The following is a 71,355-nucleotide window of genomic DNA, read 5'->3' as shown; positions in this document are numbered from 1 at the left end:
CTTCCTTTATAACGATCGAGGCTCGTAAGTCCATCGGTCCACACAGTTGTCCATGTACCAGTGGAAGATTCTGCAGCTACCGCTGCACCTGCTTCTTCAGGCGGAACTCCAGGTTGAGGAGTTACTCGGAATGCTGCCAAGATATCAGTATCTTTGGTTTGATAGTCAGGAGTATAATAAGTCAATTTATAATCTTTAACACCAGCTTTGAACCCAACCTTTGCTTTCGTTTCTGTTTGTGGTGACATAAATCTCCCCCTACAACGCATGAATTAAGAATTATAGCAACAACAACAAGGTCTACTCGACATAACTTAGGAGTTAATAAAACCTTTTTACAAATGATTCATCAACTAATATTATCAATGAATCCGAATGGGTCATTGTTAAATTTTACCATGATATTTGATTTGGGAAATACATCATTATTCTATACTCTTTCATATGTATGGCGCAACCCAACCGTTTTTTTTTGAGTCTCTTATTTTTATTTTATTTTTATTTTGGAATATCATTTTCTAATCTAAATAATAAAAAAGATATTCTTGACCTTGACAGTGATCTATGTTGTATATGTAAATCCTAGATGTAAAAATCGGCAGAATTTTCCCAATAAAAAGAAAAATTGGTAAAAATGATATGCTAAGTATAAATCCTATGCTGAGGAAATAAAAAAGAAGGACCAATGAGATAGAAAAACGGAATCATAAACAAAGTTCAGGTTCTAATTCCATAGATAATATAGTATTGTCTATAATCTAGATGACTGGGTTGACCTTGAAAATTCAATCATTGAAATTTTAAAACAATTGAATTGATTGGATGGTACCAAGAAAATCGATTATTAACTTACATTTATTATTCAATATCATTAACCACTTGCTTTGTTATCGAACATTTTTTTTTTCAAAAAAAAAAAAACCGATATTTTGCAATATGACAATAACTCCTCCCCCTTCTGATACTGAGGTTTCTGTACTTGAAAACAAAAATCTGGGGCGTATCACGCAAATAATCGGTCCGGTACTCAATGTAGTTTTTCCACCAGGGAAGATGCCTTATATTTACAACGCTCTGATAGTTCAAGGTCGAGATACGGTTGGCAAACAAATTAACGTAACTTGTGAAGTACAGCAATTATTAGGAAATAATCGAATTAGAGTTGTAGCTATGAGTGCTACAGATGGTCTAAAGAGAGGAATGGAAGTGATTGACACGGGAGCTGCTCTAAGTGTTCCAGTCGGCGGAGCAACCCTAGGTCGAATTTTCAACGTGCTTGGAGAGCCTATTGATAATTTGGGTCCTGTAGATACTCGCACAACATCTCCTATTCATAGATCTGCGCCTGCTTTTATACAGTTAGATACACAATTATCCATTTTTGAAACAGGAATTAAAGTAGTCGATCTTTTAGCTCCTTATCGCCGTGGCGGAAAAATAGGACTTTTCGGTGGAGCTGGGGTAGGTAAAACAGTACTCATTATGGAATTGATCAATAACATTGCCAAAGCTCATGGAGGTGTATCCGTATTTGGCGGAGTAGGTGAGCGTACTCGTGAGGGAAATGATCTTTATATGGAAATGAAAGAATCCAGAGTAATTAATGAAAAAAATATTGTGGAATCAAAAGTAGCTCTAGTCTACGGTCAAATGAATGAACCCCCCGGAGCTCGTATGAGAGTTGGTTTAACTGCCCTAACTATGGCAGAATATTTCCGAGATGTCAATGAGCAGGACGTCCTTCTATTTATCGACAATATCTTCCGTTTTGTCCAAGCCGGATCCGAAGTATCCGCCTTATTGGGCCGAATGCCTTCCGCTGTGGGTTATCAACCTACCCTAGGTACTGAAATGGGTACTTTACAAGAAAGAATTACTTCTACCAAAGAAGGGTCTATAACTTCTATTCAAGCAGTTTATGTACCTGCAGACGATTTGACCGATCCTGCTCCTGCCACGACATTTGCACATTTGGATGCAACTACTGTACTATCAAGAGGATTAGCTGCCAAAGGTATCTATCCAGCAGTAGATCCTTTAGATTCAACGTCAACCATGCTCCAACCTCGTATCGTCGGTGAAGAACATTATGAAACTGCGCAAAGAGTTAAACAAACGTTACAGCGTTACAAAGAACTTCAGGACATGATAGCTATTCTTGGGTTGGACGAAGTATCCGAAGAGGATCGCTTAACCGTAGCAAGAGCACGAAAAATTGAACGTTTCTTCTCACAACCTTTTTTCGTAGCAGAAGTATTTACCGGTTCTCCAGGGAAATATGTTGGTCTAGCAGAAACAATTAGAGGATTTCAATTGATTCTTTCTGGAGAATTAGATAGTCTTCCTGAACAAGCCTTTTATTTGGTGGGTAATATCGATGAAGCTACTGCGAAGGCTACGAACTTAACTTAGAAATGGAGAACAAATTCAAGAAATGACTTTTAATCTTTGTGTACTGACCCCCAATCGAATTGTTTGGGATTCCGAAGTGAAAGAAATTATTTTATCTACTAATAGTGGACAAATTGGGGTATTACAAAATCATGCGCCTATTGCCACAGCTTTAGATATAGGTATTTTGAGAATACGCCTTAAGGACCGATGGTTAACGATGGCTCTGATGGGCGGTTTTGCTAGAATAGGCAATAATGAGATCACTATTTTAGTAACTGATGCAGAAAGCGCTAGTGACATTAATCCACAAGAAGCACAACAAACTCTTCAAATAGCAGAAGCGAACTTAAATAAGGCTGAAGGCAAGAGAGAAACAATTGAAGCAAATCTATCTCTCCGGCGAGCTAAGACACGAGTAGAGGCTATCGTAGAGACTATCAAGAGGATCTCCTAACAAGTTGGTGCAAGAAAAAAGATGGAAAATTACAATAAAAAAATGGTGAGTAGAAAAACTTCTTAGATACCGGAATCAATGGTATCTAATAAGTTCTCCCAATACCTTACCTACTATTGGATTTGAACCAATGACTCCTGCCGTATGAAAGCAATACTCTAACCACTGAGTTAAGTAGGTCATTTATCATCCTAAATAAAAAAAGTCGCTGTCTATCAGATCAATGGATTCTAAATGTTATATTACTTATAAACAATACAAACGCAATATAAATCAAAGAGATTGGATGATGTAATGTAATATTTATCTTGACAAGAATTTATTTATCGAATATCATCCAATATGTATGTATCAAAAGCACAAGGGCTATAGCTCAGTTAGGTTCAAAATATGATTCAAAATGGGTTTTCTTCTATCGTTGATCATAGATTTCTCTATGAAATCTATGAATCGGGGTTCGAAGAAGGGGAAGGAGTCCTCGACACGCAACCGCTAGAGGAGGATTTATTCAATTCCATACTTTGGGCTCCTAGACTGTGGCGCCCTTGGGGCTTTCTCTTTGACGAAGGGTCCAATGAATTGAGATTTGCCTATTGGGAAGGGTCATTTCAGGACAAAGATGATAATGATTCGGAGGTCTTGCAGGATGGAACCATGTAGGACCAGACACGAGTGAGATCTTCCAACGAACAAGGGTTTTTTCAAATAAGCCAATTCATTTGGAACCCCCCAGATCCACTCTTTTTGCTATTCCAACAGGATCCTGTGTTTTCACATCAAGAATTTTCTCCAGATGAAGAGATGTCAAGGATACTTTTGACTTCCCAAACCAAGAAAAAGGATTGGAAATATCTAAATGAAAGATGGTTTACGAAGAATATGCGAGAACAGAATTTGAAATTCTTGAGTAATCAGGAGAGATGGTTTAGAACCAATAGTTCAGTATCAAATGAATTTTTTCGTTCTAATACTCTATACGAAAGTTATCAATATTTATCAAATTTGTTCCTATCTAACGGAACCCTATTGGCTCAACTTACAAAGACATTGTTGAGCAAAAAATGGCTTTTCCCAGACGAGATGATTGTTACTATCTGTTCCAATAACGAACGATTGGTTTCATTGAATAATGAAATAAAATAGATACTTTCTTTCTCGTCGTCTCAAGTTGATATTAGGGGATCTTCTCAATTGAAAGATCCCCTAATATCGATAATCCATATTGCGGTTGACCGAGCCTACTTGTTTTGAAGCAAATAAAGAGATCCACGGGGTTATTTTTCCTATTCCGATATTCATGACCAATAAGTACAGAATTTTATTTCTTTTCGGATAGGTCCTGAAAGGAGAAAGAAGGTTGGCATGCCAACAGGCGTCTATTATGGAATTCACCCGACCCGAGAGTACAGTACCGATTTTTTTGAATGTCGAGTGCCAAAGTCATTGAATGCGTAAGTCACCAATCTCCTAAATCGAATATAGAATCTACTTTATCCGTTGGTTTACGGGGGTTGCAGGCTATAGGTATTCCATAATCTATTCTATCTATATTATATAGATTTCTACTTTTATTGATCACTCCTACTAGATATCAAACACAGCTCTGTACTGTACAAATCGAATTGATATGATATATAAAGTATAAAGTACAATAAAAAGAAAAATGCGGATATAGTTGAATGGTATAATTTCTCTTTGCCAAGGAGAAGACGCGGGTTCAATTCCCGCTATCCGCCGTTACTTCTGTATTGAATAGTATATTTCAATATATTTTTTTTAATATAAAAAAGTGAATTCCAATTTTTATCAAAAATGGTGCGGAGACGGGATTTGAACCCGTAACCTCAAGGTTATGAGCCTTGCGAGCTACCAAGTTGCTCTACTCCGCGATAAATTGAATGTGCCCCTCCACCATATGGGTACAAATAGAATAAACCATTTATACGGAATGGTCAAGGGACCGTACTATGATTGCAGATTATCCATCAAAAAGAATAAAAAAATGAAGAGAATTTTTTATTCTTACCAACTCGATCTTGTTGCACCGGGCAACAAACATTGGTGAACCATTTCTCGAACTGCGTGTCGAGATAATCCAAAGTGTCGATAATTACCCCGTGGTCTTCCGGTCGCAAAACAACGTCGATGAAGACGTGTAGGTGCACTATTACGCGGTAGTGCTTCTAACTTTCCCTGAATTTCCCAGCTCTCACTTAACGACCGAGCTTTGCTCATTTCTTTTGTTGGATATCGTCGAATCAAATAAAAATTTTCTTCCAATTTTTTCCTCTTCTTCTCCCTGGCAATCAAACTTTTCTTTGCCATGATGATTCATTTCTTATTACTATCCATAATTTTTTCCTATTCTTATTCCTCGAAATCAAACTTTTCTTTGCCATGATGATTGATTTCCTATTACTATCAATGCTAGAAGTCGGATCCTAGATGTAGAAATAGAAGAATTCTTCATACAAAGAGATTAAATTTTTGCAGATACAATAACGAATCAAATTAACCAAATTTACCTGATGTAGAGGCAATCAAGAAAGCTGCATAAGTAAATATATAACCTACCGAAAAGTGGACTAATCCAACCAATCTTGCTTGGACAATCGAAAGAGCCACAGGTTTATCTCTCCATCGAATCAAATTCGCCAAAGGTGTGCGTTCATGAGCCCATGCTAAAGTTTCAATCAATTCCTGCCAATATCCGCGCCATGAGATTAAGAACATAAATCCAGTAGCCCAAACAAGATGTCCAAATAAGAACATCCACGCCCAGACTGATAAACTATTCATACCAAAGGGGTTATACCCATTGATAAGTTGTGAAGAATTTAACCATAGATAATCTCTTAACCATCCCATCAAATAGGTTGAAGATTCATTAAATTGTGAAACATTACCCTGCCATAATGTAATGTGCTTCCAATGCCAATAAAAAGTAACCCATCCAATGGTATTTAACATCCAGAAAACTGCCAAATAAAATGCGTCCCAAGCAGAAATATCACAAGTACCACCTCGTCCCGGACCATCGCAAGGAAAACTATAACCAAAATCCTTTTTATCCGGCATTAACTTGGAACCACGTGCATCTAAAGCACCTTTTACTAAGATCAATGTAGTTGTATGTAAACCAAGAGCAATAGCATGATGAACCAAGAAGTCTCCAGGCCCTATTGTTAAGAATAGAGAATTACTATTCTCATTAATAGCATTTAACCAACCCGACAACCATATGCTTCGCCCCGCATTCAGCGCCGGACTATTCGTTGAAGATAAAAGTACATCGAAACCATATGAAGTTTTACCATGAGCAGATTGTATCAATTGGGAAAATATAGGTTCGATCAAGATTTGTTTCTCTGGAGTGCCAAAAGCAAGCATGACATCATTATGGACATAAAGTCCCAAAGTATGGAACCCCAGAAATAGGCTGGCCCAACTTAAATGGGATATGATAGCTTCTTTGTGCTCTAACATTCTTGCCAATACATTATCCGCGTTCTGTTCGGGATTGTAATCTCGAATAAAAAAGATAGCTCCATGAGCAAAAGCCCCTGTCATAATAAATCCTGCAATGTATTGATGATGAGTATATAACGCAGCTTGAGTAGTAAAGTCTTGTGCTATAAACGCATAAGCAGGTAACGAATACATGTGTTGAGCTACCAAAGAAGTAATGACCCCTAACGAGGCTAGAGCAAGGCCTAATTGAAAATGAATTGAATTATTGATTGTGTCATAAAGACCCTTATGTCCACGCCCCAATCTACCCCCCGGAGGAATATGTGCTTCTAAAATATATTTTATACTGTGCCCAATACCGAAATTAGTTCTATACATATGACCACCAATGAGAAAAAGAATTGCAATAGCTAAATGATGATGGGCCATATCGGTAAGCCATAAACTTTGCGTTTGAGGATGGAATCCCCCGAGAAGTGTTAGAATGGCAGTTCCCGCGCCTTGCGAAGTACTAAATAAATGATTACTAGAATCGGGGTTTTGAGCATAAAGATTCCACTGACCTGTAAAAAGTGGCCCTAATCCTTGAGGGTGAGGCAATACACTTAAGAAATTATTCCATCGAACATATTCTCCTCTGGATCCTGGAATAGCCACATGGACTAAATGAAGGTGAGAAAAACAAGAAAGGGGGGGTTTGAATTGTTTGAAAAATAAGCGCTTTTGCAAAATGAAATCACACAATGATTTTATACTGGTTCGCTTATAACACAAAGCTACTCCAGTCCACCCGGCCAAGGTGATTTCGCCTTCAACAAGGACTTAATCCACTAATTTTGAAAGATTACAAACAACCCCTAAGAGAGAAGAAAATCTCTTAGTCCTCTCAAGTCTACAGACTACAAAGAGTCACTTGAGGAAATCAAATAAAAATAAGATACAAGATGTGTAATCTAGAGTGCTTCTAAGAAAGCAAATATTACAAACTTAAGAACAATTTTTCACTTGATAAGCAAAAGCTTAGTGAAAATCTTTGAAGAACAAAGATGTTTTTCTTGAGCGTGATATGATTTCAGTATAGTTTTGGCTAGTGATTTCTTCGTATTTACTGAATGAGATTTCTTCTCTATTTATAGGAGTTGAAGTAGAGTTGAAGTAGCGTTGAATCTGTTGGATATTTAGATGTAGTTACTCCATTCCATTAATAGCTTCTGCAGTAGACTTTTTCACTTAGAAGTGACTACTTACCACAATTAGTATCTTCTCTCTTGGAAGTGGAGATTAACGTCTCTTTCTAATTGAGGAAATCCATTTGCAGAACTTTAACTTGGCTTAAACGTTACTTCATCATGATTAACAATTCTGATTAGAGTCTTCGTGTATCTGAAGAAACTTGCTTCTGATGTTATTTCTTGAATGTTCAGATGGCGCTGATAACTTCAGAATTTACAGAAGGCAATTGTTCAGAGTCAGAGCTTCTAGACTTTACTTCATGTTCAGATGCTTCTGATACTTGCAGTTTTGTCCAGAGTTAGAGCTTCTTGAATGAGATTCCTCTTTAGATGCTTCTGATACTTGAGATTTTGCATCTGATCTTGTTTTGCATCTGATGACATCATCAGATTTATTTCTTCTTTCTTTAGAACCCTGCACACTTAGAAACTTTTCGTTAGGGTGCCATTTTTGGTTTCATCCTTTGTTATCATCAAAATCATGGAATCTGTTGTAGAGCAATTTTTGTTCTTACAATCTCCCCCTTTTTGATGATGACAAAACAAATAAAATTATCAGATGAAGCATGAAAAATATTAGATTAGATAGACAAAAGCTCCCCCTGAGTTAGCGCTAGGGAGTTCAGAAGTTCTTACCAGAGCTTTTCAAGTAATTAGGTTTCTGAAAACTTTCTGCAAATGCTTAACTTTAAAGTTAGAGTTATTTAATCAGAGCTATTATCTAATCAGAGCTAATTTTATCAGAACTATTTCTACAATTGTTGCAGAATGCTTAAGGTTTTAGACATAGTTTTCATCAGAGCTATTTAATAATTTCTCCCCCTTTTTGGCATAATCAAAAAGGCATAAAACATAAAAAGAATAATAGAGAGAAAAACACTTCATTAAACAAAAGCACAAAGGCAAGCAGCAGTCAAAACATCAGATTCAACAGAAATATCAGAGCTAAAAAAAAAGAAAAAACAGAAGCAAAAAACACTAGGCAAACAAAAGAAATCCTAAGTGCCTAAGGGTTTGGAGGAGGAGGAAGTCTCTGTAGTAGCATAGCAAACATATTCTGGAGGTTTTCATTCAGAGCGTCTTGCTTGTCCATCCTTGCCCGGAGCTCACTCTGATCATGCTTGATCTCTTGCTGATCTTGCTTGATCTCCTTCAGAGTGTTAAGAATCAGAGGGATCGCAGAGGAAGACTCCCCCTGAATCAGAGCCTGCTGAGCTTCAGCTTCAGCAGCAGCTTGGGCTTCTGCATCTGCCTTAGCCTTGGCTTCAGCTTCCTGAATTCTCAGAAGTTCTGCTTCCTTTGCCAGGCGTTCTTCTTCCAATCTCTTAGCTTCTTCTTCAGCTTCCTTAGCCAATCTTTCTTCTTCTAATCTCTTGGCCTCAGCTTCTCTAGCCAGTCTCTCTTCCTCTAATCTCTTGGCCTCAGCTTCTCTAGCCAATCTCTCTTGGAGTCTTTCCTCAGAGTCTCTGATGTAGCCATTTCTGACTTGTTCAGAGATACTCTTCAGCCTATAAGACTCAGAGGTCATCCAACTAATAACTCTGTTCCAGTGTGTCCTAACAGATTTAGGATCATCACTGACTTCAGAATTTTTAGCCAGAGACTTGATCTTCTGGACTGAGGATTCTGCAACCTGTATAATGGCCTCCTCAAGGGTAGGTGTGATAATTTTAGGTTCAGGTTCAGGTTCAGGAGTATTAGTTGGAGAGTTTGGGGAGCTGAGATTCAGAGAGGGAGTTTCAGTTTCTGGTTCTGGCTGGGGTTCAGATTCTGCTTCTGGTTGAAGTTCAGAATCTGGGGAAGAAGCATAGAGTGGGTTTACATCTAAGGGGTCAGAGTCTGGTTCAGGTACAGCGGGAATAAGTGGTGGAGTGATATAAGGTTCAGATGGTTGAATCACAGGTGGTTGGGTTTCAGAGGGTGTGGTGGTTGTTTGTGGTGGAAGTGAGGTTTGATTTTCAGAGGAGATGGTGGTTGTTTGTTGTGGAATAGAAGTTCGGAGGGGTGAGGTTACTTCAGTTTGTGTTTGAGTTTGTGGGGCGAAATTTTTAGCATAAATTTCAGCTATTGTTGGGGAGTTTGGGTCAGAGTGTTCTTGATCAGAAGACTCATGATCAGAGAACTCTTGGTCAGAAGAAGGGGAAAGGTAAGGTGGTGATTCATATTCAGAGGATGAGGAAGAGCTGTGGTGATATAGTTGATTAGGGTCAGAGGTTGTTGTAAAAGTACGGGCAATTTTTAGAACAGGTGGAGGTTGAGAGGTTCTAATGGTTGAAGGAGGGATTTCTGAGGTTGTAAAAAAGGGAGGTGTTGGGAGAGGAGTAGAAGAAGCCATTACAGGTACAGAAGTAACAGGAGGAATGGACTTACCAGACGAGACATTCAGAGGTGCTGAAGCTTTGGTGCCAGAGGTTTCTCCAATTCTGGCTTTCTTTGCCTTCCTTGCTTCCTCAGCTATCTTCTTCTCAGAAAGGCCTCTTTTGTATCTGACCAGATCTTCTACAGAGTCCAGACAGTCTTCAAGGCGGAAATCAGAAATGTCAATGCCTTCATCCAGACGATCCTGAAGGTAGATGGCAATGGCATCTCTGGGTTCATTCTTGAAGAACCTTTCAAGGCCATGAGGCATCTTCCTCTGATCCTTCAGAGCTTCCCAGGTCACATTCATAGTGGGCTTGACTCTGATGTCTTTGATGATTCCCATACTCCTCAGATTTTTGGCATTCAGAGGCTTTCCAACGTCAATTGCCAGATCATCCATACATCTGGTCTTCTCCAGAGCATCTACCAGCCCATGCTCAATGAAGATGTCAGAGAGCAATCTTCCCAGAGGAATGTAGGATCTGGGCTTCATATTATTCCTTGTTTCTCTGACTGAATCCCTCAGATATCTGAAGAGGAGAACAGGGAGGTTGATAGGGATACCCTTCTGAATACAATAGAGGATGCATTTCTGATCAGCATTAATATAATCTGAAGAGTTGGAGGCTGGACGGTGATGGATTGTTCCCAGGATAATCTTCAGCCAAACTCGGAGGTTCTGATGAAGCTCCTTGTTCTTAGATGGGTTTCCTTCAACATTTGCCTTGAAGATTGTAGGGTTAATGACTTCTGTAATGCGCTTGGACCTTGGAGGAATGTTGTAAATCCTTTTACCTCCAGCTTTTTCCATATTCAGCAAAGAAGCAATAGACGCTTCTGTGATAATGATCTTCACTCCCAGAACAAAAGAAACGATGAACTCATCATCAGCATCTGCACATCTCCAGAATTCTTTCACCAGAAGAGGATAGATTGGACCATACAATCTGTTGAAGTAGGTTTCCCAACCTTGCTTGCGAAGATCTTCAGTTAAATCAACGCCATTTCTTTTCAAATTCTCAAAATCCACCAGCGATTCACACAGTACATCCAAACCTTCAAAGGGAGTAGAAAGATGAATGTGTTGTTCGCGTTCCAAAATGTGAGGTTCTTTGTAAACTGGGGTCGTGGTAACATCTACAACCATGGGTGTTTGAGTGTTTGAGGTTTGGGGGTTAGAAGCAGCTTCCATTTGTTGGGAGAAGTTAAAAACTGCTTGCTCTTGAGGATTCATGACGAAGATTGATGAAGAAGATGAAGAACTGAGAAGGTTGCAGAGAAAACTTCGAGAGAGGGTTTAGGGTTTAAGAGTGAGTGAGAGTGATAAGTGTGTGAAATGTGAGAAAAGTGTTTATATACTAAGGGTAAAAACACATGCAAAACGACACACATACCAGCGTTAGCACAAAAACCAAAATAGCACGTTTGGGGGAAAAATGATTACAGCTCATTAATGAATGTCTAATCCCAACAGTAAGCACACTGCTCAAGGAGATTTCAAGCGTTCTGACCTTTGATTTCTTTTGACAGCTGTCTAGAAGTTCTAGGGTTAGACGCATGTTCCCCACGTGTTGATGTTTCTGATCTTCAGGAATACCAAAGGATTTCTGAAGATTTCTAACTCAGATATCTTCTTAACTTGGTAGAAGTATCAGAGTCAGAGGCAGAAGTATATTTGTTTTTATCAGAGTCTCATTTTACATGTTCAGAGCCAAATTTTACTCAGGACAATTTTTAATGTTCAGATTTTCTAAGATGAAACGAAATCTATCTTCAGCTAGAGGCTTAGTAAAGATATCTGCCCATTGATGTTCTGTATCAATGAACTTCAGCGTTACTATCCCTTTCTGAACATAGTCTCTAATAAAATGATGTTTAATTTCTATGTGTTTGGCTCTGGAATGTAGAATGGGATTCTTACTTAAACAAATAGCAGCAGTATTATCACAAAGGATAGGAATGTTACTCTCAAATATCTGGAGATCTTCTAGCTGATGCTTCATCCAGAGCATCTGAGTTGTGCACAGTGATGCTGAGATGTATTCTGCTTCTGCAGTTGATAGAGCAATTGTTGACTGTCTTTTGCTAGCCCAGGAGATTAAGTTGTTTCCCAGAAGCTGGCAATTTCCAGATGTACTTTTTCGTTCTATTCTATCTCCTGCATAATCTGCATCACAATAACCAGAAAGCCTATACTCTGATGTTTTCTCATACATCAGGCCCAGGTTAGGAGTTCCTTTCAGATACTTAAGAATTCTCTTAACAGCTGTTAAATGAGATTCTCTAGGATCTGATTGGAATCTGGCACAAAGACAAACGCTAAAGAGAATATCAGGACGAGTAGCAGTCAGATAGAGAAGAGAGCCTATCATACCTCGATAGAGCTTCTGACAAACCTTGTTGCTTACCTCTTCCTTCTCCAGAATGCAAGTTGGGTGCATAGGAGTCTTTGCAGAGTTGCATTCAGACATATCAAACTTCTTCAGAACGTCTTTAATGTATTTGCTTTGATGAATGTACGTGACTTCTGGAGTTTGATTAATTTGAATTCCCAGAAAGAACTTTAGTTCTTGCATTAGACTCATTTCAAATTCTGCCTGCATTAACTTAGAAAATTCTTGGCAAACAGAGATATTAGCAGAACCAAAAATAATGTCATCAACATAAATCTGGCATATCACGAGATCATTTTTATGGTTTTTACAGAAGAGTGTAGAATCAACTTTCCCTCTGATAAAATTTTGTTCCAGAAGAAAATTACTTAAGCGTTCATACCAAGCTCTGGGAGCTTGTTTAAGTCCATATAAGGATTTCTTAAGTTTGAAAACATGTTCTGGAAAATTTGAGTTTTCAAAACCAGGAGGTTGATTAACATACACTTCTTCTGAAATATAACCATTTAGAAATGCACTCTTGACATCCATTTGGTATAATTTGATAGAGTGATTAATAGCAAATGATACAAGAAGACGAATAGACTCTAACCTTGCGACTGGAGCAAAAGTTTCATTATAATCAATACCTTCTTGTTGACTATAACCTTGAGCTACCAGTCGTGCTTTGTTTCTGACAACTTCTCCTTTCTCGTTCAGTTTGTTTCTGAAAACCCATCTGGTTCCAATGACATGAGTGCCTCTGGGTTTAGGAACGAGATCCCAGACATCATTCTTGGAGAATTGATCTAACTCTTCTTGCATAGCTGCCACCCAATCGTTATCTTGAAGAGCTTCATCACAGGACGTAGGCTCAATCAGAGACACTAGTCCCAGAGGAATATCTTCAGAAGTTCTGAAGGTAGATCTGGTTCTAACAGGTTCATCTTTGTTTCCCAAAATCAAATCTTCAGATACGTTGCTACGACTCTTGACTTTCCTTGGAATTTCTGGAGATTTAATTTCTTCAGAGTCTGGAGTGACAGTTGCTTCTGGAGTTTTCTCAGATTCTACCAGAGTGATCTCTAAATCTGCAAACTTTTCAACTAGCTTTGACTTTTCAGGGTCAAGCTTATCATCAAATCTAACATGAATTGATTCCTCCACAATTTTGGTTTCTGTGTTGTATACTCTGTAGCCTTTAGAGCGTTCTGAGTATCCTAACATAATACCTTTCTGTGCTTTGGAATCAAACTTGTTCAGATGTTCTTTAGTATTTAATATAAAACAAATGCATCCAAAAGGATGAAAATATGAAATGTTGGGTTTTCTTCCCTTACACAGTTCATAGGGAGTCTTTTCCAGAATAGGTCTAATAGAGATTCTATTCTGAATGTAACACGCTGTATTTACAGCTTCTGCCCAAAAGTGCTTTGCTACATTTGTTTCATTGATCATGGTTCTGGCCATTTCTTGGAGTGTCCTATTCTTCCTCTCTACAACTCCATTTTGTTGTGGAGTTCTAGGGCAGGAGAAATCATGGGATATTCCATTAGAATCAAATAATTCTTCAAAATCTTTATTTTCAAATTCTCCACCATGATCACTTCTGACTCTAATAATTTTAGAGTCAAATTCTTTTTGCACTTTAGAACAGAAACTGGTGAATACAGAGTGAGACTCACTCTTGTGCTTTAGGAATTTTACCCATGTCCAGCGGCTGTAATCATCAACGATTACAAGTCCATACTTCTTTCCATTGACTGATGCTGTTTTCACAGGACCAAATAAGTCAATGTGAAGAAGCTCCAGAGGCTTGGAGGTAGAAACAACATTTTTCTTTTTAAAAGATGTTTTTGAAAACTTTCCTTTCTGACAAGCTTCACACAGAGCATCTGAAGAAAACTTCAGTTTAGGTAAGCCTCTGACTAACTCAAGTTTAGTTAGCTGAGAAAGTTTTCTCATGCTAATGTGGCCTAAGCGTCTATGCCATACCCATTGCTCTTCGTGAACTGACATTAAACATTTAACATTTTGATCTTTTAAATCAGAAAGATTTATTTTGTAAATGTTGTTTTTCCTCTTGCCTGTGAAAAGGACAGAGCCATCGTTCTGATTAATGGCTTTACACGTTTTTTGATTAAAGATTACATCATAACCGTTATCACTTAATTGACTTATGGATAACAGGTTATGCATTAATCCTTCTACATAAAGAACATCAGATATAGAGGGAAGAGTACCATTACCAATAGTTCCGGAGCCTCTGATCCTTCCTTTCTGATCTCCTCCGAAGCCTACGAAGCCAGCGTCTTTAAGTTCCAGGCTTTGGAACATAGACTTTCTTCCCGTCATATGTCGCGAGCATCCAGAGTCCAGGTACCATGACTGGTGTCTGAACTTTGTTGCATAGGATATCTGCAACATAGATAATCTTATCTTTCGGTACCCAGAATCTCTTGGGTCCTTTTAGATTAGTTTTCCCAGAGTTTCTTACAACTTTGGGTCTTCTAGCATTCTTAATTTTTGTTCTTGTGTGTGTGTGTAATGATATGAAAAAGGAGATTTAAGCTGGTTACTGGTAGAAGTTTTATCAGAATCAGAATCATACCCAATTCCCCTTTTATTATTCTGACTTACTCCATAAATCATGGATGCCATAATACTCCTATCTATTCCACTCTTCAGAAACTTCTGAAAGGCTTCTTCATATTTATAAATAATTTCATTTGAAGTTTGTGGTGCTTGAGACAACGCTTCTTCTAATTTTAAGCTTTTTGTTTTAGCTCCATCTCTTTCTAACGTTAAAGATTTGATTGTATCTTCATGTGCTAGAATTGTTGTCTCAAGTTCACTACATTCTTCAGATTTTGCTTTAAGAAGACCTTTAATGTTTTTAACTTTTTGTTTTAATTTCTGAAGAGAGGTAAGAGTTTCTGATAAACATGATTCTAAGTCAGATCTAGAAAGTTCAGAAAATACCTCTTCAGATTCTTCATCTGAGCTGCTGGATGTGGTAGCCATAAATGCTACGTTGGCTTGTTCATCAGAGTCAGATTCTGATGATCCTGATTCACTATCGTCCCAGGTGGCCATTAATCCCTTCTTTGTTCTGAAGGCATTTTTCTTGAAGCTTTCTTTCTTAGAGTTATCTTTCTTCAGCTTGGGGCATTCATTTCTATAATGACCTGTTTCTTTACATTCAAAACAGGTAATATCTTTATTAGGTTTACCTTTTGAAGTTGACTCTGATCTATCCCCTCTGGGTCTTGATCTTCTGAAGTTGTTGTTCCTTCTTTTCCAGAGTTGCTTAACTCTTCTGGTTAGTAAGGACAGTTCTTCTTCATCATCAGAGTCTTCAGGTTCAGAGTCGTCAGTATCTGCAGTTTCTGCCTGGAGAGCTTTGGTTCTGTCTGACTTCCGTCTTTCAGGTCTGGACTTCAGCGCCACTGACTTGTTCCTTTTCTGAGGCTCATCCTCCTCTAGTTCTATCTCATGGCTTCTGAGAGAACTAACAAGTTCTTCAAGGCTGATATTGTTCAGATCCTTTGATAACTTCAGAGCAGTAACCATTGGTCTCCATTTCTTTGGCAGACTTCTGACTATCTTCTTAACATGATCTGCAGTCGTGTATCCTTTGTCTAGCACTTTAAGACCTGCAATAAGAGTTTGGAATCTGGAAAACATAGCTTCTATAGCTTCGTCATCTTCCATCTTGAAGGCTTCATATTTCTGGATCAACGCCAGAGCCTTCGTCTCCTTGACTTGGGAGTTTCCTTCATGGGTCATCTTCAGAGAGTCAAGTATATCTTTAGCCGTCTCTCTGTTGGTGATCTTTTCGTATTCGTTGTATGATATAGCATTTAGAAGTATTGTTCTGGCCTTGTGATGATTTTTGAACTCACGTTTCTGATCTTCTGACATTTTGCTTCTGGGAACTTCAGCTCCATTTAAGGTTGGAGGTTTGTATCCATCTGTGACAATGTCCCAGAGGTCAGCATCATAACCAAGAAAGAAACTTTCGATTCTATCTTTCCAGTAATCAAACTTTTCTCCATCAAAAACAGGAGGCTTGGCATTGTAAGAATCTTTCTCATTTGAGTGGGCCATTTGTTTTTCTCGCACTGGATCTCTCTACACGGTTAAGTGTTTGATTTGAAAATCAATAACAGAGCCGGAGCTCTGATACCAATTGAAGGTGAGAAAAACAAGAAAGGGGGGGTTTGAATTGTTTGAAAAATAAGCGCTTTTGCAAAATGAAATCACACAATGATTTTATACTGGTTCGCTTATAACACAAAGCTACTCCAGTCCACCCGGCCAAGGTGATTTCGCCTTCAACAAGGACTTAATCCACTAATTTTGAAAGATTACAAACAACCCCTAAGAGAGAAGAAAATCTCTTAGTCCTCTCAAGTCTACAGACTACAAAGAGTCACTTGAGGAAATCAAATAAAAATAAGATACAAGATGTGTAATCTAGAGTGCTTCTAAGAAAGCAAATATTACAAACTTAAGAACAATTTTTCACTTGATAAGCAAAAGCTTAGTGAAAATCTTTGAAGAACAAAGATGTTTTTCTTGAGCGTGATATGATTTCAGTATAGTTTTGGCTAGTGATTTCTTCGTATTTACTGAATGAGATTTCTTCTCTATTTATAGGAGTTGAAGTAGAGTTGAAGTAGCGTTGAATCTGTTGGATATTTAGATGTAGTTACTCCATTCCATTAATAGCTTCTGCAGTAGACTTTTTCACTTAGAAGTGACTACTTACCACAATTAGTATCTTCTCTCTTGGAAGTGGAGATTAACGTCTCTTTCTAATTGAGGAAATCCATTTGCAGAACTTTAACTTGGCTTAAACGTTACTTCATCATGATTAACAATTCTGATTAGAGTCTTCGTGTATCTGAAGAAACTTGCTTCTGATGTTATTTCTTGAATGTTCAGATGGCGCTGATAACTTCAGAATTTACAGAAGGCAATTGTTCAGAGTCAGAGCTTCTAGACTTTACTTCATGTTCAGATGCTTCTGATACTTGCAGTTTTGTCCAGAGTTAGAGCTTCTTGAATGAGATTCCTCTTTAGATGCTTTTGATACTTGAGATTTTGCATCTGATCTTGTTTTGCATCTGATGACATCATCAGATTTATTTCTTCTTTCTTTAGAACCCTGCACACTTAGAAACTTTTCGTTAGGGTGCCATTTTTGGTTTCATCCTTTGTTATCATCAAAATCATGGAATCTGTTGTAGAGCAATTTTTGTTCTTACACTAAATGCCCTGCCCAAGCTAAGGAACTGACTCCAAATAGTCCTGACAAATGATGATTGAGGCGGGATTCGGCATTTTTAAACCAGGAAACGCTCGGTTTCCATTTCGGTTGTAGGTGTAACCAGCCCGCTAATAAGGATATGAAAGAAAGAAATAATAGAAAAATAGCTCCAGTATAAAGATCCTCATTAGTACGTAAACCAATTGTATACCACCACTGATAAACACCGGAATAGGCAATATTCACTGGGCCAAGAGCACCCCCTCGAGTAAAAGCTTCTACAGCCGGTTGACCAAAATGGGGATCCCAAATTGCATGAGCAATAGGTCTTACATGTAAAGGATCCTGTACCCATGCCTCAAAATTTCCTTGCCAAGCTACATGGAAGAGATTCCCGGAAGTCCACAGAAAAATTATTGCTAATTGTCCGAAATGAGAAGCAAAAATATTCTGATAAAGACGTCCCTCAGTAATATCATCATGACTCTCGAAGTCATGTGCGGTAGCAATACCAAACCAAATACGACGAGTAGTGGGGTCCTGAGCTAAGCCTTGGCTAAACCTTGGAAATCTTAATGCCATAATGCTTTTCAAATCCTCCTAGCCATTATCCTACTGCAATAATTCTTGCTAAGAAGAATGCCCACGTTGTGGCAATTCCACCCAGAAGGTAATGTGTTACTCCTACAGCACGTCCCTGTACAATGCTCAAGGCTCTAGGCTGAGTAGCAGGAGCAACTTTTAATTTATTATGAGCCCAAACGATGGATTCAATAAGTTCTTGCCAATAACCACGCCCGCTGAATAGAAACATTAAACTAAAAGCCCATACAAAATGGGCGCCTAAGAAAAAAAGACCATATGCAGATAATGAGGAACCATAAGACTGAATTACCTGGGATGCCTGCGCCCATAAGAAATCGCGAAGCCACCCATTAATGGTAATCGAACTCTGCGCAAAGTTTCCTCCTGTGATATGAGTTACTACTCCTTGATCATTTATACTTCCCCAAACATCTGACTGCATTTTCCAACTGAAATGGAATATTACTACAGAAATTGCATTGTACATCCAAAATAATCCTAGGAAGACATGATCCCAAGCGGATACTTGGCATGTCCCCCCTCTTCCAGGGCCATCACAAGGGAACCGAAAACCAAGATTTGCTTTATCCGGTATCAATCGTGAGCTACGAGCAAATAGAACACCTTTTAGGAGTATCAATACCGTCACATGAATTGTAAATGCATGAATATGATGTACCAAAAAATCTGCAGTTCCTAATGGAATAGGTAACAAAGCTACTTTGCCGCCCACTGACACTAAATCACCACCGCCCCAAGTCAAACTGGTGCTTGTTGTTGCACCAGGGGCTGTTGTGCCAGGTGCTAAAGCATGGGTATTTTGTATCCATTGAGCAAAGACAGGTTGTAATTGTATAGCGGTATCTGAAAACATATCTTGAGGGCGCCCTAAAGCACTCATGGTATCATTATGAATATACAACCCAAAACTGTGAAAGCCTAAAAATATACACACCCAGTTGAGATGTGATATGATTGCATCACGATGTCTAAGAACACGATCTAATAGATCGTTGTATCGAGTAGTTGGATCATAGTCTCTTACCATAAAAATGGCTGCATGTGCAGCATCACCAACTATGAGAAAGCCCCCAATCCACATGTGATGTGTGAACAATGACAGTTGTGTACCATAGTCAGTAGCTAGGTATGGATAAGGAGGCATAGCATACATATGGTGAGCTACAATAATGGTCAAAGAGCCTAACATAGCTAGGTTAATAGATAATTGAGCATGCCATGACGTTGTTAGGATCTCATATAGACCTTTATGACCCTGGCCTGTAAATGGACCTTTATGGGCTTCTAAAATATCTTTTATACCATGACCAATACCCCAGTTAGTTCTATACATATGACCCGCAATGAGAAAAAGAATTGCAATAGCTAAATGATGATGTGCAATATCAGTCAGCCATAGACCACCAGTTAGTGGGTCTAATCCTCCACGAAAAGTAAGAAAGTCCGCGTATTTTGACCAATTCAAGGTAAAAAATGGGGTTGCTCCCTCAGCAAAACTTGGATAAAGTTGAGCCAAAAGATCCCGATTCAAGATAAATTCATGAGGAAGTGGGATCTCTTTGGGATCTACTCCAGCATTTAGAAATTGGTTAATTGGTAAAGATACATGTACTTGATGCCCCGCCCAAGAAAGAGACCCAAGTCCTAGTAGACCTGCCAAATGGTGATTCAACATGGATTCTACATCTTGAAACCAAACCAATTTTGGAGCAGCTTTGTGATAATGAAACCAACCAGCAAAAAGCATTAAGGCTGCAAAGACCAACGCACCGATTGCAGTACAATAGAGTTGTAATTCACTAGTTATTCCAGATGCTCGCCAAATCTGAAAAAAACCAGAGGTTATTTGTATTCCGCGGAAACCTCCCCCTACATCACCATTCAATATTTCTTGGCCTACTATTGGCCAAACCACTTGGGCACTAGGTCGAATGTGAGTAGGATCATTTAGCCATGCTTCATAATTGGAAAAACGAGCACCATGGAAATACATGCCACTCAGCCAAAGAAAGATAATGGAGAGTTGGCCGAAATGAGCACTAAATACTTTTCGGGAAATCTCCTCTAAATCACTAGTATGGCTATCGAAATCATGAGCATCAGCATGTAGGTTCCAGATCCAAGTAGTAGTATCAGGTCCCTTAGCTATTGTTCTTGAGAAATGACCAGGTTTTGCCCATTGCTCGAAAGACGTTTTTATGGGATCCCTATCTACCAAAATTTTGACTTCTGGATCTGCCAAAATTTGGACTTTTGGTTCCGGCGAACGAATAATCATTGAGTCCTCCTCTTTCCGGACAACACATACAAAGAGACCCGCCAACATAAAACATAATTAGTGAACTTATGAGAAATGTTTATATTGAATATCTTTCTCCCATCTATCTATTCTATATTTTCTTGAGTTATTCACTAGAACAATTAGGATCCGGAAGTGAATCCGGGGCAAGTGTTCGGATCTATTATGACATAGCAGTTAGGCGCTCAACGGACCCTTTTATTTGACTGATGGTGACAATAAACTATCAAAAATTCAATATTCAATATATATAATGGATTCTCTCTATATTTTATTCTCTATTAGAGAATAAAATATAGACAATAATATTAGAATTAGAATAAAAAAAAAAAAAGAAAACTCAGGATCAATTAAAATGTGAATAGGATGAATTGGTTTCTAATAATATAATTTATGAAGGAAATAAGAATATTTCTAGAATTCAATTCGATAGGAAATATAGAAATATACTTTTTTGGGGGTTGTCGAAGATCCTTTTTGTTATGTAGTCTGATCATTTTATTTAAAACAAAGATTCAAACAAAGACCCGAAATACAAATCCTTTTTTCATTTTTTTCTTCAATCATTGCATTGATAAGAAATAAGAAGTCATGTTTCACTAAAATTAGTCACTTTGACTTACCGTTTTTACATAAATTATAAGTAAAAAGGCAGTAGGAACTAGAATGAAGAGTGCAGTAGCTATAAATGCGAGAATATTTACTTCCATAATCTCTATGTTTTCTTTCTCTTTAATTTCTAATAAATACTTCGGGATTTAATCCCATAGAAATGAAAAATCTTTCGTCACTAAATTCAATGGTATAAATAGGATCTCGATGATATCCAAATAAGAAAATGACTTTATGATGCAATCAAAAAGTCGTTTTTCTTTCTTTGTCCGAACCTTTCCCTTAAACAAACTAAACTAAAAAAGAAAGAAAAAAGGGGATACCCGTTAGAAATGATATTTTATTTTTATTTTTATTCCCTTTCATACACGAAATCCATTGATATTTTATTTTTTTGATTGGATTTGTATCCATCGGGACTGACGGGACTCGAACCCGCAGCTTCCGCCTTGACAGGGCGGTGCTCTGACCAATTGAACTACAATCCCAGGGAAAAAGTCGTATAGTATACATACATATTCTTACAATTGCATCCAAACTCTTTGTTTTTCTATTTGAGATTCGAACCCCTGTAAAAGAGGCTCACTTCTATATATATTCCTATTTTGATGGGTCTGCACTTTATCGACACGGATGACTCGCATCGCAATCCGTTCGTTATTGCCAACTTTATTTAAAAATAAATGAATCAAGAAATGAATCAAGGAAACAAAACAAAAAAGACTCTTTTTTGTTTTTTAACTTTAACCCTTTCCTTAGACTTTAAACTTACAGATCCCGATAGGAATTTTGGAAAATCAGAATTTGTGGAAAAAATATGTAAGTAATATGGAAAAAAGACATAGGACTCGAGATTCTAATCTTCTGTATCCGAACCCATTGGTGATTTTAAGAGAACACCAAATGGGTTCTATCATTTCATGGTGGATCCAGAAATATTTTTGGGCCGAGCTGGATTTGAACCAGCGTAGACATATTGCCAACGAATTTACAGTCCGTCCCCATTAACCGCTCGGGCATCGACCCAGGAAGAATCCAATTTAGTCTTTATTGATAATCCCTGATCCATTTCCTTTCGTAGTACCCTACCCCCAGGGGAAGTCGAATCCCCGTTGCCTCCTTGAAAGAGAGATGTCCTAAACCGCTAGACGATGGGGGCATCCTTCCCCGACCTCCATTCTACTATGTTCATAGTATGAACAGTTTTTTGAAATTGTCAATATAATGATTCGATCAGAAGGATCTTCTCATCTTTCAGAATTCCTTACAATTTTTTGATTAATCCTTTCGATTTCGAAATTGTTCATTCCAATCACCAATCTATAATTCAACAAAATACAAAATAAAACGAAGTAATGCGAAACAAACCAAAATAAACATAGAATCCTTTCTGGAAATGATTGATTTGCTGGAACAGGGGGGCATTAACACCTTATTTCTTTCACTTTCATTCAGTGTTAAGAAGATTGAATTAGGTATATTTCTATTTCACACTAAGTCGGGAAATAAAAAAACGAGAATGAATCTGGAAATTGAGTAAAAAAGGATGAAGATCAATAAGAATTCAGTTGAGGGACAGGATAGAATCCATTTATCAAAGATTCAGAAATATTTGAATTAGGGGTACATGTATCAATGAAATTAATTTCGTGTTATGATGAAGATGACTTCAATTCGAATCGGTTTTGAAAAATTGAATTCCAGTGATATTTATCAAATCCAATATGAATAAATTCTTTTTTCACTATACTCGTCAATCCAATTTTTTGTTCATTAATGAGTTGGTACAAAAAATAGATCTATGTACATATATATAAATCTGATTTATATATATATTTCGTATATATATAATAAGTATATGCAGTAACAAATAGATGTACTAAACTCATATTCATATTGGCTTATTCTGTATTCGGGAATTGACTCAAACGGCGCCCTTTTAACTCAGTGGTAGAGTAACGCCATGGTAAGGCGTAAGTCGTCGGTTCAAATCCGATAAAGGGCTTTTTTTTATCAAAAAATGATAACAGTAGTATTCCTATTTGAAGGAACATATACAAATATTCTTGATATTTGTAAGAAGTTTCTGTTTGTAATAAATAAAAAAAACGAAGGAATAGTTGAATTTCATTAAAAAATCGAATTTAGAATTGAAACTCTATTAAGTTATTGTTATCATTCGAATAGAGTAAACTCATTCTAGTTAGAAAGGGAAATGGCATTCTTTTCTATATATATTATTTCTTTTTTTAGAATGTGATATTTCCTTGAATTGTCAGATACTCCTATTTTCGATTATTCCAATCAAATAAAGGGAGAGATTCTAAAAAAAGTAAGTGGACCTAACCTATTGAATCATAACTATATCCACTATTCTGATATTCAAATTGGATAGAAATGAAATTCGAACTGTGGATCTTTTTTTCTTTTTAATACCTTTTTGGTTCTAACTCTGCAAGAATCTGTTGATATTTCGGATAAAATCTTATTGTTCCTAGGAATCAATTGCTACTCCTCTCCTCCAGTGGAAGGCTTATTCTAAGTTCCAACAGACAAGTCATTTGACTTCAAAATATCTTTTTTCCGAATACAAGAAAAGATCCAAATTGATTTCTATTATTTCTTGAAGATATGTCTATAAAAAGAATCGAAAAATCCATCAAATCATGACTTCGAGTATCCAAATTTGGTTTTCATATCTATGCATACGAGGCATACGAGATTTTGAAGGCAATTAATGGACGAAACTTGCACATAGAGAAAAATATTCCAATTTCTTACCTCGATCCGCACGAAAGGGTATACGTCGGAATTTGATTAATCTGAATGAAATAAAAATAGAACAAAGAAGACAATAAAAGAAATCAATGTAAAATAGAAAGTAAAATATAGGATCCTCTAGTAGTTTTCTAGACATACAAATTCGAACCATACAAATTCGAATAATATAGAAAACGATTTTTTTTTATTTCACGAACAAGATTCAAGAATAATCTTATTTGATAAAAGCAGAGTAGTATGTCTGGGGATCTGCTAGTAACGAGAGTAATAAAAGCGATCGATCATTTGTTTATGGAATAGTTCTTTAAAAAATGTATTTATAGGATTTATGAGTCATAAGACACTTTTCGAGTCATGACTTAGGGAATTTTTTTAGAATAGAAAGGAATAAGCCAATTAAGTTAATGGATTTGACCTAGATTAGATATCAATCGACAAAAAAATAATTTTTCTATTCGAAACCCAGTCGAAAACAAGGGAGAGTCTACGAGAAATCATATCATATATAAAATGAAAAAAGCCTCGAAGGTTCCATCCCTGAAAATGCTAGGAGGTGTTCGGAAATGGTTTGAAGTAGTTGAATAGGAGGATTACTATGACTATAGCTCTTGGTAAATTTACCAAAGATCAAAATGATTTATTTGATATTATGGATGACTGGTTACGGAGGGACCGTTTTGTTTTTGTGGGTTGGTCCGGTCTATTGCTCTTTCCTTGCGCCTATTTTGCCGTGGGGGGTTGGTTCACAGGTACCACCTTTGTAACTTCATGGTATACTCATGGATTGGCAAGTTCCTATTTGGAAGGTTGTAACTTCTTAACTGCAGCAGTCTCTACTCCTGCTAATAGTTTAGCACACTCTTTGTTGTTACTGTGGGGTCCTGAAGCACAGGGAGATTTGACTCGTTGGTGTCAATTAGGTGGTCTGTGGACTTTTGTTGCTCTTCACGGTGCTTTCGGATTAATAGGTTTTATGTTACGTCAATTTGAACTTGCTCGATCTGTTCAATTGCGGCCTTATAATGCAATCGCATTCTCCGGTCCAATTGCTGTTTTTGTTTCTGTATTCCTTATTTATCCACTGGGCCAGTTTGGTTGGTTCTTTGCGCCTAGTTTTGGTGTAGCAGCTATATTTCGATTCATTCTCTTTTTTCAAGGGTTTCATAATTGGACATTAAACCCATTTCATATGATGGGAGTTGCTGGTGTATTGGGCGCTGCCCTACTATGCGCTATTCATGGCGCTACCGTAGAAAATACCTTATTTGAAGATGGTGATGGCGCAAATACATTCTGGGCTTTTAACCCAACCCAAGCAGAAGAAACTTATTCAATGGTTACTGCTAACCGCTTTTGGTCCCAAATCTTTGGGGTTGCTTTTTCCAATAAACGTTGGTTACATTTCTTTATGTTATTTGTACCAGTAACTGGTTTATGGATGAGTGCTCTTGGAGTAGTCGGTCTGGCCCTGAACCTACGTGCCTATGACTTTGTTTCTCAAGAAATCCGCGCAGCGGAAGATCCTGAATTTGAGACTTTCTACACCAAAAATATTCTCTTAAACGAAGGTATTCGTGCGTGGATGGCGACTCAAGATCAGCCTCATGAAAACCTTATATTCCCTGAGGAGGTTCTACCACGTGGAAACGCTCTTTAATGGAACTTTAGCTTTAACTGGTCGTGACCAAGAAACTACTGGTTTTGCTTGGTGGGCCGGGAATGCCCGACTTATCAATTTGAGTCGAGGAGATCATATTGAAAAAAGGTTTTGTTTTTCAATTCATTTATATCTAATCTTTTTTCGGGCTCGGCTAAGTGGTGATATAGCCGAGCCCGAAAAAACGGAGCCAACCAAAATCAATAAAAAAAATCCATTCGCCAAGAAAAAGGAGAGAGGGGGATTCGAACCCTCGATAGTTCTTTGTTTCGAACTATACCGGTTTTCAAGACCGGAGCTATCAACCACTCAGCCATCTCTCCAAAAGATAATTTCTATTTTATCTTTATTCCACTCAAGAGAACATGACCATACAAATTAATACCCTTTTCTCTATGATAAAGATATCTCTCTATGATAAAGATATCCAGTGTGAATCTATTGGTCTAGTTCTCTATCCGTATATATTATATATGCATGATCCAGCTCTTTTGTGAAATAAAAAAACTACCCCTCGATCCATGCCTCAATAAGGAGTGTCATCTAAAATCAATGGATTCATGATAAAACCCTCCATAAGGAGAATGTCTTTTTTATTTCTTTTTGGAAGGGGTCAATAAGGGGTTGGGGGATCAAATGGTATAGTTCTTTTGTTGGTAAATTAGAGGATTATAAACATGACTATTGCGTTTCAATTAGCTGTTTTTGCATTAATTGTTACTTCATCCATTTTATTAATTAGTGTACCTGTTGTATTTGCTTCTCCTGATGGTTGGTCAAGTAACAAAAATGTTGTCTTTTCTGGTACATCATTATGGATTGGATTAGTATTTCTAGTGGGTATTCTGAATTCTCTCATCTCTTGAAACTATTCATTCTGGATCAAAAAACGAAATGACCCCTCCCCCCGAATTCTTTCGGGTTGTGTGTGAGGCACATGAAAATGGAATATATAAGACCCCACAAATAAAGAAAACTAAAACATTATTAATGGGAGGGGTCAAACTCCTTTCTCTCATGGAGCCGAGCAAATACTGAATTTATTTTTTGGATATCAATACCAAATCCCATCAATCGAATCGCGTTTTTGAAAAATACGAGACATTTAAGTCATACAAGTAAAGCAATCTATTCATTGATAAAGAAAAGAAAAAGGATGAATCCAATCTTGGGTTAAATGGCCTCTTTTGTTTATCATTTTATTTCATTCTTATACATAGAAAATGAGACTCCATATTTTTACTGCCCTTTCATTCAAATCATCATACTATCTACTAACTAGAAGTAATAGAGTATTCTGAAATTAGATTAAATGTCCTAAAAAAAGTCAGAATTTATTAGAAAACTCAAATTTGAATATTTTTAAAGATCAGATAAGTCTTACAGTGTGAATCCGTGATTACAAATCTTGCAATTTTTGGATAGACAATAAAAATATGGATCATCTCATCATTTCCTTTTTTTCCATTAAAAAATAAAAATTCTATTATTCGATTTGAGTCTACCACCAATACGTGGATCTTGATTGTAGATATGAAATACAATTTTTGGTAATGGTAAAAAAGGCTTGTAACTCGTTGTTTAAGCAACTATTAAGAGTTCCCAGAGCTCCTTGTAATGCTTGTTGTAAAACACTTTGTTGGACTTGATTAATCGCCCTTTGTTGTTCAAAATGAATGGTTTTATTTTTGTCATTTTCGAATTGTTCCAACACAAAAAGCATTAGTTCTCCCTGAAAAGGAGGTGATCCAGTCGCACCTTCCAGTACGGCTACCTTGTTACGACTTCACTCTAGTCACTAGCCCTGCCAACCCCCCCCCCCCCCCCCACCATTCTTCTCCCATTATTCTCCATTTTATTTCTATTATTCCATTAAATAAATAATACTCAAAATAATTATTTTATTTTAAATCAAATAATTCTCTAATCCTCACCACACCTCAGCTATTACTCAACTTACTCCTAACTCTTTAATTTAAATAAAAATTATATTTTCTCTCAACTCTAAAATATTTCTAATATTTAATTAAATTAACAATAAATCAAAAAAACCATACATATCACTCAAATAAATAGAATAAAGGTTTAATACCTTTTTTCGTCCCGTATCTTTAGCACTAGATTCATTTTGGTCCCTTAATTTTAAAAATTACCATTTTGATCCCTCAGTTATTCAAAGTGGTTCACGTTTATCCTTACCGTCCAAAACGTTAGTCAAAGTTAATTGAGATGTGTCATACCCCAATTTTGACCCTCATTCAATAAATCAATACAACCATCTTGACATCTACATCATCTACACATTATAGCATGCATTTCATCTCGCATAATACCTAAAATATCAGCCTAAATGAACTTTCGGCTCTACAGGCAGATCGGTTGAATTAATTTTCAAATGTGTGTCAAATCAGCGGGCAAAAAATTTCCAAGTCAAGCTTGCAGACATCAGTTTTATTAATCTACGTTTCGTGTAGTTTAACCTGGTATGCTCGATTTATTTTTCGACTAATTTTCCGATCACAATTTTTTGATTTGTCTGAGCGTTTAAACCGGTAATTTTTTATTTCAAAATTTGACAAAAACATGTATGTTTTCGAGAAATTTATTTCGATTGATCATTGTGGTGCAGTCGTTTTAATTTTCCAGGCATTTTCGCGCCCGGTTTTTTTTCATTTTGAGTCCGTATATTTTTATCTTTTTGTCAACATGTTCATAAAAAATAAATAGAATTAATAAAATAGTTATTTTGATTTTATCTTATTTTATTAGAAACATTTTATTTTTCTTTGACATAGTTGTTTTACTTTCATTTTGATTTCAAATAAGTATCTAAGGGTAAATTTGTCATTATTGAATATTAAAAAAACCTAGATTCATGCTCTCTCTCTCTCTATCTATATATATATATATATATATATATATATATATATATATATATATATATATATATATATATATATATATATATATATATATATATATATATATATATATATATATATATATATATATATACATACTTTCATTGTCCAACTGAAGAACTCTACCAATCAAACTCACCGGCGCATATACAACCCAAGCATATCCTCTCTCACTCAATAGGCGTTTTTAGAGAAGGAAATGAAAGAGTAAAAAGGTTGAGATTCATCGTGGATTCCATTACTATTCACAGTACTTTCATGTAAACTCAATCTTCTTCATTAAAAAAAATCAGCACCCATACCATTTCGTTAAATTTCCTCTCAAAAAAACACCAACAACATCTCCATATTCTTCACTCAAAAACCAACTTCTAACATGTTCCATACACTCCCTTCTTCTAAATAAATAGCAAACCTGCTACTCATCCAAAAAAAAACATAAACTCACACCGTAAATCTCCCTCTAAAAAAACCATATACTTTTCTTTCTCACCATATCATACTACATAAAGCCACCACTACCATATACTCAATAAAATCACATTCTTCTTACTACAACTACCATATAAAACCAACTCAAACCTCCTTCAAGTCTCATATTAGAACTTTAGTTACTCATAAACCAACAACATAAAATAACTTTTTTCATAATTTCCTCTTCACACCAAGAACAACAACCATGTGTAACCACCTTTATAAACATCCTGCAAACTTCTCACCACCAAAACCTTCTACCACTTTCTTATACACAAAAACTTAATACACTTTTCATCCCTTTCTAAGCAACCCTCCAAAAACCTCTCAATAACACCTTCCATAAATCAAACAAATCAACTCCTTCAAACATAAAAGAAACAAAGACACAACAAAACATAAAAAGCAATTGAAACCGAAAAAGAAAATAGAGGCATCCGTTACTTTCTCATTAGAAATTCCACCACAACTCCGTCGTGAGAAGCACCACGACGGAAAACGAATCTAGCCACCACGCCATTGTGAACCGGATCCACGTAGTCTTCGTCGGTAACCTCTTTCCTTTCATTCTTTGTTTATCTTCTTTTGTACTTGCATTTTGTTTGCCTTTGTTGTTAATAAATATTAAAGATTTGAAGTTTGTTTTGTTTTGATTAAGAGATGGAGAAATCTTGCACCTTGTTGTTGTTTTTATTAATTTTATTTTCCATATTTTGTTTTATTAATAAATGAGAGAGGAGAAAATTGATAAGTATTGAGTTTTTATTTTTCTGGAAAGAGAGATCATGAGTGAGAGAAAGACATTTGGTTTCTTCCTGAAAACATAAATAACCATATTTTCTATTTATTTATTTATTTATTTTTAAATATAATAAGAGCAACGCCAAGCGTCTCAAAAGGATTCGTTGCTTTTAGATTTTGAATTTTTTTTCAATGATCATAAACAGGCGTTGCCTCTCTTTCTATAATAGAGTTTTTTTTTCTTTTTATTTTTTATTAACAATAAATATCATGTCATGTGTTAAAGATAATAGGTAGTTATTCAATTAAAACAAATTGGCCATTGTAAAAAAATGGCATGTCTCTCTCCTTGGCATTTTGTTTGTTACATTTTTATTTTTTTTCCCTTTTTTTTTCCTTTTTTTTAGGGACTTGGCAAATGTAACTAAATAGTTGGTTCAAAATTAATTATAAAAAAAAAAAAAATCTACTATAAACAAATAAAATGGGACGTAACCCTTTTGTCATTTATTATTATTATTATTATTAAATTATTATTAGGTTATGGTTTAATTTGTTTTGGGTCTCTTAGGCCTAATTCAATATTGATGTTTGCACTCCTAATCCATGTCTGCATCCCTTTTGATTATCTCTTTTTATTTTTTTTATTACTATTTATTTTGTTTAGTTTTATTATTTAAATCAGTAGTTAATAAATTGATTATATTTTTAATTGATTAGTTGATTGCAATTTAAATTAAGTATTTGCTAATTATTAAATGTATTGTTTGATTATCTATTTAATCGGTTGTCATGTGCTTAGCCGATTAATTAGGTAATCTATATTCGTGTTCATAGTACGCATGTAAATAAATATTTTCTCTTTTCTTTATTTTCAAATTTGATTAGGGTTTGTATAGTATTAGTATTAATTGATTATTATTTATTTTATATTTATTTGCATTATTCCCGTAAAAGACAAATGTACTTCATCCTTTTGATTATAATTTGTATTTACTTGCTTGCTTTTATTTTATTATCATTAGTTAGGGAAATTAACTAATTAAATAAAAAATAAATATAAAATTACCCTTTCAAATAAGAGCAAACACTTTATCCAAGTAAGTTTTCAAAATCTCACAATTCTCAAATCATTTTTCATTTACGCAAATCAAACCTCGATCAACATTGAGCGACTTTACTAAATGAAATGTAATGTCAATTCTTTTTTCTAAACAAACTCAAAAGAAGAGGACCGTTGGAATCTAGCATTCCGGTGGGAACCCTCGAATGATCGGTCCCGAGCCACACGTTTTGGATTAACCGTTCATTCTTTTCTTTCATTCTTAAAACACTTAATAATTAACTTGGACAAAATAAAAGCCGTTTGGATCAAGCATTCTGGCGCAAACCTTTGAACAATTGATTCTTATCAAGCGTTCGTTGTCTATCAGACAATTTTCTTAAAATAATTCGAATTAAAAAGGACCGTTGGAATCTAGCATTCCGGTGGAACCCCGAATGATTGATCCTGAGGCTTAGGTCTTGTTCTCATCAAACATTCGTCATTCACCTAAAACACATCTAACCAATCAAAGTATTTTCTCAAAGCCGTGCAATCTTTAAAAACCTTTTCATAAACGAAAGACATCTTGTCTTAAGGTGATGTAAAGCAATGCTTCGTCCATAATTGTTAAGTTGAGATAAGTGACGCTTTTTCGAATGTTGATTTGTAAATCCATTTGATGTATGGTATACGTCAACTCCTCATCTGTTTTGGGTAAAACAATATTCTTCGTCGATTAATACAAGATAGCTTTCACTAAAATCGACCAACAAACAAACATTTTCTACCCAGAATTACGTAAGCCTTGAATTCTCTATTGCACCTGGAGATACATAGGAGCAGGATTTGTAAATCTTGTCAGACCCATTAATAAAAAATTTAGGTTTAGTTCCTCTTTACCCCCTAATAATAAAAACCTTTTTAGGTCCTCTATCATTAATTCAAAAACATTTCTCTTCTCTCTTTTTCTATCCTAAATAAGTAGAAGATCGCAAACTAACATAAGCTAATATTCAAATCAAAACTAACTAAATGGTTCCCATTGAGTACAACAGACATGAGGGGTGCTAATACATTTCCTTTACGTAATCGACTCCCGAACCCTGGTATTGGTTGCGATGATCATATCATATCCTTCCTTTTAGGGGTTTTATTGATATTTTCCCTTTCCCTCTTGAGAAATAAATAAAGTTCGGTGGCGACTCTTTTCAGTTCATACCACGAGCGTGCGATTGCGCTCTACGAGGTTGTGTTCTCATTTTTTGAGGTGCGACAAGATGCATATGTGGCACACACGTGTATTAGCTTATGATGACCTGGCAATATAATACATAAAAGGCAACATATTTATCCTCAGATGTCTCTCAAACCCAAAATGTGTATCATCTTTCTCAAGTCCATAATGTGTATTATCTTTCTCAAGCCCAAAACGAAGAATGAAGAACGAAGAAAGCACGTAAAACATAGAAAGAACGAATAAAGCACCCAAATTTCTCATCTTTCTATAATACTGGTAATGTTCGTTTTTTTCGTTTTAATCTTCATTAAATTCTATTTTAGGGTTCATCTGGTTTTCATTCTAGGGTTTTGTGTTCTTGATTCAAAATGTTGTAATTTTTAGGTATATTATCGATGAATATGTGCACGTAGTTATACACCATAGGTTTTTTTTTCCGAATGTGATGATAAGTCAAGTTATGGGGGTCCAGTTGCTGAAGTGAAGTGTGATGTAAGTGGGGTTATTTTGAGGTGTTATGGATTGTTAAAGAACTGGGATATGAGGAATCTGGAACAGTAATATACAAGGACCCAACAGTTGGTTTGTTTATTTTGATTGATGATAAAGGTGCCCAAGAGATAGTTGGATTATGTAAGGTACATAAGAGTGTTCATTTTTGTATGTGCAACATTCAGTTTCTCAACCTGATTACTATGATGGACCTATAGAGGATGAAACTGACAACATAGCTAAGGTTGTAGTTAATGTTGATGAAACTGAAGATGTCATTGGAAAACTGGTTGAAGATGTTCTCAATGGTAAAGCAGATGGTGTAAGTGACTTGAATAAGGCTGAGGTTGGAGGCACAAATGTTGATGTTAATGGGGATGAGCATATGAGTGAGGGTGAGGTAAGAGATATTAATGTTGATGTTAATGCGGCTGAGAATATGAGTGAGGGTGAGGTAAGAGATAATAATGTTAATGTTAATGGGGTTGAGGATATGAGTGAGGGTGAGGTAGGAGATACTAATGTTGATGTTAATAGGGATGAGGATATGAGTGATAGTGATGATGTGAGTTTCCAGTATGACAGTACCTTAGATGTTGCCTTTCAAGGCTCAGATGAAGATAATGATGGTTTAATGGAAGAGGATATTATACATCTACTGGGTTATAAAAAGGAGGCATACGGTAAAGGCAAAAAATATAGTGAGGAATGTGAAGGTGCTAATGAGAAATGCGAAGATGCTACTGATGAATTGGAGAGTGCGTGAGAAACTGGTGGTGAAAGTAACTATCATAGGAAGAGGTATCCTATTTGTAAAATTCCCCAAAACATGTCAGACTACAAATGGGAATTAGGAACCTATTTTGCAACAAATAATGATTTTAAGGAGGCAATTACTTCATATGTAGTTCAGTCGGGAAGGGATTTGAGATTCTCTAGAAATGATAAACAAAGGGTAAGAGTGATATATAAAGAAGGGTGTGATTGGAATGCATATTGTGGGAAGTTACCATATGAAGATTCTTGGCAATTGAGGAAATTGGTGGATAAGCATAACTGTAATAAATCATATAATGTGAAGCTCATGACTATAAAGTGGTTAAATAAAAGAATACAAAACTCTTTGAAAGATAATCCAAATTTGAAAATCAGGGACATCAAGGAAAAAGCCCAAAAGAAATGAAATATTGGTATAAACAAGACTAAGGATGTTAGGGCTAGGCGTGCAGCAAGAGGATTGGTTGATGGCTTATTTCTAGAAAAGTATACAAGAATTTATGACTATGCACATGAGGTCCTTAAAAAATCATGGTTCAACTGTCAAGATTAATGTTTAACCCGTTCCAGACAATGTAAGTGACAATAGGCCTCACTTCCAAAGGATGTACATTTGTTATGCAACTTGCAAAGATAGTTTCAAACTATGTAGACCTATAATTGGGCTTGATGGTTGTGTTTGAAGGACCTATGTGGAGGTCAAATATTGGCAGCCATAGGAAGAGATCTAAACAGCCAAATGATGCCAATAACATTTGCAGTTGTTGAAGGTGAAACAAAGGACAATTGGACACGGTTTCTAGAACTATTAATTGAGGATCTTTGAGGTAGAAGCCAATGTTGTACATATACCTTCATATCAGACCAACATAAGGTATTAATCTCCTGTATTTATTTTGTGCATGATTATAATGTTTTGATTTTGTGATAATGAATCTCTTGTATTTATTTGTTATGGTCTCTTGCCAGCTATGGATGAGCTTTTACCGGGTGTGGAACAGAGGTTTTGCGTACGCCATTTGTACAACAATTTTAGGAAGAGATTTCCTGGAAAGAAGTTGAAAGAGATTATATGGAAAGCTGCTAAATCAACATATTCACAATATTGGGAAAGGGAAATGAGAGAAATGAGAGATGTTAATGAGGTAGCGTTCAAGCACGTGATGAAAACACCTCATAGATTTTTGGAGAAAATCTCAATTCAAGACAACCTCTAAGTGTGATATTGTGTTGAACAACATGTTGAAGGCCTTCAATAATGTTATTATTGAAGCAAGAGCTAAGCTTATAGTCACAATGCTATAAGAGATCAGAACATACATAATGGAAAGGTGGGCAAAAAAAAGAATGAGATTTGCAAACCTTACCGATGATGACATATTGCCCAACATTATGAAGAGGTACTTTACAAACTGCTATGTTCTGATACTCTATAAACTGCTATATTTTGATACTTTATAAACTGTTATGTTTTGTATACTCATAATGTTTTGGTTATTAGGATTGCAAGGATTAGTGAATACACTAACATGTGGATTGTAAGGTATACTCATAATGTTATGTTATGTTCTATATACTCATAAAGTTATATTTGTTGAGATTATCTCTTGTTTTTCAGAATGTCTGTTGAGCATATCTTTGAGGTTAGGCACCTTGAAAATGCTAGCGATAAGTTCAGTGTCAACTTGCAAGATCAAAGTTGTACCATGTAGGAAATTGCAGCTGACAGCCTTGCAATGTATGCATGCAATTTCTTATATGAAAAACATAAATTTCAAGGTTGAGAGTTACATACCAGATATATACAAAAAAGAAAAATATCAAGAGGTATACAACCATGTCATCTACCCCATTAATTGCTCCAACCTCTAGGAAAGGACAATCTATAATGACGTGCAACCACTAGTATTTAGAAAAATGCCAGGAAGGCCAAAAAAGAAAAGGAATTTGGAGCAAGGTGAAGTAGATGGCACTGGTCGCAAACTGATGAGGACTATACTATATATTAAATGCAGTATATGCAAAAAAAACTGGTCATAACAAGCTTACTTGTAAGTATCCACTAACTCTGTCTCAATCCTAGACACAACCAACTCAGTCTCAAGCTCATGGAACTCAAGCTCAATCCCATACACAACCAACTGAGTCTCAAGCTCAGGGAACTCAAGCTCAATCCCAGACACAACCAACTCAGTCTCAGACTCACGGAACTCAAGCTCAACCTCAGACACAACCAGCTCAGTCTTAGACACATGAACCTCAGGCTCAGACACAGACTCAATCTCACACATAACCATCTCAATCTCAGACTTAGATTCAAGCTCACACAAACGCTAAAGCAAGTGGTTCCAGGACTCCAGTCATGAATTTGAGCATTAGGAGGCCAACAAGAAGTGTGTGATCACTGGGCCCTATAACTAGGTTACCTGCATCCAGGAATGTGGCAGGCCCTACAACTAGGCTCACTTCATCTCAAACAAGCAAGAAGAAAAATAGATATTTTAGGCACACTTCTGTTATGATTGTTGCTTCAATGGGCTTTGAATTTGCATGCCTTGCCTCATTTGACTTGTGAAATGAATTTGGTTGATGATACTGACATGAGACCTTTTGGAATAGTTTCTCATTTGATTGAAGTTGATTTATGTCAATTTTCATGTTCTGTTTTAAATTTTTTCCTCATCTTTGACCCTAGGCTTTGGCCTAAGGGTTTGCTTCTCATCTTTGAGCTTTGTTTTCAGGTTGAACATCCAAGCTAAATAGTTGTTGATGCTCCATCATTTGAGCACTTGATGTTTACCATTGTCCACTAACTTTGTGTGTTTTGTAGGGCATTTAATTCATTTGAGCTTGATTTGTGGCTTATGCCTTTGCTTATTGGGTTTGACTGTTGATATTAACTATTGTTGGTTTGTCTAAACTGTGTACTGATTTGTGTGATGTTTCCACAGGTACATTTAGTTGCTTAAGTTCACTTTGAACTTGCTTTTGCATTGGTTGCTTAACCAAATAGGTATAATTTCTCTTCTTCATGTAGTCTGGAAGACCTGGCTTGTTATGTGGCCAGGCACCTGTCTGAAGTCCTCCTTAAGAGGCAATGTCTTTGTGTGTTTACTTTTGTCCCCAAGCAGGAAAAGTCCTTTGATAAGGCAATTGGCAGACAAAAGAGATGTGTAATCCATCTCCTGTTATTCAGTGTGTCACTCACCTTGCTCACACCACGTGTGTTGATGCATAGTGAGAAAAAGCCCAAGATCTATAGAGTCTATAACTTGTGGAGAGAGTTCCAACTTTCTGAACTCCCACACCTTCTATTATTCAATGCTCTCTCTGACCAGAGATAGAAGCTATGAGGCACACCCCTCATCTCCTTTTCATCTGCTTCACCTTAACTCTCAATGTTAAGGTTAAGAGCACCACTTACCCCATTCCAGTTGACTTTAAAGTCTAACCCTTGCTTGAGCCTAATTGCTTGTATATAGTGTGTGCTAACTGAATCCTTGATTGCTTATTGGTTCATCTGTACATGTTTGTTTGTTTGCCTTTGTGCATTTATCATCACTAATTGCTCATTATTGCATGATCATCATTGCATATCTTTGTGACACATCTTTGTTTGCCCATTGAGGAATCAACTGTAAGTCCATTCATTGGCCATTGTTCCTATGATTTGGAAGGGATTGAGTGTAAGACCATTTCATTGGCCACTTATGTCCTCTTTGCTTAGAGCTTTTGTTTGTTTGTTGTATGTGAGGATGCAATTGTAAGTCCATGTTGTTGGCATTTGTACTCCCATGATCATCTGTTGGAGATTAGAGTAAGCCCAGATAGATTGGCATCTGACATCCATGTTTTGTTGTTTTGGGAGATTGGAATAAGTCCAGATAGATTGGCATCTGATATCCATGTTTGTTTGTTTTAGGAGATTGGTGTAAATCCATTTATTGGTATCCGATATCCAGTTTGTTTGGTGAGATTGGTGTAAGTCCAGTTGATTGGCATCCGGTATCATTTCTTTGTTTGTTTCAGGAGACTAGTATAAGTCCATTGAGTGGCATCTGGTATCCATCTTTGTTTTAGGAGATTGGTATAAGTCCAGTAATTGGCATCTGGTATCCATCTTTTGTTAACCTTGCCTGATACTTTGTTTACCTGTTATTTGCATTGTTGCCTATTCCAAAGGACACACTTGAATCATCTTCCATATGATTTCAAGAGGTGAACATCTAAGAAGTTTTACTTCCTCACCCTCTCATTTTTGTGTGTGTTTTCAAAACCCTCTTTTCACATGCTAATTCAAAAAACTTTGACATCTATTGTGCAAACATTTTCATCTCTTTTCAAATTAGAAACCTAGGCTTTAAGCCTTTGACTTTTCAAACTTCATTTTCTCAATACTTCTTTTGAATCAATTCTAATCATACTTTGACCATCTTTTGTGAATAAATTTCAAATCAATTAATCTCACTCACTCAATTGCTTTTGTGGCCCAAGCCCACTTCTTACTCAAGTTTTCATGCATTAGCCATAGGTTTGATTTATCCTAGTTGGTTGATGTTAATCTCACCTTTTGTCCTTAGTGATCGAACTGTAAGACTTCCGTACTGAAAACAGGGTTAACCCCTCTAGTACGTCGAAGCTTTTCTCACATGGTGGACTTGTTGTTTGTATAAGGTTGAGTTTTCTCCCGTGGATAACGAAAGACCTTAGGGCTTTTGTTTTAAAATGAACCCGCTCATATTTTGGAAATCTTTTAGCCGAACTACGGCGTTTTGATCCTTACCTTCCATGGAAAGGTACGTAGGCAACGGGTTCATCCGTTCAAACACAAAAACAATAAAAATTGTATATTCTTTTCTCATCCCTTCAATCAATGTTTGCATAATATATGTCATAAGCAAATAAACTTTTTTATAAAACAAGTGTGAAAAGAGGTTCCCTAGGAGTACCTTGGACGTGATGGGTACCTAACACCTTCCCATTGCGTAATTAACCCCTTATCCAGATCTCTGACCTTTTCATTAGTTTTCTATGTGTAAAACTTCTTAGGCTTTTGTTCGCTTTTTAGCCAATCCTTTGGATAAATAAAAGTGCGGTGGCGACTCCATCCTCAGCATCAATGTATGAGAAAGAAGACAAGCATACAAAGATAGAGTCGCCACCGCACTTTTATTTATCCAAAGGATTGGCTAAAAAGCGAACAAAAGCCTAAGAAGTTTTACACATAGAAAACTAATGAAAAGGTCAGAGATCTGGATAAGGGGTTAATTACGCAATGGGAAGGTGTTAGGCACCCATCACGTCCTAGGTACTCCTAGGGAACCTCTTTTCACACTTGTTATATAAAAAAGTTTATTTGTTTATGACATATATTGTGCAAACATTGATTGAAGGGATGAGAAAAGAATATACAATTTTTATTGTTTTTGTGTTTGAACGGATGAACCCGTTGCCTACGTACCTTTCCATGGAAGGTAAGGATCAAAACGCCGTAGTTCGGCTAAAAGATTTCCAAAATATGAGTGGGTTCATTTTAAAACAAAAGCCCTAAGGTCTTTCGTTATCCACGGGAGAAAACTCAACCTTATACAAACAACAAGTCCACCATGTGAGAAAAGCTTCGACGTACTAGAGGGGTTAACCCTGTTTTCAGTACGGAAGTCTTACAGTTCGATCACTAAGGACAAAAGGTGAGATTAACATCAACCAACTAGGATAAATCAAACCTATGGCTAATGCATGAAAACTTGAGTAAGAAGTGGGCTTGGGCCACAAAAGCAATTGAGTGAGTGAGATTAATTGATTTGAAATTTATTCACAAAAGATGGTCAAAGTATGATTAGAATTGATTCAAAAGAAGTATTGAGAAAATGAAGTTTGAAAAGTCAAAGGCTTAAAGCCTAGGTTTCTAATTTGAAAAGAGATGAAAATGTTTGCACAATAGATGTCAAAGTTTTTTGAATTAGCATGTGAAAAGAGGGTTTTGAAAACACACACAAAAATGAGAGGGTGAGGAAGTAAAACTTCTTAGATGTTCACCTCTTGAAATCATATGGAAGATGATTCAAGTGTGTCCTTTGGAATAGGCAACAATGCAAATAACAGGTAAACAAAGTATCAGGCAAGGTTAACAAAAGATGGATACCGGATGCCAATTACTGGACTTATACCAATCTCCTAAAACAAAGATGCATACCAGATGCCACTCAATGGACTTATACTAGTCTCCTGAAACAAACAAAGAAATGATACCGGATGCCAATCAACTGGACTTACACCAATCTCACCAAACAAACTGGATATCGGATACCAATAAATGGATTTACACCAATCTCCTAAAACAAACAAACATGGATATCAGATGCCAATCTATCTGGACTTATTCCAATCTCCCAAAACAACAAAACATGGATGTCAGATGCCAATCTATCTGGGCTTACTCTAATCTCCAACAGATGATCATGGGAGTACAAATGCCAACAACATGGACTTACAATTGCATCCTCACATACAACAAACAAACAAAAGCTCTAAGCAAAGAGGACATAAGTGGCCAATGAAATGGTCTTACACTCAATCCCTTCCAAATCATAGGAACAATGGCCAATGAATGGGCTTACAGTTGATTCCTCAATGGGCAAACAAAGATGTGTCACAAAGATATGCAATGATGATCATGCAATAATGAGCAATTAGTGATGATAAATGCACAAAGGCAAACAAACAAACATGTACAGATGAACCAATAAGCAATCAAGGATTCAGTTAGCACACACTATATACAAGCAATTAGGCTCAAGCAAGGGTTAGACTTTAAAGTCAACTGGAATGGGGTAAGTGGTGCTCTTAACCTTAACATTGAGAGTTAAGGTGAAGCAGATGAAAAGGAGATGAGGGGTGTGCCTCATAGCTTCTATCTCTGGTCAGAGAGAGCATTGAATAATAGAAGGTGTGGGAGTTCAGAAAGTTGGAACTCTCTCCACAAGTTATAGACTCTATAGATCTTGGGCTTTTTCTCACTATGCATCAACACACGTGGTATGAGCAAGGTGAGTGACACACTGAATAGCAGGAGATGGATTACACATCTCTTTTGTCTGCCAATTGCCTTATCAAAGGACTTTTCCTGCTTGGGGACAAAAGTAAACACACAAAGACATTGCCTCTTAAGGAGGACTTTAGACAGGTGCCTGGCCACATAACAAGCCAGGTCTTCCAGACTACATGAAGAAGAGAAATTATACCTATTTGGTTAAGCAACCAATGCAAAAGCAAGTTCAAAGTGAACTTAAGCGACTAAATGTACCTGTGGAAACATCACACAAATCAGTACACAGTTTAGACAAACCAACAACAGTTAATATCAACAGTCAAACCCAATAAGCAAAGGCATAAGCCACAAATCAAGCTCAAATGAATTAACATCCCTACAAAACACACAAAGTTAGTGGACAATGGTAAACATCAAGTGCTCAAATGATGGAGCATCAACAACTATTTAGCTTGGATGTTCAACCTGAAAACAAAGCTCAAAGATGAGAAGCAAACCCTTAGGCCAAAGCCTAGGGTCAAAGATGAGGAAAAAATTTAAAACAGAACATGAAAATTGACATAAATCAACTTCAATCAAATGAGAAACTATTCCAAAAGGTCTCATGTCAGTATCATCAACCAAATTCATTTCACAAGTCAAATGAGGCAAAGCATGCAAATTCAAAGCCCATTGAAGCAACAGAATGAACAAATGCATATTAATTCCAAAATGATTCAATAAATCTCAAGAAAAATCATGGCTAAGTAGCACACATCAAATGCTCAACATACCAAAAATCATGGCATTTGGACAAGTATAAGCAAGTCAATTAAATTCATCAAGTCAAGGTAGGCATAAACAAGCTCAAAGGAGGCACAAATTGATACATCAACTTAAGGCAATCCTAAAACAGAGATGACAAGTGATAAATGACTCAAACCAAAGCCAAGACAAACTTCAATGTGTCTACAATCAATGCATAAAATTTCAAGTTCATATGATAAACATCAAGCATTTCACAAATCATTGAAGTTCATGACTCATCAAAAGTCCACAAATGGCAATCCAGAAAGAAAAATACCAAACAAATCAAAAATCAAATCAAAAATTCCCTAAACATTCATGAGCAATCCTAACATCCAGAAGATGCATCATGCAAAAATTCAAATCAATTGGCATTTATTTGGCATGGTAAAGAAAATCAACAAATCTAGCAAGCCAAGGTGTGACACACATTGTCACACCTTCATTTATCACATCATATCTCAACAACCAGAAGTGAGAAAAATACAAACTCAATGCCAAAATGTAAATTAGGATGTCTAGTTTAAGCATGTCAATTTTCAGATTCATTGGATCAACCATCATCATTTCACAACCAAAATGGCAAGCAAGGTGCAAGATAGCATATGCATGAACAAACCCTAGGCAAATTAAAAATCCAACCGAGCACAAATTCTGTAAAAATCATCAAAAAATAGTAGACATCATAAGGAACAATGTGCAAAAAAATCTCATGTGAATTGGATAAGTATTCATGGAGTTATGATTTTTTTAATGAAGAGAAAAATTTAAAAAATGCATGATGAAGTAGCATGAACATGTAAAGCATAAGTGGAGAAAATATATAAGGCATTTTGGATTTTGATGAAGCGGGGAATCGAACCACATGCACATTTGAATTGTGGCGCCAGGTTAGACGCTGCGTTTCATTTAATTGAAACGTTGGCCAATCAGAAGCCGGCACTTGGACCAATACATGAGCGGAAAACAACAAAACACATGCAATCAGCGCTACACAAGATCAAACACGATCTGGAAATGCAGAACCCTAACACTCATCATGTGTTCATCGTGTTCATCATCATCAAGAACAAATCATCACAGAAATTCATGAAACGCATACCAATGGATTCCTCTTACATCATACATCATAGATCCAACATTAATTTGACCTAATTCTACATAATACGCATGGATCGAGCAAAAGAAGTTCAGCATGTCAAACTTAAAATCAACATAACTACTTCAATACTTAATGAAATCAAGAGATCCAAAGCTCAGCATAACCTATGTTCAAAGATCTACAAGAAGCACATGATTATTTCAAGAATTGTGAGCATCGAATTCTAACCTTGTTGGAGAAACAGAAGTGGAATCGTGCAATTCTGGCTTGGAAAAGCTGAAACAGAAGTTCTACAATGCTTGGATAGGTGAATGGATGATGAAGAACAGCTCAAAAGTACTTGATTCGTCCAGAAATCTCAACTGCCATGGATATGCATGAGCTTCAACAGCTTCGATTCTTCAAGAATGCTACAAGATCTTGCTTCAATCTACTTCAATTATGCATGTAGATGATGAACAGAACAAGAACAATGCAAAGGATGTGAAGAAAATTGATGAAAAAGTTGAGAGAATTTTGAGAGCAAATTTTTAGATCTGAAATTATGAAGTTGTTGTTATGATTTTCTGTTATGATTTAGCTTAAATATCATCTGTTAATCAAGCTTGTTAATCATGTTTAGCCATAATGCAAGTGATTAGTGAAATTGGCATGTTTATGCAAAATGGCAAAACCACCCTTATGCAATGCAAGGCAATGGAACAATACTCGAGCTAGCTTGGAAATGCATTTCAAAATCTGTTTTGAAGCAAATGTGATTGGTTGGAAATGAAAACAATGCACAATTTTCAAATTGATACTTTCCCTCCAAAAATTCAAATAATACCAAGTGAAAAATCCAATATTTTTATGATGAGAATTGATAAAATGTAATGCATGAATTGGATAGAGCATATCAAGATGGAAATGTTTCAAAAAGAACCATTCCATTTGGCCTCATGGTTCAAAAGTTATGCCTTCTTGAAGTTCAAAATTTCTTGGCAATGATTGATCCATAACTTTTTAACCACACATGAGAAATGGATGTTCTTGGACTTTTTGGAAAGGTGAGAGCAAGATCTACAACTTTCATGTTGGGAAAAATCTAATTTTAAGCTTGCTTGATGATGAAAATTTGAGGAGAAGACCTTTCCATTTTTGGCAGTTTGAAATTACAGGTCACTTACTATTTTTGGAAAGTTTTCATCTGACCTCAAATTCTTCATTGTTGATGTTTGAAATGTCAAATGAGACTTGTATGGACATGAATGAGGCCTTTCTAACCATCTCCCACCTTCAAATCCATGATTGAATGCACAGTTGACTTGTGTTGACTTTTCTAGGGTTTCAGTTGACTTGGCTATGCTCAGATGAAATTCAAGCCTCTACCACTTGAGATTTTGATTCAAAATGACATCATGGTTCATATGAACTCTTGTAAATGATCATGGTGCCCAAATTCTTCAGAATGGCCACCATCTATAGCTCAATGAATGCATTGACTGCCTTGACTTAGTATTGCTTCATCTGCAAGTAACAAGGTTAGATGACATATTTTTGTACTTTTTGGTTAGTGAACAAATGAAAAGCAATGATATACAAATGCAACACATGCTTGGTGATCAAGAAACCACTCAAAAAGATGACCCACCCCTAGGGAAGGAGGCAAGGTGCACAAAGATCCTTGAGGCAATGATATGACATGCTATGAGCCCATGAGGGATCTTAGGGACAAAATTGGGGTCTTACAATGATGTTTTAGGTTATAATGTCACTTATGTTTTTGTACAATGTGTTGTCTTAGGTCTGTAATGTCACTTAAGTTTTGGTACAATGTGTTGTCTTAGGTCTGTAATGTAACTTGTGTTTTGGTACAATGTTTTGTAAACCTTATATGGGAATTCTGTTATGGTGCAATAAAAGCCATATTTTGCAAACTGGCCAAATATACAAATTATAACAGTTAAGTAACAAATTATACTAGTTAAGTTACAAATTATACCAATTCAATTACAAATTATACCAATTAGGTTATACTAGATTGGTAGACAAATTAAACCAGTAACTATACCAGGTGATAAATGACATTGCACGTGTTACATCAATAATTCATTGATCTCATAAAACAATTGCACATGTTACATTAACATTGTACAAGTTACATTAACAACTTAAACCAATATCTATACCAGGTAGAAATATAATTCATTCATCCTATATAACAATTCAATTCCATTTAAGTGTACAATTACATTAACAAATTATAAATTAATACAATTAAAGCAACAAAAAATGAATTTTTCCAAAATGTCTTCCACTTCATTGTGTTATTGAGAGCCCCCTCAAGTTCTTCAACTAATCCTTCAGATTTAAGCAATTTCTGATGTTGTTCTTCATTCTCTTTTGCTAAGATTTCCAACCTCTTTTTTTGATTTTTGAGAAACATATCCCTGTCATCTTCTACTTCAATACAAAATCAATCAAAATAATCACATTCATTACTTGTATTCCCCTGCACAAGTTACATACAACAATACCCACTATATAAAATTGAAATTGCAAATTTAACAAGATAAATCATACCTTATAATGTGGACATCCTCAAAATTGCTTCCCAATTTTTTATACTGTTTTTGCTCTTATGAATACAGCGAAATCACCACACCAACAATTAGATCTCCATTGATTTTTTCGAAGAAGCAGAATTAAACCCAGATTTGGAACTGTAGCTCACTTCTCCACCGTACCCATACTCCTTTTGCGATGGAGTAAAACCTTTATGAGCCATTATTCATAGATTACAGAAATAGGATGAAGGAAATTTGTGAAGATGATGGCTACTACAGAAAAAGAAGGCAACTTATGAGTAGTGAAGAAGGTATGCACAAATGGCATCAGTGGGTGAAGAAGGTAGGCACAAATGGGTGTTATACACAAAACTCTAATTCATATGAAGAAGACATCCTACATGGAGTTGACGTGGATGTTAACACTTTCATGTTTAAAGGTGTTATTGTGCTTTGTCTGCAAAGGATAGACGTGGTACATTTAATACATCTAAGGGACGAAAATGAGCCTTTTAAAAACAAGGGACCAAAATGAACTCGGCGATAAACATCCGGGGCGAAAAAGGCTATTTTGCCTAATATAAATTCACTTTAAAATAAATAACTAAAGTTCGGGTGTAACATTTCCCTTCTCTAATAGTACAAAGGAAGTAGTGCAAGGAGTGAGTCACGTTCTCTTGAATATCAGGGTGAAAACTGTCCATTCTTTGAGTGGTTTCTATTTTCAAGGAGGCAATTTCTAGGATGGATTACACGAGAAGAAAAAATATTGGTTCAAGGTTGATGTTCCTTATGTAGTATCTTATATTATAATTGATTTATTAATTTCTTTATCTAACATTTGTTAATTATAGACCATAAACAAATGCATCCAAACCATTGAGAATATATTGCACATGGGTGTGCAACAAAACTTTGCATTTGATCTTCACCCATATTCAAAATGATGATGATGAAGAAGATTCAGAATTTGTTAACAAATTTATACTTTATATATATATATATATATATATATATATATATATATATATATATATATATATATATATATATTATCTTATTCCAAAATTTGCCCTCCCTTTTTCATTTTCATCTAACATTTTGGTTTGAGATTCATTTGTATTCATATGCATCTATCTCATCTATTATACTAACATCATGATAGATTCAAAGGTTTGAGATTGTTTATACCTAACAAGAAGCTAGGGTCTGCTTAAGGATCAAACCCTAGGAGTTGCAATCCTACAGTCATTGTGGAGACCCCATCATGGTGGACCAAGGTGCAAAATCCTAGATGTTAGGTGTTTGAGACCTTGGAGATTGCATTTTGGTGTTTCATCCATACCAAAGACTAATTCTTGAATTTGGAGGTTTGTGAATCTTGTGGCTTGCTTTAAGGTGGTGGAAACCCTAATGGTAGTTCATGGTATTGATGGACTACTTGTGTTTGAAGGAGAATGGCGATCCAAAACGCAGCGGAATTTAAAATTTCTCCTTTAATGATCCTTACGAATGGGCATGATCAGTGATAGAATCGTTACCTCTTGTGGCGATCACGAACGTTGAACGATGACAACGCCTCTACTCAGTCCACACGAACGGATTCCTTCAATCTCAGTGCTAGCTGCTACGAATGAAGGCTTTGAGTGAGAGAGAAAGAGAAACGAAATTGCAAGTGTGACAATGCTTCTACACAAGGGTTCTATTTATAGAACCACTTGTGTGGGCTGCAAGCTAAAAAGCCCACTCAAGTGTATATGGCCCATATCTTATAATATGCCAAAATCACTTAAGCTCGTGGTACCTTACCATATTTCGTATTCTACTTAAGTACATTGTACCTTACGATGTTCTATAACTCACTTAAGGGCACCGTACATTACGGTATTCCTTAATTACTCTATCTCTCATTAATCCGTCCTTTGTGTGTGACCCTATAGGTTTTCGCGGCATTGGCAATTATATTAAATCACGTATTTAACATAATAAACAGTGAGCGGTATCTAACAACACATCACTGCTACCCAAGACACGAAAATGTCATGTGATCTGACAAATCCTTCTGTGATAATAATTATGTGTATAATTACCCTTTTGCCCTTATGTCTATATTGAACACAAGGCATAGACCGTGTCATCCTTGTCCAGTTCAATATTGGGCCCATAGACATTTATCCTGTTACGCAGGATGGGAAAATTCCATCTAGGTCACTCATGTCCCTTAGCATGCTTCGTGGAGTACCCATCAACTGTGTTTATGGTCATCCAGTTACGGACAATGTTTGATCAGCAATAAGGCATTCGACTATACACCTAGGGTCCATAGTGGTTTCAGGTCGAAGGGTGGTATACACCATTATCACCATGAGAATAACTTATGACACTTTGCATAACATTCTATATAGTATTCTCATAGCGGGTCGATCCAATATAAATATTACTCTTAATATTCATACCTATGTTTAAGACTTGATAACTCTTTATCCATGATCCATGAGATGTAATCATCAGTCTCTAAACATAATAGCCTTCATGCTTTAATGTTATCCCACTTCACAATAAAGCTTGACTACGGATACTTTAAGAATAGTATCCTTATGTCTAATGTGATCTCATGATTAAGTCATACTTGATACATTAAACGGACTAGCTATTCTAGGGACTTTATTAAACAAACATAATAAAGAAAAAGCCTTTTATTATTAATAAATAATTCGATACAAGTACCAAAAGTATTGACCTCTAGGGCTTACACCAACAATCTCCCACTAGCACTAGAGCCAATCAGGCATACCCCTAATGCCCATAGATCTAGTATGGCCATCATGCTTCTGCTGCGCAAGAGGCTTTGTCAGTGGGTCAGCAATATTGTCAAGTGTAGGTACTCTGCATATTTTCACATCTCCTCTATCTATTATCTCTCGAATGAGGTGATAACGCCTAAGTATGTGTTTGGATCATTGGTGAGATCTAGGCTCCTTAGCTTGTGCGATAGCACCATTGTTATCACAATAGAGACCAACGGGATCCACAATGCTAGGAACTATGTCAAGTTCACTAATGAACTTTTTGATCCAAATAGCTTCCTTTGCTGCACTTGAGGCAGCAATATACTCGGCCTCGGTTGTAGAATCAACAACTGTATCTTGCTTTGAACTTTTCCAGCTCACAGCGCCACCGTTTAAGCAAAACACATAACCAGATCATCCTTATCTGTCTGGAAGCTAGCATCGGTGTATCCAATTATAACCAGTTCTTCCTGACCTCCATATATCAAGAATGAGTCCTTAGTCCTTCTTAAATACTTAAGGATATTCTTGACAGCTACTCAGTGAGCATCACCAGGATCAAATTGGTACCTACTCATTGCACTTAAAGCATACGAGACATCTGGTCGAGTACATAACATGGCATACATGATAGATCCTATTGTAGATGCATATGTGTAAGACCCCAATTTTGTCCCTAAGATCCCTCATGGCATCATATCATATCATTGCATTGCCTCAAGGATCATTGGACACCTTGCTTCCTTCCCTGTGGGTGGGATCCTCTTTTGAGTGGTTCTTGATCACCAAGCATTTCTTGCATTTTGTATGTCATTTGCTTTTATTTTAATCATTAATCAAAAGTACAAAAATATGTCATCTAACCTTTGTCTTGCAGATGAAGCAATAACAGGTCAAAACACATCAAAGGCATTCATTGAGCAATAGATGGTGGTTGTTCTTGAGATTTGGACCCCATGATCATTCACAAGAGTTCATATGAGTTATGATGTCATTTTGAAGCAAAATCCCAAGGGGTAGAGGCTTGAATCTCATCAGAACACTTCCAAGTCATCTGAAGACCTAGAAAGTCAACTGGAAAGTCAACTGTGGATTTGGAGGTGGGAAGTGATTGGAAGTACTTCATTCATGTTCAAACAAGTCTCATTTGACATTTCAAACACTCACATTGAAGGATTTGAAGTCAAGTCAAAAATTTCCCAAAATAGAAAGTGACCTATAATTTGAAATTTCCAAAAATGGAAGGGTTTTGGACCAACTTCAACTTAATATTGCATCATCAAAAAAGCTTCAAATGAAATTGTGTTGAACATGAAAGTTGTAGATCATTCTCTCCCATTTCTAAAATGTCTAAGATCATGAGCATATGATGTGTGGTTGAGGAGATATGATCAAATCATTGCCAAGTATGCATGGGACTTCAAATGGCCATATCTTTTGATTCAAAGCTCCAAAATGAGTGGTTCTTTTTGAAATATTCTCCTCTTGACCTCTAATTCCCAAATCATGCATCACATTACATGAATTCTCATCACATAATCACTTATTAATCCATATCTTTTTTGGAGGGAAATTGCAAATTTCAAAAATGGTGCATTATATGGACTTTTTACCATTGCCATTGGGTTTAAAAAAGAATTTTAAGTGACTTTGATGAAGGGAGTGGTACTGTTCACGTGTAAATGGTACATGCACCATGCAAATTTTGATTTTTGGCAAGACACCTCATTTCACTTAACCAAGTTAATTATGGATTAGCAAGTTGATTAGTAGAGCATATAAATACCTAAACCCTAACAGAATTGAAAAAGGTTAATCATTTTTTCACATTTCAAGATCCAAAATTCTCTCTCACTTCAAATTTTTCTCTCATTCATAATTCAATTTTCTTCCAAATAGCATTGCATTTTGACTTCATATTCTTGTTCCCTAGCTTGGATTTAGTGTAGATCAAGTGCTGTTTTGTTGAATTCGTGCAAGAATCAAGTGGTGGAAGTTCATGAAGTTGAAAATGGCATTTCTATTTTGAGCTAGATCCAGCACCTCTCAAGCTTCAATTGCTTCATCAAACTTCATTTCAAGCATTGTAGAATGGAATTGGACCAGTACAAGCTGTGGATCGTGTGAATTCAAAGGCTCTGCTCTTCAAGAGGTCATAATTCGAATCTTTTAATTTTGAAATCCATTGCTATATTATTGTAGATCTGGTTCTCCTGATGAATCTGGTGAAAGAATCATGTAATTTGATGCACTATTGACTGAGTTAGGGTTAATTCAAGTTTCATGCATAAATTTTATCCTGTTCGATTCTTGCTGGATATGTGGAATTAGGCTTAGTTATTAATTGATCCATGATCTCCCTGAAAAATGCAACATGTTGATGTCCTTGTTTTGATTTTCTGGAAAAAATCTGGAAACGCATGAAGATTGTTCACTGTTTATCTTCTTCCTCACGAAGAAGATGAAGTTCATGATACGGCCACGGTTTCTGGCCTTTGGCAACGTTTTCTCTGGTTTTGCTGTGCTGGCTTAGGGTTTGTCATTTACTGGTCCACGTTTTGCCTTGCAAGCAAATTGGTTGGCTCATATGCTTTGACCAGGACCACATCAACGCTGACTGGCCACCTCATTTAATGAAACGATGCGTTTCATTTGGCCTGGCGCGCTTCTTTTTGAATCCATACCGGATTCGATTCCCAGCGAGGGGATTATTTCAAATGCTTCATGATTTTTGCCTTTCCCTCCTTATTTTCACATGCCATGCTTATTTTCATTTTTATTTTTTCCATCAACTTAGAAAAATCATAACTATTTGAAAAATGCATCAATTCATCTCCAATTTTTTGCTACTTGCTCCTCTGTTTGTCTATTATTTTATGATCATAATTTCAAATATTGTGCATGGCTGGATTTTATTTGGTGCTAGGTTGATTGATCATATGTCCACTTGTGACCTTGCCTTGCTTATCTCATTTTGAAATGCTTGTTTTTAATCCAATGAACTTGAAATTTTGCATGTTGATTCTAGACACATTGCTGGACATTTTGGTTTTGGTTTGACATTTTTCTCAATTACCATTTCTATTTTATGCATGTGCTAACTTGGTGTGACAATTTGTGTCACACCTTTGAATATCCAACTTGTACCATTTAATTTCCATGCCAAATGATCTTTGATTCTTCTGATTTTTTGTATGTTGATCATGTTAGATGTCTTGAATGTTCATGAATTTTTCCAGATTTATTTGAATCATTTCTGTTTTGATTTGAATTTTTCATTCATGATGATCACATATGAGCTTTAAAATTGTCTTGGACTTCACTTGATCATGAAATGCTTTTGGTGATTGATTTTGATGTGAGCCTTTTTAGGATATGTCAATATGTGTTTGAAGTTACTTTGTGTTGAATTTCAGCTCCTGTTTTGAATTTTTTCTTCATCTTTGACCCTAGGCTTTGACCTAGTGGTTTGTTGCTTACATGTGAGCTTTGATTTCAGGTTTAAGCATCCAAGTTCCATAGTTGATGATGCTTCATCATGTGAATATTGATGTTTGCTTTTGATTGCTAACACTTGTGTGTTTTGTAGGTTGATGCTAACTCACTTGAGTTTGCCTTATGGCTTACACATTTTGTACATTGGGATTGTCTGTTGCTTATTGACTGTTGTCTGTTTGTCTGAGCATTGTACTGATTTGTTTAGTGTTTCCACAGGTACCTAAGTTGCTTTAAGTTCATTTGAACTTTGCTTTTGCTTGGTTGCTTAACCACTTAGGTATGATACCTAATCTTCATGTAGTCTGGAAGACCTACTGTTATTGGTAGTCACCTGTCTGAAGCCCTCCTTAAGAGGCAATGTTTGTGCTTGTTTAATTTTGTGCCAAGCAGGTAAAGTCCTCTCATGAGGCAATTGGCAGATAAAAGAGATGTGTAATCCATCTCCTGCTACTCAGTGTGTCATTCACCTTGCTCACACCATGTGTTGATGCATTGTGAATAAGAACCCAAGATCTTATAGAGTCAATCATTTGTGGAGAAGAGTTCCTACTTTCTGAACTCTCACACTTTCTATTGTTTAAAGCTCTCCCTGGCCAGGGATAAGAGCTATGAGGCACACCCCTCATCTCCATTTCATCTGCTTCACCCTAACTCTCAATGTTAGGGTTAAGAGATCAAAACACCCCATTCCAGTTGGCTGTAAAACCTAACCTTGCTTGAGCCTAATTGATTGTGTATAGTGTGTGCTAATTGACTTGTTTGTTTGCTTACTTGATTCATCTGTGCATATTTGCTTGAGTGTGCCTTTGTGCATTTATCATCACTACTTGTATATCATTTCATAAACATTGTTCATTAATTTGTAACCTTTTGTTTTGTCCATTGAGGAGTCAAGCCTAAGTCCATTGATTGGCAGTTGTTTCCTGTGATATGGTTGGAGACTAGTATAAGTCCATTGATTGGCATCTGGTATCCATGTTTTGTTTGCTTTGTGAGACTAGTATAAGTCCATTGATTGGCATCTGGTATCCATGTTTCTTTGTTTTGTGAGACTAGTATAAGTCCATAGATTGGCATCTGGTATCCATCCATCTTGCTCTATTTGCTTATTGCTTTGTGTTGCCTATTCCAAAGGAATCACTTGAATCATCTACATATGATCTCAAGAGGTGAACACCTAAGAAGTTTTGCTTCCTCACCCTCCCACCTTTTGTTTCTTTAAACCTCCATTTGCATGTTAACCCAAAACCTGAAAACTATTGTGCAAACATTTTGACATGCTTTTTCAAATTAGAAACCTAGGCCTTAAGCCTCTGATTTTCAAACTTCATTTTCACAATACTTCTTTTGAATTGAATTCTAATCATACTTTGACTTCATTTTTGTGAATACTCCAAACTGGTTAATTTCACTAACTCAATTGCTTTGGTGGCCCAAGTCCACTTCTTAATCAAGTTTTCATACATTAGCCATAGATCTCAATTATCTTATTGGTTGATGTTAATCTCTCCTCTTGTCCTTAGTGATCGAACCGTAAGACTTCCATACTGAAAACAGGGTTGACCCCTCTAGTATGTCGAAGCTATTCTCACATGGTGGACTTGTTGTTGATATAGGTTGAGTTTTCTCCCGTGGATAATGAAAGACCTTAGGGCTTTTGTTTAAAATCAATCAATTCACCTTTTCGAAATTTTTTAGCCGAACTACGGCGTTTTGATCCTTACCTTCCATGGAAAGGTACGTAGGCAACGGGTTCATCCGTTCAAACATAAAAATAATAACTTGTACATTCTTTTCTCATCCCTTCAATCCTGTTTGCACAATAAATATTTCATAAACAAATAACATTTCGTACAACAAGTTGTGAAAAGGGCTCCCTAGGAGTACCTAGGACGTTTTGGGTGCCTAACACCTTCCCATTGCGTAATTAACCCCTTACCTAGATCTCTGACCTTTTCATTAGTTTTCTATGTGTAAAACTTCTTAGGCTTTTGTTCGCTTTTTAGCCATTCCTTTGGATAAATAAAGGTGCGGTGGTGACTCGATTCTTTGTATGCTTTGCTTTTGATTTTAACCAATAAATCATAAAGTGACGAATACACCGCTACAATATGGAATCTTATTCATACAATCCCTTTCTTCCTTAGTTGAAGGGGATTGTGTTTTTTATAGACACAGACCATGTTGCATAGATATGAATCCTTTCTTGGAATCATGCATATTAAAGTGTCTCAGCAGTTTTTGTGATCTATCTCTATAGATTCTGATTCCTAATATATAGGCTGCTTCACCTAGGTCCTTCATAAAAAAGCATTTCCCCAACCAAGACTTTACTTGTTGCAGGGTAGGGACATCGTTTCCAATGAGTAATATGTCATCTACATATAATACTAGGAAAACGATCATGCTCCCACTAACCTTCTTGTAGACACAAGGCTCATCTTCGTTCTTGATGAATCCATATTGTTTTACGGTTTCATCAAAACGAAGATTCCAGCTTCTGGAAGCTTACTTCAATCCATAGATTGATCTTTGTAACTTACATATCTTTTGGGCTTCTTCTGGTATGTCAAATCCTTCAGGCTGTGTCATGTACACATCCTCAAGAAGATTCCCATTAAGGAAAGCAGTTTTGACATCCATCTGCCATATTTCATAATCATGATATGCAGCGATAGCAAGTAAAATCCGAACAGATTTAAGCATTGCAACTGGTGAAAAGGTTTCATCATAGTCAACCCCATGAATTTGTTTATATCATTTTGCAACCAGTCTTGCCTTATAGGTATGTACCTTACCATCCATGTCAGTCTTCTTTTTGAAGACCCACTTGCATCCTATAGGGTTAACTCCTACAGGAGGCTCTACCCAGGTCCAAACTTGGTTTGTGTTCATGGAATCCATTTCAGATTTCATGGCTTCTAGCCACTTCTCAGACTCAGGACTAGTTATGGCCTCTTGGTAGGTCACAGGCTCATCTTGGTCCATGAGTAATACATCACCTTGATTAGTTATGAGATATCAATATCTCTCAGGTATGTGACGTACCCTGCTTGACCTACGCTGGTCTTGTTCTACTTAAGCAGGTTGCTCTTCCACAACTACTTGTGTTTCCTGCTCTAATTCCTCCATAGGTGTATCGATGCTTTGTGATTCTTGAATTTCTTCAAGCTCTACTTTCCTCCCACTGATTCCTTTGGAAATAAAATCCTTTTCTAGGAAAACTCCAATTCGAGCGACAAACACTTTGCCCTCAGAAGGATTGTAGAAGTAATACCCTCTTGTTTCTTTAGGATACCCCACAAATAAGTGTAGCACCTCAAATTTGCACCCTAACTTTTGTACATTCATCTCATATTAGGTCATAGCATAACATAGGCCACTGCATAACATTGCATTGTCCATTTGCCCAAGTGCAAGCTCAGCTGACAAATTAGGTCAAACTGGTCAGGAGAATCAGTCAAACAAGCAAGCATGTGCTATTTTCATTGGAACAACGCCCTATGGTTGATTTATCAAGTTCATATGGTCTAAGGATCATTGTGAAGTGATTTGGACAAAGATTGGATGATCAAAGCTCATCAGTCAAGCTGAATTTCAGCTGGAACCATAGAAAGTCAACTGTGGTCAACTGTGCCTGATTTTATGGATTGGAAGGTGGGAGATGGTTTGAAAGGCTTCATTCATGTCCATATGAGTCTCATTTGACATATCAAAGACCAAGGTTGAAGAATTGGAGGTCAGACAAGAAGTTTCCTAAAATGGCAGGTGACCTGTAATTTCAGCTGCCCAAAATGGAAAGTTTTTCTCCTCAAAATTACTTCATCATACAAGCTTCAAATGGAATTTTGTCTAACATGAAAGTTGAATATCTTGACCTCACCATTCCAAAAAGTCCAAGAACTTGAAATTCCCATGTGTGGTTGGCAAGATATGGTCCGATCATTTTCAGAAAATGCCCAAATTCAAAGTGCCATAACTTTCACATGGAATGGCCAATTTGGTTGGTTTTTTTTTGAGCAAACCACATTTGATGTGTACTTTCATAATCCATCATCACATTTTGCCAAAAGCCTTCACATAAAAAGGTCAATTTTCAAGTGTACCAATTAAAAAGCAACGGCAAAATGGTCCAAATCTCAAAATACTTGGAATTTTCACATGGGACTTTTTCCAACACTTCCAAAATATCATTTAGAACTTGCTTGAACCAAGTTTGGACAGAAAAATCAGCTGCATCATGAAAGGGCATATTGGACCACACACTTGAAAATGCACTTAACACTAATCATCTCCATTTTGCTAATCATGATTAATTTTGGATTAAGGCATTGGTATATATTGTTAATTGTAACTGTTTTCAATAATCATTAATCATTTTTTCAGATCCATCACAAAAAACTCAAGAATTCTCTCAAAAATTCTCCAAGTTTCACATTCATTTTTTCTAGAATTCATCAACAATTCTCCATTGTTTTGGCAAATTCTTTGTGATTTCTTCATCTGCAGGTAGATCTAAGGGACTGTTGCAAGCATTTGAGCAAGAACTCGAGCCAAAATCACACTGTCCAAGCTCACTCCAAGGCATAACAGTTGAAGATTGCCAAGAATGGGAACTGCTTCGAGCTGAAAAGTTGATTCTATCATCTTCTCCACACATCAACACGCATCTGTTTTTGAATTCCAAAGCCTGAACTCAACAATTCCATAACTGCACCTCGATCAAGGTTGGAAATCGAACTCAATAATCGCTTCAATCAGGATAGGAATTTGATAGAGTGTTCATTGTAGAGTAGCATAAAGCTTGTATCATGTATTTTCGTTGTGTGTTGGCTGAGAAATCTTGGATTAAAGTTTAGATGCAAAAACTTCTTTCAATCGATTCGCCTTGTGTATGAACTTCTGGACGATTTAATGGTGATATTCGTGATGTACATGCTTAGACCTTTCTATCCATATAAGATTTGTGTATTTTGGTTGAGGATTGTTCATGGCCGTTTCTGGTATTGGAGAACGAAGAAGAACACGAAGAACACGTGATTTTCTGGAAATATTTGCTGTTTGATCCAATGCCTTTGCCTTCAGTTCAAATTAGGTGTTTCCCGCTCAGTCCGAGCGAATCATGACGCGCCAACACATTAATGCTGCGCTGCGTTTTAGGCCAGGCATAGGGTAATTACAGTTGTGCCACTCGGTCTATGATTAATCCATAATTCATTTAAATAATTATTTCAATATTTCAATTAACTTCAAAAAATCAAAACAAATCCAATTTTAGTCCAAATTAATTGGGAATTTTTTTGTTAGATTCCAAATTTTGTCTAGTTTTTTTAGGCATAGTGGTCAAAGTTGTGCCTGGTGAATTTTTGACTTTGCCTATTGATCTTGTTCATGCATGCATTTTGTGTATGTTTCACCATTTTTAACATGAAATCTTGATGCCTTAGCCAAATTGAATGAAATTTCACATGCTTGTTCTTGACTCATTGCTGGTGATTTTGATGTGTAGTTTGTGAATTTTGGATTTATGGTTTGCAAGTTATGATGTGTGCAAGTTGAGTGTGACAATGTGTGTCACACTAGGTTAGGTCAACTTCATGAATTTTGTTGCCATGCCTCTGCTTTGCCGATTGACCTCAAATTTTGCATGTGATCTCCTCTTTATGTCTAGTTTTTCCATGATTTTTTGTAGGAATTGTTGAGCCATTTCCTATTTGATTGAGATTTTTGCTTGCTGTTTAGACATTTTAGGGTTTTGCTTGAGTGATTGACTTCCATGTCTTGTGAAATGCTCATACCATATCATATGAATGTGAAATTTGATGGAGTGATTCATAACATGTTCATTGTTACTTTGGCTTTGGTCCCATTCATTTCTTAGTTGTTCTCACTGTTTTGCATTTGATTGAAGTTGATGCTTATTTTGCTACCATGTGTTGGCTTGCTTGGATTTCTGTTGACTTTATGATTTTCATTTCCCTACTTCCTCTTGTCCAAATGACATGAAAATTGACATGTAGCTCATTGAATGTGTCCTGTTTAGGCTGGAATTTTTATGGAATTTATTGAGCTGTTTAGGTATTTGTTTGAGTGAGATCATTCTGTTTGCTCATATATGATTCACATTTGCTTAGCTTGACTTAAATTGTGCATGAGATGAATTTAGTGCATAATTTAGATGTGAGACTAATTGGATTCTCTTTTTAATTGATTAATCTTGGTTTTGATCAGGTTTCACTTGCTGTTTTGACTTTTTCACTTCCTTTTGACCCTAGGCTTGTCCTAGTGGTCTTGTATCTCATGTTTGAATGTGATTTTCAAGTTAAGAAGCAAAATACTTAAGGAAGTGGATTCACATTTGATTGAGTTGTCTCATTTGATATTGTAAACTAACTTGGTTTATGTTGTAGGATGCTTGGCTCCTTTGAGTTGCTTGCACTTTGGTGCATTGGATTGTGTTTGTCTGTGTATAGCTAATTGTGAACCATTTGCTGTTTAATTCTGTGATTGGTATACTGATGATATTTGATTGATTTCAGGTACGTTAGTTGCTAATATTGCTTTGCTTTGCTTGATAAGCAATTTGCATTGAGGTATAACATTCTTGTCTCCATGTAGTCTGGAAGACCTGGCCTGTTACTTGGCCAGGCACCTGTCTGAAGTCCTCCTTAAGAGGCAATGTTTGTGATTGTTTACTTTTGTCCCCAAGCAGGTGAAGACCTCTATGAGGCAATTGGCGGATATAAGAGATAAGCAATCTATCTCCCGCTCTTCTGTTGAGTCGTCCCTCTGCTCACACCATTGTGTTGATGCATTGGGACACAAACCCAAGATCTTGTACAATGTACAGTTGTGTCAGAGTCTTGAGTGTAGAAGGGTTCCTCCTTTCTGAACCCACGCTCCTTTGTCTGAAGCTCTCCCTGACCAGGGATAAGAGCTATGAAGTCTTATCTTCACTCACCTTTCATCAGCTTCACCTTAGCCCCTCAATGGCAAGGTTAAGAGCTAACACTACCCCTGTACAGATGACTTGCTCTTGCGGTCTTACCCTTTGATTGAGCCCCTTTTGTGTGCATATAGTGTGTGCTACTTGTGAATGCTTGATTTACTGCTTGTGTTGAATAGGATAGGCTTGCTTCCTGTGCAAGTTAGCTAGAAACCTTAACTTAGGGATGATTTTGCATGATAACATCTAGGCTCGAGTCGTAGTCTCCCTAGTTGTGTCTCCCTCTGTTACCTGGTTAGGCTAGCCTTGTGTCCCTTCGTAGGGGAACTACGTCGCCCTGATCCTCATACCAGATGAGGTACGTAGGCAGGAGATGAGCAGATCTCTCTGGGCGCCTGTGTCTTTGTTTTGTGTTGTTGTGTGCTTGGAAGCTGATGTAAGTCCATCGAGTGGCATTCGGGTTCCAGTGTGCGTGTGTTTTGGTTCGGATGCTGATGTAAGTCCAGTGATTGGCATTCAGGCTCCACGTTTGCCTCCTTGTGTGTGTTTTTGGTTCGGATGCTGATGTAAGTCCAGTGATTGGCATTCAGGCTCCATGTTTGCCTCCTTGTGCGTGTTTTTGGTTCGGATGCTGATGTAAGTCCAGTGATTGGCATTCAGGCTCCACGTTTGCCTTTGCCTGTGGTTGTTTGTGTGCGTGTTAGCCGAGCTACGAATGCTCTGATTCTCCTTCGTCCAAAGGAGATACGTATGCATAGGATGCGATGTCCTAGCGAGCCCTCTTCCTCTTAACCCCACCTGTGTTGTCTTCGATGAGTGCGTGTGTGATGTTTGTTTAGCAACCTTTTCTTTCTTTTAGAACGTGGATCCCGTCGAGTACGACGGACGTGAGGGGTGCTAATACCTTCCCCTTGCGTAACCGACTCCCGTACCCTTTCTCTTTGGTCGCGAGACCTTGCTTTTTCCAGGTTTACTCTGAGCGTTTCCTTTCCCTCCTTTGGGATAAATAACGCACGGTGGCGGCTCTGTTGTTCTTGTTTTCCCGCCGGTTTTTCGCGTAATGCGACAGCTGGCGACTCTGCTGGGGACAATAGAGAAGTTGACCTGTGCTGGTCCATCTTCCCTAAGCGAGTCTCTCCTAGCGCTCTCTAGGTTAGGGTTTTGGTTGCTATTTGCTGTTATTTATTGCGTTCATGATTGTTATGTTGTATATATGTGCATATCTGTTTGCATGCATCATACTGTCATTGAGCTGTCTTCCGTGCAGGTGGTTCCTCTGTTTGGGGTGGGTGTTCTGAGTGGGGCTAAAACCCAGGCCCGAGTATACACCTAGGATTAGTGTGGTCTCACGTCCCTCACATGCTGGTTGGGCATGCTGTTGCGACGTGTCACCACAGCTGGACGAGGTTCATTTGAGGGAGTCCTTCCGTTTGGAGTTATTCCACTCAGGTTGGATGATCTCATCTGAGTTGTTGACTTCGGTGACCGTTCTTTCCCGGATCTTTGATTGAGACAATCTTAAGAGAGCTACAACGGCACACCCGAAAGGGCAAACCCGTTGAGTATCTTTGCCCGATTGTCGAGATCATTGTCCGCCTTAGGATAACCTGATTAGAATTTACCTGTGAGGGGAGGGTTGATTCTTACAGATGCATGTTCTGTTGGTGACTTGTTGGTGACTCTTGGTACTGATGGTGACTATGGATTGTGGACATTTATTTCTGGGACGCCAGAGTTCTGTCCGTGGTTTATCAGCGAGTTCCGTTTATTTCGGATCCCCAGGTTGAATTTGAGAGTACCGGTTCAGAGGATCTGGCTGTCATCCGTTCAGTGGATGTTCCTGTGATAATGATGTAATCTCCGGTTCCGTTTATTTCGGAACTCCCCCAAGTCGGATTTACGGTGACTCAGTTGACTGTGACTGGTTCAGAGAATGGGTCTTCAGATGACTTGGTGGCCCAGTGACCTGCATTCATGCATTTGCATCATCCCATTTTGCATTCATCTGCATTCAACCCATGTCGATCCGTACTCAGGGTCCATTTTTTATTAAGATTCTGGTTGAGAGACATCCATATGTCGGATTGTTATTGATGAAAAATTATTTGTCTCGGTGACGCTAGAATCAAAGGACAGATATTCCTGGTACGGATAGACATTGCATGTGTGAGTCATACTAACCAATTTGCTGTTTTGTAGGTGTCAACCGGTGCGCATAGCTCGTTTGCTCAGATATCCTGCTAGAGGCAACAAATTCAAACTAATGGATCCTCCCAACGCCGACATCCTCGAACTGAAAGAGATGGTGAGGGATTTGTTCAGTGTTGTGCAAGGGCTTGCCTTGGGGCAGAAAGCCATGGCTGAGAGATTGGAAAAGATTGAGAAGTGGCTGATGGTGGAGGAAGTTCAAGGAAAAGCTCCATCATCCGAAGTGACAAATCCCTCGGACTCTGTAGCAAAGAAACTCTCTGACAGTGGTCCGCTCAAAAAAAAGGTTGAGTCAAGCGGTGTGCCAGCAAAGAAAGAACGCAGTAAGGATCGTTATCATCCTTATGCTGCTGCTGTAACCGCTCCTGTTGGTAATCCACTTGTACCACCGCAACAACTACCACCTCAACAAAAGGCACCGAGAGCTAGGAGCCAGGTGAAGAAGAAAAAGGAGGAGCGTCAGTTCGAGGAACCACCTGTGACCTACACCCTTTTGTTCAGGAGATTGAGGGATTTGGGGTTAGTCCGGCCAAGGATTTTGATTCCCATAGCACAACAGAAGAGGCCTGCACACTATGATGAGAAGGCCAGGTGCGAGTTCCATTCTGAGGCACCCGGACACAGTGTTGAGGGTTGTAGGGCTTTCAAGCATGTCGTCCAGGACATGGTAGACTCCAAGACCATCAGCTTGGCACAGATCATGGATGAGGATGTCAACCCTGTACCCAGGAAGGGTCCTGTAAAGATGAAGATGGTGAAAAAGGTCAAGAAAGGAATGGAGATGACTGAGGAAGATCAGTTAAAGGTTCCCATGGCTGTGGTCCCAAAACCTCTGATGCAGGATGGAGTTTTCCCTGTTGTTGATAATTGTTGTGCGGCCGTTGCCACAGAGGGGTGTGCATTAATGAGAGATCCGACCCAGAGGATGAAGGAAGGGGAAATGGACAGTGAAAATTTTGAAACACCCAGTCAAGCAATCGAAACCGTCAAGGTGGAGAATGCTGTTGTTACGGAGAAGGAGAAGAAGTTGTCCATTTCTTCTTATAAACAAGCTTTAGAGGTGGTGAAGAACCAAGAGGCCCGAGGCTGGGGAAGGATCATTGACATAGTGGTAAAGGCAGACATGTTCGGGATTGGTTATCCAGATCAAGAGTCGTCTAGACCAAACAGAGGACTGTCGCATCCTGCGAAAAATCAACCGGCGAGGCTCGAAAATAGAACACACACAGAGCCGCCACTAAACGTTATTTATCCCAAGATAGGGAAAGGAAACGCTCAGAGAAACCTGGAAAGAGCATGGTCTCGCGACCAGAGAGAAAGGGTAAGGGAGTCGGTTACGCAAGGGGAAGGTATTAGCATCCCTCACGTCCGTCGTACTCGACGGGATCCACGTCCTAGAATAAAGAAAAGGTTGCTAAACATCACACACACACATGGGGAACGCAGGTGGGGTTAGGAGGAACGAGCTCGATAAGGTATCGCACCTTATGCCTACATATCTTGTCTGGAACAAGAATCAGAGCCACTGTAGTTCGGCTTACGCACGCCAAACAACACAAAACAACTAAACAAACAAGGGTGGCAAACATGGAGCCCGACAACCACTGGATGGAATTACGTCGGCATCCGAACCAAAACACAGTCAAAACGGCAAACATGGAGCCCGACAGCCAATCACTGGGCTTACGTCGGCATCCGAACCCAAGACACACAGATAACAAACAAACACACACAAAAAAGAAAAAGGTTGCCCGGAGTGGTCTCGCACGACCACCTGCCTACATACCTCGTCTGGAACGAGGATCAGGGCGATGTAGTTCCCCTGAAAGGGACTGAATTGCTAACCAGAAACCGGGGAAAGACACACTACTAGGGAGCTGGACTCGAGCCTAGTGTTGTCATGCATCGTTTAGATGCTAAGTTCGGTTTTCTATCCTACTTGCATAAGCAAGCCTATCCTAACCAGGAAAGAAGCAAGCACACAAGCAAACAACATACAAGCATACATCAAATGAGAACAAGCATCTCAAACAGGCATGTCAATCAGATATCCACAGAGCACCCACTATAGCCAAACAAGAGGCTCACACAATAGGTTTGACTGCCGAAGCGAGTCGTCTGTACGGGCTGGGTTTGCTCTTAACCTTGCCATTACGAGGCTAAGGTGAAGCAGATGAAAGGATGAAGTGAGGATCAGACCTCACAGCTCTTATCCCTAACCAGGGAGAGCTTCTAACAAATGAGCATGGGTCCAGAATGGGGGAACCCTTCTATACTCAGAGACTCTGACACAATGTGCACTGCACAGGATCTTGGGCTTTTGATCTCAATGCTACAACCATGTAATGGGAGCAAGGAGAAGACTCAACTGAATAGTGGGGGGTAGACTGCATACCCCTACCTTCCACCAATTGCCTTACTTGAAGGACTTTTCCTGCTTGGGCTTAAAAATAAACAACCACAGTCATTGCCTCTTAAGGAGGACTTCAGACATTTATTTGCCCGGCCCGGTAACAGCCGGGTCTCCAGACTACATGAAGTTAGAAAGTTATACCTCTATGCAAGTTGCTTAAGCAACGCAAAGCAAAAGTTCACAAGGAACTGAGCAACTAAAGTACCTGGAAACAATCAAACACAGTTAGTACTCAGACAGACAAAACCAAACAGCAAGTGTTCAATCAATCAAACTATACAAAGCAATGCACAATACAAAGCAAGCTCAAAGCTTAAGCCTAAGCTTCACCACCTACAAAACAATGTTATGTTAGTGTACAAACATCAACAACATCAATTGCATTTAACTTGATTCATTCTCCATGTGCATTATGCTTTTGATCCTGAAAAATCAAGCAAATATTAGCAACTAGACCACTAGGCTAAGCCTAGGGTCCAAAGCAAGAAAAAATTCCTAAACAGCAAGGTATTCACCAACCAAACTCAAATTAATGTCAAACAAAAGCAAACACCATTAGTCTCATGTTTATATCATTCATCATGCTCATGCTATGCACAAAACAATTCAACTTATGTCAAATGGAACACAAAACATCCAAACAGAACTATTGCATTCAAATCCACACCAAAACACTTCCAAAAATTCTCAAATAAATTACACCTAAACAGGGGCTAATCCAGGTATGGCACACCAAATTTGAGCTTAATTGGGCAAATGGAACCATGTCAATGAAAATCAACAAAAACAGACACAACTATATGCTCCAAATCACAACATCAACACATGCTTCCACTTCAAAAATTCATAACTCAATGAAAACAGTAAAGAAATGAGTGAGACCAAAAGAATCATATCCTATCATGTGTCTATCACAAGCATATCAAATTTCATGACAATACAATACAATATGAGCATTTCTCAATCAATCTACCAACCTATGTCACACAAGCTTGCACAATTGGCCAACAGAAATGAAAAATCACAATCAATTTGAAAATGCAATGTAAAATTCCACAAAAATTCATACAACATCTCAACATGCCAACCAATTATCATGCAAAATTTCATTTCATTCTACCAAGCCTAGGTCACTCAATTAAATCCAGCAAATTGACATAATGAGGTGTGACACAAATTGTCACACCTAAGTTCAAAAATTCATAACTCAATGATCAGGTATCAAAAACTCATGAAATTTACATATAAATGAACATCAGCCAGTCAACAATCATCACAAAAATTGTCAAGAATTTATCTAACACTATGAGCATTTCATGAACCAAATGGTAAGATGTATCAAATGTGAACACATGTGAAATAAGCCTAGGTCAAACAATATTTTTGCCATGCACAACTTTGACCAATAGGTCAAAAAAATTCTACACTCATCAACAAAGTCATAGAAAAAATCCTCACAATTTTCTGATTTTTTTACTATTTTTTATGAATTTTTAAGGTGTTAAAATATTTGTTAAGAATTAATTAAAATTAATTAAAATGCCAATGGCATATCTGTAATTAGCGATGGCGCGGGAGGGAAACACTAAATTTAAAAATTCAAATAGAAATGAAGATCTACAGCGCTTCCTTCATCACTTTCGCTCAAGCTTTTTCCAGAATTCAAGAAATTCGAAGAACAACAAATCTCCATGGAAATGAACAAATAGATACTCGTTCTAACCGTCTAAGCAAGCACAATCCAAATATCATCTTGATTTTGCCTAAAAGTTCCTAAAACATGCGAATCGATCGATCTAGGGTTTTGGATCGAAACTTCAAACTTAGATTTCTCCTCCTATGGTTCATCATTTGCTAAACTACAACTATCACCGGAACCTACGTGAAACGCTCTTTAAAACACATATGAACATTAAGCAAATCACGATATTCGAAAAAAACTTCGAACCTGGAAATGGCAGTACCGTTCGCGACGTTTCCAGGCCTATGAGTCCAAAACAGCTGCGCAACAAGCTTCAAGAAGTTGAGTTCCAAGCTCCGGTCCAATTGATTTCACTCCTAAAGCTTGCAATTCGAATTCACCATGGAAGAGGCAATGTTGAACAGTCGAGATTCACCACTCCATATGCTCCAATAATCAAAAACAGTTGATGAGGAAGGTGATATGAGTTGAATGCAAAAAGAATCTCGAAAATTGGTTGAGATTTGATGAAGAATTGTGGATTTGAAGTTCTTGGTGTTCTTGAGGGTTTGAGAGAATTTGGATGAGTTTGAGATCCAATCTTGGTAAAAGTGATTTTCTGTTATGTTTAGAAGATGATTAAGCTTTTATATGCTGCTCTTAATCCATGATTAATCACCTTGTTAACCAAATTGGCATTGTAAGTGAAAATGGTTATTTGCAAAAAGGGGCAAAAATGGAATTTCACTATGCCAGCTCAATGACACCTGTTGACAGCTCATGCAAACTCTAAATATCATGTGTAATCCATTGCCACTTGCCTCACTCTCATTGGATGCTTATTTCTCAATTTCACTATGTGGTAGCAAAATATTCAATTTTAGCCATTGCATTTTTCAAGCCAAATCTCAAATTACAAGGCCTATGCATGAAATGATGATTCCAACACACTCCAAATTCCATTTATGAGGTGTAGCAAAAAGTCTCATCTCAAAATTCCAATTATTTTAAAAGTTGGACAATTTTGCCCCTGGTCCAATTCAGCTGTCCAGTTGAAAATTGACTTTTTGCATTGACCACTTTTGGAAAAATCCAATTATGCACCATGAAAGTACATGTCAAATGGAGTTTGTGCATATAAAGAACTTGCAATTTGGACAAACCATGTGGAACTTATGGCCTCCTGATTATGGGTTATTTCTGAATTTCACTGAGCCATAATTTCCCAACCATACATGGGATTTTCAAGTTCTTGGACTTTTTGGAAAGGTGAGAACAAGATCTACAACTTTCATGTTGAACAAATTTTCATTTGAAGCTTCCTTGGACACGTGGCTTTGAGGTCAAAAACTTTCCATTTTTGGAAACTTCAATTACAAGTCACTTTCTATTTTTGGCAGTTTTTGTCCTGACTTGATTTTCTTCATTCTTAAGCCTTGAGATGTCATATAACACTTGTCCCAACATGAATGAAGTGTATCCAACTCCTTTCCGCCTCCAAATTCACCAGATCATGTACAGTTGACCACAGTTGACTTTTCATCTGATAGATGAATCTGGCAATGCATAGATCAATCTGAGCTCCAATCTTCAACTGAAATGGCTCAAGGGTGACACCCTAGCCTCAATAAGCACAATATAATCATAGAATGAACCCCATATCCACCATAGACCCCATCTCCTGATCATGCCCTGATTGGCCCAATGCAACTGCTTAGGGTTGACCAGTGGTCAAAACCCTAATCTCAAGGAATCAGCTTCAATCTTCTGATGACATCCAACCGTGATGATGATGATGTATCATTTCAAACAAGATGAAGATCAATACCCTTTGAGAATCACAAAACTCTAATTCACAGCCCAATCCTCAGATGGCCAATGATCAATCAATAAACCCTAGGCTTGCACTTTGACTTTCTCATCTCCCGATCAAGACTCGGGAGAATGGCTTGCACAGTGTAACCACATGATATGCAATATGCAATGCCTAATGACCTAAAAATGTAATGCAATATATGTTAATGCTAGTCCCAAGAGAGGAGGGCAAATTTTGAGGTGTTACAGCTGCCCCTATTCAATCCACTGTGAACCTGTCGATACGAAATAGCCTCGGCTTTCGGATGATCAGGATGAAGAGTGATTGAATACCAAGAACAGACGAACAATTTGCACTCTGACGGGATAATAATTAACAACGCCTGTCAGCATCGGCGAAGAAACAAACTCTTGAAACGTCGACCTGGACACCAAAATAAATGGTAACACAGGGATAACCATGGTCTGATCACCACACATCCACTCGGGATCATTATTCTCTCTTCTTTTTTCCTTTTTCTTGAACCCCGAAATTTTTCTCTGCTCTTTTTTCATTTTCTCGAACCCCGAAATTTTCTCTGCGCAAACGACCCTCGGATCTCTGCATTTGAACCCCATTCTCCTGTTTGCCAAAATAAATGGACCCCATTCTCCGATTTGGACCCCAGTCGCCTGACGATAATCCCGCGATCGCCAATATGAACCCCGTTCTCCAGAAAATGCCGCAACATCTCCCTTTCTCCATTTGAACCCCATCTCCAGAAAATGTCTCCACATTTCCTTTTCTCCATTTGAACCCCGTTCTCCAATCTCTCGTGATAATTCCGCTGGCAACGCCGGAAATAACACCAAACCACTCTGAGGGCGACATGTCAGAGGGTATACCTTCACAAAAGGAAGGCAACATGTGTAACTCTTCCTCAGAAGACACCCGTAACGACCTCCACTGGCATCCGCCAAAGTCTAAGGTGACACATGAACAGAAGATAATCCCAAGGACCTCATCCTGGATATAATCTTCAACTCTATCTCCATTTGAACCCCAGAAAATGCCTCAGCATATACTCTTCTCTGATTGAACCCCGATCTCCAGAAAATGTCGCAACATCTCCTTTTCTCCATTTGAACCCCGGAATCGCGCTGATCGCGTAACGTCTTCTGATATCATTTCCATCTCTGTCCGACGGAAACATTTCCTCCAATATCGCACTACTGGGGAACACTGCTGATCTGACGTCATGGTACCACACTCCTCAGAGTAACACTTTCAACCAGACACTGACTGATGACTGGGAGAAAACTCGACGTTTACTGGACATCGAACAATGATGTTTACAGGACATCGAACAATGATGTTGACAGACATCGAACAATGATGTTGACAGGACATCGAACAATGATGTTGACAGGACATCAAACAAGAATGTTGACAGGACATCAAACAATGATGTTGACAGGACATCAAACAAGGATGTTGACAGGACATCAAACAAGGATGTTGACAGGACATCAAACAAGGATGTTGACAGGACATCAAACAAGGATGTTGACAGGACATCAAACAATGATGTTGACAGGACATCAAACAAGGATGTTGACAGGACATCAAACAATGATGTTGACAGGACATCAAACAATGATCGACCAGACATTTAACAATGATGTTTACAGGCATCACACAATGATGTTGACAGGACATCTAACAATGATGTTGACAGGACATCTAACAATGATCGACCAGACATTAAACAATGACTGGGAAATAACTTGACGTTGACTGGACATCGAATGATGATGTTGACCGACACCAAAGAAAGCTCGACCAGGAACTTACTGATGACTGGGAAATACTGCTGTTCCAGACTCACAATGCTGAACTCCTCGGAGTATCGTCTTCACTATCCGGCAAAACCAATCCTCAAGCGGTAACCACGGCTCGAATCGCGCTGATCGCGTAACATCCTCCAATCTTCATTCCCATCTCGGCCCGACGGAAAAGCTTCCTCCAGTATCGCACTACTGGGGAACACCTTGATTCAATCACGATGCTGAACTCCTCGGAGTAACACCTTCACTGTCTGACACAACCACTTCTCAAACGGTAACCACGGCTTGAGACTAGCTCTATGCTTGCAACAATGATGCATGATCCTTTTCTGCGTAATGCTCCATAATTATGGAAATGCTACGCGATTTATTATTTTATGCAATATGCTATGCTTATTTACATGATGAATGCATAAAAACATCCCCCTCAAGGGACTCTTCTGAGGAGCACGAGACGCTCTGCTGAGGAACTCGCCATTGCTCCAATCACCACCCTGCCGGGGAATAGCACTGCTGCTGGGAAAAAGGCAACCCTTGCTGGGAAGATCCTCCTTCGCACCCAATCCGCTCGGGAAACTGCTGGGGATAAGCGCCACCAACACTCTGTGGGGATACAATAGTTTTTTGACTTGCTGGGGATATCAATCCCAACTCTGCTTCGGGAAACCCTCACAGATACCTGCTGACTTTACTGAGGAAATGCTCACAGATACTCCGCTGGGGAAAACAGCAATCTCCCGACTCAACTGGGGATGCATCACTCTACCACCGGCTGGGGATAACCATCCTGACCCTGCTAGGGAAACGAATACTACTCCGCTGGGGACAACCCGCGCAACCCATAGGTAGAATCAACTCAGCTGGTGATGCAAAAATCCGTCCGCTACGGGACTTTGTTCAATCCACTGGTAGGATGAACACTGCTGGAGATATATTTCATTGAAACCCGCTCCACTCGGGGAGTAGCAACCTTCGGGCCTGACTGCTGAGGAAACACCGTTGTAAACCTGCCGGGAATAGCCATCCTAACCCGGCTGGGGAAAGTCCACAGATCTGGAATCTGCTGGGAAGCTAGTCCTCCGATTCTGCTTGGGGACCTAGCTGGAAAATGAGAAAAGTTGGTACAACACCCGTCGACTCGTCGAACCACGGTATCTACCTCCAATACTCACATCAGCTTTCCACTTTTGATAATTCCCAGACTCGTCTGGACCTTTTCTGCTCCATCATCTTATATTCCAAGTCGCTCCGCGCTCGACGAGAGACGTACTCCTGGGAGTTATACAGAATTTTCAATTTTCGACTTTGAAGAGTCTTCTTGATTAATTTCAAGGGTCGTCGTCGGACGTCTCGTCGTCTCTCCGTCCTTTCTTCATGCACTCGTCCCTGATCGGGCTCTGCGGGGAATTACATACTTTCAAGTCTTTCGACTTTGAAGAGTCTTCTTGATTATTATCAAGGATCGTCGTACGTCTCAACGTTTTCTCCGTCTTCGTTCCTGAGCGAACTCTCTGGGGATTTATTACAAAGCTTCCACATCACACCCTGCAAGTGAGTGAAAATATCCAACAGTTCCTGCAAAACAGATCGTCAGATAAAATCGTGCCCCCGGCGTGTCAAGATTTCAACACTTGGGTCACTCAACCTTCCAAATAAGATTTCAAGTTTTCAATCTTATAAACATGCATTGGAAGGAACCTGTATGTCTTAAAATGCAAGATTCTTTATCAAAAATATTGGATGTTTTTGCAATCAAAGCGGTAATGAAAAACAAAAACAAAATTATTTGACTGAATATGCATTTTATTGATTGAAAAAGTGTGGCTCAAATGAGCAATACAAAAGGAAGCAATTCCTGAAAAGAGGTAATTGCGCAAAAGGAAAAATCTATCCTAATGGCAATGTGAAACCCGTGATCTCATCGAGTTCCAACTCAGTTACACCCCATATGTCCTCAGACTCTCCATGCTTTCTGCCTTCTGAACAAGACGCTTCTGATTGATCCCTACCGGGTATTATCCATGATGCCTTAACCAAAGCGCAAACGATCATGCTAGACACAGTTGTTCGTTTCAATCCCTCTTTTGCCTGGACCGCCCTCTCGGGTTTTCAGTCCACCGGGATACCCTTTTTTGCCCAAGTCGCCTTTTCAGGTTTTCGACTTGCCGGGTGTACATTTTTTCATTTTTATCCCTAATTTTTGCCCGAACCTTTCTTTCTGTTTTTGGTTCGCCGGGATGCCCATTTTTGCCTGGACCATTTTATTCTTTTCGTCCAGCGGGTCAATTTATACGAAGTATTTTTTAACTGCGTCCGCATTCACAGGGGATGGGAAATCCTCACCATCCATGGTCGTTAACAACAAGGCTCCACCAGAGAAAACCTTCTTGACCACGAATGGACCTTCATAATTCGGTGTCCATTTGCCCCTTCGATCGTTTTGAGGAGGAAGGATCCTTTTCAACACCATATCACCTACGTGATATACCCGAGGTCGCACCTTTTTGTCAAAAGCACGCTTCATCCTTTGCTGGTACAACTGCCCATGACAGATGGCTGCTAGCCTCTTTCCTTCGATCAGGCTCAACTCTTCATACCGGGTCCTTACCCATTCAGCCTCTTGCAATTTCGCGTCCATCAGGACTCTCAAAGAGGGAATCTGAACCTCAACGGGTAATACAGCCTCCATTCCATATACCAATGAGAAAGGAGTTGCCCCAGTAGACACACCGAAGATCACTACCCAGGATACCAGTTTCCTACTCAATCACACCGTCGTTGGTGTATTCAAACGTTATCCGGGCAACAAAATCTTATTCTCCTTAACCTCCCCATCAGACATCAGAATCCGTTCGGATTTGGGGTCAGGCCCCTCCTCCGGGATCGGTTACTCTCAATCTTTCGATTAGAGCACCTCGAGATGTCCTCATCAGGGAATTCAAACTTCACCGGTTGATAATCTCAACGGGTTGCTGGGAGATGTAATCAGACAACACACCCCTTGATTGCTTTCTGAGAGTGTCACAAATCAGTCAACATTCTTTTGCTCTTCTCGCAACCCGTTCGGTCAATGCTAGCTTATCAAACCCATACTCGATCGGATCCATCTCGGAAATCCACAAAGTGGCATGAACCAGCATAAACTGTCTCAGTCGGCGAGCAGCCTATGCCAAAGTACAACAAGTTTTCTCGAACAGTGAATGTATTGTTTCACAGTCGGTAAACTTTTTGCTAAGGTAAATTGCATGCTCTTTTCGACAAGACGCGTCATGCTGACCCAATACACCTCGTAGACCCCTCGAAGGCCGTTAAGTACAGATTAACAATTGTTCCTTCCACAGGAGACATCGGAATCAAAGGTTCCTGCAACTTATCCTTTTTTAATCTTCAATGCCCCTTGGCAATCATTATTTCACCTGACCGTTTGATCTTTCTTTTTTAACATCTCGAATGTGGTTCGCACGTGGCTGTTAGATGAGATGTGAACCATGA

The 71,355-nt window shown here is 37.8% G+C and overlaps 6 protein-coding genes and 3 non-coding genes across 9 annotated transcripts in view; 4 read left to right on the top strand and 5 right to left on the bottom strand.

Annotated features, from left to right (window-relative positions):
* LOC127086804 (ribulose bisphosphate carboxylase large chain-like) overlaps positions 1–289 on the bottom strand; it is a 1,489-nt gene extending 1,200 nt beyond the window's left edge. The window contains exon 1 of the mRNA XM_051027623.1: positions 1–289. This exon is cut by the window's left edge and continues 1,200 nt beyond it. Within this exon, the coding sequence (XP_050883580.1) occupies positions 1–269 (269 nt within the window). The 5' untranslated portion in view covers positions 270–289.
* A 533-nt stretch (positions 290–822) lies between these two features.
* On the top strand, positions 823–2,923 carry LOC127086813 (ATP synthase subunit beta, chloroplastic-like). Its single transcript, XM_051027632.1, has 2 exons — positions 823–2,368; positions 2,421–2,923. The coding sequence occupies exons 1-2, from the start codon at positions 823–825 to the stop codon at positions 2,846–2,848; spliced, it is 1,974 nt and encodes a 657-aa protein (XP_050883589.1). The 3' UTR covers positions 2,849–2,923.
* A 1,211-nt stretch (positions 2,924–4,134) lies between these two features.
* LOC127086788 (photosystem I P700 chlorophyll a apoprotein A2) lies at positions 4,135–6,989 on the bottom strand. The gene has a single exon (XM_051027602.1). The coding sequence runs from the start codon at positions 6,746–6,748 to the stop codon at positions 5,360–5,362; it is 1,389 nt and encodes a 462-aa protein (XP_050883559.1). The 5' UTR covers positions 6,749–6,989; the 3' UTR covers positions 4,135–5,359.
* TRNAG-GCC (transfer RNA glycine (anticodon GCC)) lies at positions 4,514–4,584 on the top strand. The gene has a single exon. It is a non-coding gene; the product is annotated as a tRNA-Gly (tRNA).
* Positions 4,662–4,736, bottom strand: TRNAM-CAU (transfer RNA methionine (anticodon CAU)). The gene has a single exon. It is a non-coding gene; the product is annotated as a tRNA-Met (tRNA).
* Positions 6,990–17,576: 10,587 nt separating the features above from the next.
* LOC127088458 (photosystem I P700 chlorophyll a apoprotein A2-like) lies at positions 17,577–18,141 on the bottom strand. The gene is made up of 2 exons (XM_051029320.1): positions 17,806–18,141; positions 17,577–17,687 (listed from the first exon to the last, which is right to left on the bottom strand). Exons 1-2 carry the CDS (start codon positions 18,139–18,141, stop codon positions 17,577–17,579), a joined length of 447 nt encoding a protein of 148 aa, XP_050885277.1.
* LOC127086781 (photosystem I P700 chlorophyll a apoprotein A1) lies at positions 17,732–22,287 on the bottom strand. The gene has a single exon (XM_051027593.1). It carries the CDS (start codon positions 20,489–20,491, stop codon positions 18,167–18,169), a length of 2,325 nt encoding a protein of 774 aa, XP_050883550.1. The 5' UTR covers positions 20,492–22,287; the 3' UTR covers positions 17,732–18,166.
* A 626-nt stretch (positions 22,288–22,913) lies between these two features.
* LOC127086797 (photosystem II D2 protein) lies at positions 22,914–25,592 on the top strand. Its single transcript, XM_051027612.1, has one exon. The coding sequence runs from the start codon at positions 24,453–24,455 to the stop codon at positions 25,512–25,514; it is 1,062 nt and encodes a 353-aa protein (XP_050883569.1). The 5' UTR covers positions 22,914–24,452; the 3' UTR covers positions 25,515–25,592.
* Positions 23,010–23,081, top strand: TRNAT-GGU (transfer RNA threonine (anticodon GGU)). The gene has a single exon. It is a non-coding gene; the product is annotated as a tRNA-Thr (tRNA).
* Positions 25,593–71,355: the final 45,763 nt, after the last annotated feature.

Source organism: Lathyrus oleraceus, chromosome 1, assembly GCF_024323335.1.
Source record: "Lathyrus oleraceus cultivar Zhongwan6 chromosome 1, CAAS_Psat_ZW6_1.0, whole genome shotgun sequence".
Taxonomy (NCBI): domain Eukaryota; kingdom Viridiplantae; phylum Streptophyta; class Magnoliopsida; order Fabales; family Fabaceae; genus Lathyrus; species Lathyrus oleraceus.
Note: the sequence above shows the minus strand (reverse complement) of the source record. Positions and strands in the feature narration are given on the sequence as shown.

Coding starts and splice junctions, on each gene's coding strand:
- LOC127086813 (XM_051027632.1), top strand. CDS start 823: ATGGTACCAAGAAAATCGATTATTAACTTACATTTATTATTCAATATC. Junction 2,369..2,420: donor ACAAGCCTTTTATTTGGTGG/GTAATATCGATG, acceptor TTAGAAATGGAG/AACAAATTCAAGAAATGACT.
- LOC127086788 (XM_051027602.1), bottom strand. CDS start 6,748: ATGGCCCATCATCATTTAGCTATTGCAATTCTTTTTCTCATTGGTGGT.
- LOC127088458 (XM_051029320.1), bottom strand. CDS start 18,141: ATGGCATTAAGATTTCCAAGGTTTAGCCAAGGCTTAGCTCAGGACCCC. Junction 17,688..17,805: donor GAGGGGGTGCTCTTGGCCCA/GTGAATATTGCC, acceptor TATCCTTATTAG/CGGGCTGGTTACACCTACAA.
- LOC127086781 (XM_051027593.1), bottom strand. CDS start 20,491: ATGTTGGCGGGTCTCTTTGTATGTGTTGTCCGGAAAGAGGAGGACTCA.
- LOC127086797 (XM_051027612.1), top strand. CDS start 24,453: ATGACTATAGCTCTTGGTAAATTTACCAAAGATCAAAATGATTTATTT.